Source organism: Nestor notabilis, unplaced genomic scaffold (assembly GCF_000696875.1).
Source record: "Nestor notabilis isolate BGI_N333 unplaced genomic scaffold, ASM69687v1 scaffold733, whole genome shotgun sequence".
Classification (NCBI taxonomy): domain Eukaryota; kingdom Metazoa; phylum Chordata; class Aves; order Psittaciformes; family Psittacidae; genus Nestor; species Nestor notabilis.
In genome coordinates this window covers 1-72,089 of record NW_009920361.1, presented here as the reverse complement: position 1 = coordinate 72,089, position 72,089 = coordinate 1, and the positions used below count along the sequence as shown (strand labels likewise).

The 72,089-nt window shown below is 35.6% G+C and overlaps 1 protein-coding gene across 1 annotated transcript; it reads right to left on the bottom strand.

The window, feature by feature from the left end:
* Positions 1-27,102: 27,102 nt before the first annotated feature.
* LOC104402684 (neuropilin and tolloid-like protein 1) lies at positions 27,103-56,730 on the bottom strand (the record flags this gene model as incomplete). Its single annotated transcript, XM_010010631.1, has 7 exons — positions 27,103-27,621; positions 28,846-28,920; positions 30,096-30,654; positions 32,912-33,025; positions 44,607-44,835; positions 56,448-56,575; positions 56,689-56,730. Coding segments are annotated over 6 exons (1,133 nt in total), but the record flags the coding sequence as incomplete, so codon positions are not given.
* Between the last annotated feature and the right edge of the window lie 15,359 nt (positions 56,731-72,089).

Below are 72,089 nucleotides of genomic sequence, written 5' to 3'. Positions count from 1 at the left end.
TTCCATTAAAACCCTCCAATCCTAGGGGAAATAATTATGTCTTGTATGGAAGTGTCACACTTCTCACAACCTGAGAGGTGGCATGAAAATGTCGTCATAAGTATATATATATATCTTTAGAAGAGACTCGTGACAAATTAAAAGATTTTTTTGCAGAGGTGTCCAGAAAAATCCAAATAGCAGTTCTTCATTTTTTGCTCAACATATGATGCTGCAATGAGATTAGTTACGTAGGTCTTGGTCCTGTATGTGCTCATGTACTAGGACATGCCACAGGACTAACAGCCTAGAAAATCTATATGAGCTCCCTTTGACAAACAGTATTAACTTACAAAGGAGTGGATCTGTATTACTTCTCTCATTTTAAAATTTTATATGATACTCCTTCTGTATAATATGCATTTTAAAATCTTTGGATGATTAACCCTATGATTTAAGAAGTTTGTTTAGCCTATTTTCATTAATACTTGTTGTTTTCCTTCTTCTAGTTTGTTTATCATTACATTCATTTTCTGTGAAATGTTCTTTTTAAGAAAATAGAAAAAAGTGTTTCTTGACAGAGAACAAGTTGCTGAAACCTTTTTAATATTGTCTATTAATGTTTGACCTTTTGGGGGAGGAACATTTGATGGTTCTGTTGGTCCATCTAGAACACAAGGTAGATGTTTTTTGTCTTCACTAATTTTAAATAATAAACCAGGAAAAACACTAAATTGAGTTATTTTTCAAAGACTCTTCAGATTTAATTTAAAACGTGCAAGTTATGAATCATCACAGTCTTTAATTCAGTGTCCTGTTGTATTTCTCACCAATGATGAATTATATTCTAGTTAAGTAGAACTATAATAACTTCTGATCCAGATACTGGCCTGTACATTCTATGATTCTATGATACTTCTCAACACCTACACTGAACATTGGTCAGTAATAGGTGTAAACTACCTGTTTGAGTCAATTTAGATCAAAATTACTATCAAAATTGTCAGAAAAAAAATTTTGAGACCCTCACAGAATTTTAGTCATCCAAAATGTGTGTTGCCTAAGCTAGTCCCTTTTATTCCTTATATAATATTTGCCTTGGGTTTGGTTTATTGGTTTTTCTTGGGTTTTTGTGAGGTTTTTTTGTGGTTTTTTGGTTTTGTTTTTTGCTTGGGTTTTTTGTTTTGTTTTGTTTTGTTTTTAAACTTGATTCAGTGTGTGAGTGTAAATTAATAAATTAGGTCAATGATGGTAGTAGTAGATCTATTTACATGTGGTGCTTGAATTTGTGTTTCTTGGAGTAAGGTGTTAGGATGTTTATGAGGGTCTAAGTGTATGTAAATTTACCTAATTTAATCTACCTCACACATTTTCTGCATTTAACTTGTAAATTTACCCATATGAAGATCTATATCTCTAAAGAACTGTTCTTGAAACTTCAGCTTTTTCTATTTCATGTGATGCGTGCTTTGTCCTGCTTTGCCTTATTTTCATAGACCTCTGAACTCCCTCGATATTGATCAAATTGACATTTCCTTGAAAGCATTCCAGGGAGGCCTGTAATGTCCTTGGCAGTTCTGCCACTAAAAAATTGTTTCTTTTCAGATGGCAAGGGCTATCTTAAAATCCTTGGTGGGAGGCATAACAAGACAAATATTAAAATAGGTTTTAATAACGTAGCTCAGTATTGCATTTTACAGTCATGGAGACGATAGCTCCAAATGATTAACTACAGGGAGGTTTATTGATGCATAGATGTCTCATAATCTTTCCATCAAATCTTTCCATCAAAATGATAATAAACACACTGTATTAACTCCTTGCAGTTTTTGATTACTCTAGCATGATCATATGATATTGAAAGGAAAACAAATAACTAACCTTAAATGAAATCAACCTGCCCAGTCTTCTATTACCTGGATTCCATGTTTGTTTAAATTCAAGCATAGAATCATAGAATCATAGAATAGTTAGGGTTGGAAAGGACTTTAAGATCATCTAGTTCCAATCCCCCTGCTATGAGCAGGGACACCACACACTAAACTATATCACCCAAGGCTCTGTCCAACCTGGCCTTGAGCATGTGGATTCCTTTCAGGAATTCTTGTTTTAGATTACAAAAAGTCTGCTCATGATGTTTCAGATATCAAGCCATTTTTTAGCTGATAACTGTGGCTGATTTTTTAAATTCCAGTTTTACACAGACACAGTTTGATACGTGCAAGTGAATTCAGAATAGTACTTTTGGCGTGTTCACTGTGTTCAATAAGCTTTTTAAAATTATACTGAAAGGACTTTCCACAAATTCACAGTTACCAGATATGCAAAGGGTTTTCTTGGTCTTCTCTCCAGACCACAGTGCTGTACCCAGACATGTAGCTCACTGAAGCAGTAACTATGACAATGACAACAAAGAAATTCTGTAACTATACTCATGCATAGATATTAAATTCTACTGGGAAGTGACTCCTTGAAACAAGTGAAATCATTCTTCAGCTTTGGAAGAGGTTTTGAATTTAGTGAATAATGTTATAAAGCAAAAACATTCATTCTTTTAATTATATAAGACAGTAGCAATTGCTTTCGATGCAAAAGAAGACCAGAAGAAAACGGTACTTGAATGAATAAATGGATTAGCCTATGGTCTGCCGTTGGTTAATTTACACACCAGCCATACCCTTTTATACCTCATATAGTGACACAGTTCTTTCTTTATTATAGAAAAACGTGTGATATTGTTCCACTGATTAGCAGAAATTGCCAAAATTTCGAAAAGATTGGCTGATGAGTAGGAAAAACCAGTAGTCAAAAAAAACCAAGTTTGAGTAGGCTGACATAATAAAAATTAAACTAATAGATTCAGCTGATAATACTGCTCTACTAGCTTGATTCAAAACAGAAAAATATGTCTAGTAGATACACTTTTTCTTTTATTTTTATATGCTTGAGATTAAAGGATTAAAGAATGACAGATATTTTATTAGCAAAGAAATGCAGAAGAATGGCATACCAGGCAAATACATTTAAAAAAAAAAAAAAAAACCAAACAAAAAAACCCACCTAATTTATAGAGAACAGACATGGCAGGAAGCTTGTTATTTAGTAAATTTTTACAAATGCTCCATGGATTTTAGCTATCCCAAAATACCTTTGTTGGTCTCACAATTTGCCCCTTTCTCTTTCTAGGAAAGAATGTGGCAATGTAGATTATAAAAGCAGAACTGAATTTTCTTGCCTTAAAAGTGAGAGGCTGAGCATGAAAGGGGCTGAAGAGTAGTAAAAGCCCTGTAGATCCAAGCTTGCGGCTCAGAAGGGTATGGGATAACAGCCAAGATATACTGCTGCTGCTCTCAACCCCAGCAGTAATTGTCCAACTTCTGATATTTCTTTATTCTTCAACAAAGTAGTTGCTTTGCTATACAGTGCTGTGACCTAGGTCACAGCCCCGGAAATCACTTCACTCATGGTGCACACTTGGTACAGTCTTGTACCAGGAACATATTTTTTCCTTCATTGATTGTAATACATGTCATTTATAGGTCTTCCCTAACCAGAAAACAGCTTTCTCTACTTATCCCACTTTGCCCAGAGTATTGCTAAATTTCATATATTTTATTCTTAAAGTATATTACTCTTGCCCTGCTGGCATGCATACTCTTGACTCTGTTATTTCTGTGTACATCAACTAAAACATAAGCCTGGCCAAAAACTTTTTCAAACACCTTAAATTTAGTCCAGTTTGAGAATTTTCATAGTGATCGTGCCACTTCTTCAATAGTCATATTCAAAAGTATTGACTGTAATGCATTTCATTGGTTTAATTTAATATGAATGCCAAGTAGTGCCAAGAATGTCTTTTTTTTTTACTGTTTTTTAAATTGCAAATCAGCTGTTTACCCAGCTACTTTATCACGATTTTCAGTTCTTTTCATTTTCTACTACGGATCAGAGGCAAAATATCACACAAAACTGTTTTAGTGTCCTGGGTTCAGCTACAGCAGTCATTTTTTCTCCTCCTTAGTAGCTGGTGCAGTGCTGTGGTTTTGACTTTCAGCCTGGAACAACGCTGATAACACCGATGTTTTTAGTTGTTGCTAAGTAATGTTTACTCTGACCAAGGACTTTCTCAGTCTCATGCTCTGCCAGGGAGGAGGGGAAGCCGGGAAGAAGCAGAGACAGGACACCTGACCCAAACGGACCAAAGGGGTATTCCATACCACAGCACGTCATGCCCAGTATATAAACTGGGGGGAGTTACCCGGAAGCCCAGATCGCTGCTCAAGTCAGGCTGGGTATCGGTCGGCGGGTGGTGAGCGGTTGTGTCCTCTTCCCTTGTTATTCCTCTTATCATTATTATTGGTAGCAGTAGTGGTTTGTATTATACCTTAGTTACTGGAGTGCTGTTATCTCAACTCGTGGGAGTTACATTCCTCCGATTCTCCTCCCCATCCCTCTGGGAGCGGGGGGAGGAAGGAAGCGGTGGGGGAGTGAGCAAGTGGCTGTGTGGTTCCAAGTTGCCGGCTGGGCTTAAACCACGACAGTGATCTATAAATCTGTGCCTGCTACAGTCACATTATTTCTAAAACATTAAATATCTCAAAAATGTTTGGTACGTATTAGTTCTTTTCATCACAATCTATGCTACTATTTTGTAATTTTTTTAATGTGGAAAGATAAATTTATATAAAATTATCAAAAGTATGCTTTTATAGACCATAACGAGGAAGATACGAGCTTTAGCTTTCATTTTGTCAGTCATTAATAAAAGTTGAAATTAAAGCTGAGATAACAACCATTCTTTTTCATTAATTTGATATTCCTTTTAACTTTTAAAGGCAAAATTGCTTTTTATATTCCTTTGCTTAGGGAGGGTTGGAAATAGATGATCTTTGAGGTCACTTCCAGCCCTAACCGTTCTATGATTCTATGATAATTAAGCTAACCATGGAGGTTCTGTTAACATTTAGTGTGTTGCTGTTCTTACAAGGTAACTCTCAAAACTCTCCAAAATTTATAAATATTAAACTAATGGCTCAGGTAGTGTGGTATGGACTAATTGTCTGGGGAAAAAAAAAACCAGCCCCACAAAAACAACAAACAAAATCAACCAACGAACTAGTCACACACACACACATACCCACCCCAGTGGTAGATTTCTGTTCTTGTATAAGCAATTCTGGGTGAAGAAGGTCAAAACTTAATTTTGGTAAAGATTTTTCAGAAGTTTGGGATTTTTTCCCAGATATGCTTTACAGCCTTCAAAATACAGAGGCAAACATTCCTCCACAAATTTTCAGATATCTCCATTGCCTTCTCAGGAAGTGAGTCTAACATGTGGAAAGGATTGTTTCTTTCAAGTTCTTCTTCAGCAGAACAACTTCAGTGAATACTTTCCTTTGTTTGAACTTCTCAAGAGATGAGCTGCTTTGCTGCCCTGAATGCCTCCTAAGTACCTAGCCCTGCCAGAGGTGCATGCAGATGAAAGACAGACGCTAAACTTGCATTACTGGACAGAAATACTTTCCTGATGTGAAACCTGGATCGGGGTCTGCAGTTCCCTTCCTTTTCTCTATTTACTCACCATATATATTTAGTACCTACTAGATCATCTTCTCCTTTCCCTGGGCAGGGCACTTTGCAAAAGCAATAAGCACTTGAAATCAGATGTAACATTTACAGATTCTTACATTATTTATTCAAGCCAGGATCAATTTCAAATATTTTCTACTGCAGCATTGCTTCGAAAGTATATATCCCTAAAGGCAGCCATCACAATACTGATTTAAAAATTAGGTTTTTATTAGAACCAAGTGAGTCATACCAGTATCTTGGGTAAACAATGTCATTGTGTAGGTTCTTAGATCTGTTCGCTTCCCAGACAGCAGGGAGGGATCATGCCTGCTTTTATATCCCTCCAGCAATATAGAGCATATGCCTGCCCAGTTTGGCTGTCAGACACCAATGGAGTTCTGCCCTTAATATTTCCTGTTTATACAGATGGCTTTAAAAACGCTACTGGAAGAGAAAACAACCTGCACTGTAGGAATCACTTTATATAGGATACAAGAATTAACAAGGAAAACTGTTATCATCCTTCTCTCCTGCTCAGCTAGAAAACTTGAGCATAATTTGGCTGTGGGTCTTGAAACTAAATTTAAACTTATTTTTGTCTGTTATATTTAGTTATGTCAAGATTTTCAACATGGTATTTTGAAGATCCCATTTAAAAGATTCATTACAGATTTGGATATTTGACTTCCCTGTATTAGTCATGTTTTTCATTCCTCTCCAAGTGGATGGAAGCAAATAATTCAGGTGAATCACCTGTCACATATTTCTTCACACTTGACTTTGGGTGGAATGAATCACTCTCTAGAGAGGCCTATGCCTTCCTGCTCACTGCAAGGGAAATCGAGCAAAACAAGATGTAGATAAACTATAGATAGTCCCAGCGTTTCATTCCAGAATCATACTGAAGTCAGAGAAAAAACTCCCATCACTCTCAGCTGTCATCAGGCCTCCATCCTTTTTCGTGTGAACTGCCATCTGTAGGACTACTGCCACCAGTTATATAGTAATAATGTGCCTCAGCAAAGTTATGTATTTCTTTTAAAGGTGTGGGTGGTGGAAATTCTAGCAGCTGGTTTTCCTGATCTAGAATATGATTAATGCTCATTCAATCATAAAACCAGTACCATCCTAACTGCCTGCAGTCATATCTGGCTAATTTTGCCCTCCTCACTTTCGAATAAACGGAGCAACACAGGCAAGCTGTCACTAACTTTTAGTTTAGTCCCTAACTTGGTTTACAGTGAGTGTAAATATCAGAGGTGAAATGTGGCCTGTTCTGCTCAGTAAGCCTTTTAACATTGACTTCAGTGGGACTAAGGTTTTGTCCCGGAAAAGCTCCTCTTTTTGTGGACTAAAGCCCTAACCTGCAAAAACGTACAAAAAGTAAAGCAGTACATTATGTGCAAACAATTAACTGCTCATCTTAGATTTCATTTAACATCAGTACATGCTAACCTCATCTGACAGTTCACAAAACCCATCTATAATATCTGTCTCTGCTTTAGCTTTGAGATGATGACAGTATGACACTGCTGTTTGCTGACATTACAATTGTTCTACAGCAACAATATGTAAGCCTGCCGTAGCAATATAGATAGATATTTTGGTCTATCACAGAAACAGAAATTAAAAATAAAGAGCTTGCAGAAGTTGATAGTCTCATTTGTTGGGATAATGGAACTATAAGGAGTTAGTGTTTTTCTTATTTTTATGAATTCTAAGGATAAAATTAAATACTTAAAAAAATCTTCTGGTAAATTTGTAAACGAATGAAATTGTTGTACATGGAAAAATTATAAGGATTGTCTTTGAATGAATATGATGGATATAGAGTCACATAACCACTTAATAGACACTGTATCACCTTCATTGAATTAGAGAAATCAGAAAAAAATTCTCTTTTGTCATTTGATCTTAGAATAGTCAAATCCAGAAGCACATTCTTTAAAAAATATTCAAAGAAAAGTTTCTGTATGTCAGTGATCAGCAGTGTACAATTTTGGGAATTACACAGTTGTTGCCTAAACATTCAGGTATCTATATTTTCATGTAACACACATTCTCCAAATAAACTTTTTGCCAACATAGGATTCACAAGCAACACAGCAAAGCTGTTGCCTTTGAAGCAAAGTGCAGTTTTGTACAATCTATTCTATGAAGTTAATCTGCACTAAATAGAATTTATTTTTGAACCAAAGTTCAGTCAATTTTAGATGAAGTGCAATAATGACTCTGCATTGGCAGTGCTATGATGAAAGCTTTGCATAAATAAATGTTTTTTTTTTTCTTCTAAGTAGAATGAGGTTTTTTGTCACAGTACCCATAGTACTTGGAAGCAATTCATTTTACTTCATTACATTCAATACTGTATTAGCCCTGGGAAAATTATAACAAAAGAGCTGGAAGAGGCTGTCATGTTAAAGATAGAGGGTTTTTCTGGTGTGTATGTGTGTGTGTGAGGAACATGTTCTGAAGAATGAAGTAAAAGGTAGCTAGTCATTACACAACAGCCACATATACTTACCGCAATCCTAAATGTTCATTTTCTAGATAGGCAGGAGGCTAGTGGCTACTTCAGTGAAGCTATTGCATCGAATTGGAGTGTACAACTGTGTCCCTACTAACAGCAGATTGTGAAGCTAGTAGTTACATCTGAGACCCATTTAAATGCAAATAGGATGTTAGTTTGTCAGTGACTAAAACAATCTTCCAGGCAACAGCTTCAGTAATTAGAACCCATCTGGTATCATGAAAACATACAATATTTTCAATATTTCCACAAGCCAAAAGGATGCATTTTTATCGCCTAAAACAATAGAAACACCTATGCTTTATTGTTAGAGCTCTGACAATTAATATGCAAAATCAGATCCATCTTGCTATTTTTCCTCTGGGTCAGTCCTGGAAAATTAATCAGAAATCTGAAAGAGATAGTGCCATAAAGTACAAAAAGGAAATTTAAGAAGAACACACATGCAATCAAATGAGTACCTGACAAAATAAAGGAACCTTGGTGAAACCTTTATGTCCTTTTTACCTGATAAGATTATGAAAGACATAAAGCAAAAGATAAGTTTGATAGTTCACCTGTCAGATCTCCTTACAAAATTATGTTCTGTATTTTCAGTGTGGTATGTAGAAGTGGATTCAAAATAAAGCAATGTATCTAAACCCTCTCTCTTCTCTAGACATTAGAAGCTCAGGGTTTAAGATTTTAATGCTACACAGGCTGAAATGAAAATATTCAAGTCTGTCAGTCTAAAGCTAAACTACTCTACATAATTTTTGTTTCTAGGCTAATATACTCTAAACAATATAAAGGCAGGTTATTCTCTATCAAAAAAAAAAAAAACAAAACAAAACCAACCAAACAAAAACCACAGTCATGCAAAGGATACGGATTTTGCACACAGTGAAACTGTTGAAACATACAGGTCTGTGTGTCTATCAAAATAGAGGTAGTGATTGATCCACTGTAGTTCTTACCAGCTTACATGGGTAAGATTTAACAGAGCCAACAGTGCATGTTGCCAGGCTGAATAATCTTCTACAGATCATCTTAGAGCCTGTACCATCACAGAGATATGTTTTGGGGACTACATGCTATAGAAACTGAAGCTATTTCTACACCTTATTTTTACACATGCCAAAACCAGATCTCTATTTGCTATTCATGTAATTCATGGAACATCTTCTAAAAACTTTTCTCAAAAATAAAACACACCAGAAATACTGAAACTAAGTCATCAAAACAGTGAATAACAAATATTTCAAATACATGTGAAAGAGAATGTCTGAGTGTATGTCTGTGTGTAGCACATTTACACAGCTCAGCTAAGAAACAGTGTTTTTTTCCTTGCATAGGTGAGTATGGCAACTAAGACTTTCTTTCAAGCTCTCAAGACTCAAGATTCCCTACATGCTAGTACTCTGGGATATACCAACTTTAAGCAATGAAACTAATTTCCAGTGACATAAATCTATCTGAGACTATCAGCTGTGAATCAAAATGTTTATTTTGCTTTCTGTGTGTAAAATCTTAGGTTAAGAGGCCTTGATATGATTTCTCTCTTAACATGCATTGTTTCTGTACAAAATGAACATTATTACTTTCCAGTACTCATAAAAGATGTCTCTCCACAGTAATGGATTGTTTTATAGCCTTATTTCAATCATTACATGCAGCATAAAGAAATCAATAGTTTGCCAACTTTTCATTCAATATCCCTGTGTGTAATACCTATTTAAGTAATTAATTTTCATATCAGCACCCACTTGTTCTCTTTTGTATATGAGAGGATGAATTATTTTTCTGTATGCTTTTGAGTTATTATCATAAATAAACCTTAATCAATGAGAAAACAAACTCATATAGACAGTCAATTGCCCTAATTTTTGATTAATTTTCTTAATTAACTAGCAATAAGAAACTGGTAATAAGATATTCATGATGTATTTGAGACAGTGAGCATTTCATAGGTATCTACATAGCTATAAAAGATTTTAAAGATAAGACTGCAGCAACTCTTAGCTGGTCTGTAGACAACATGAAGTTCTAGAGGTAACATACAAAGTTTCTTCAGAACACTCTGTCAGAGCTGGGACAACATACAATTTACCACACCAGGGTGGCATACTTGAGTGAATTCTTGCATTTCATACTTCTGTGTTATTTCAAAGAAGAAGAAAAGAAAAAAAAATTAGGTAAACAAAAGGAAGTTTATTGACACCCCTGTAATATGGTCACTTGGAATTATCACACTCTGAAAAGCAAATGCAGAGTCTTTTTCAAGCTGAAGATGTAAATCATCATCATAATACTAAATACAGTCCTTTTGTAACATCAGTCACTCACACTGCTGATCCTCCAAATCCCATTCATCCTTGCACATATATTTTCCTTGCATGACTTTTCTTGCAAAGCTGTTGAAAGGTTTATAGTGTGTGCTTTTCACAGTTTGTTAGCTCATCTTTACTGAATTAAAATCTAATAACACAGATGACAGAAGTAATTTACACAATATGAAGGAAAAAATTCCAAAAGTTTTCAGCAGTGTTATCACGTATTTTTTCAAGAATATAAGAGGCATACCACCAACATTCTCTTGCAAGTGAGGAAAAAAGATTCATTAGAGCAGGCAATCTATTAACAGTTTTAATTAGTGTTCTTGCATGAAGTCTAAGAACTAGTAATGGGAAAATAATAAACTGAAAAGACTCTATAAAATAAAAGAACAAATGAGTGTAACATTTATTAGGAAACTATACAATATAAGTGCAACCTTCAAAAACTGGTAGCTCAAAGTCAACCTCAAGACTGTATTTCCAATTTACATATACAGATTTACAGTTTGGTTGCATTACAAACTATAGTCGTACCAATCTGTCCCACAGAATATAACTTTTCAAAACTTAATAGTGCACCTTTCCAGTGTTGAAAGAGAATTTTTGATCTATACAACATCATAAACTGCACAAATGGTGTCAGAAAAGGTCACACCAATCAAGTGAGATATGAACTATGACAAGAGTCATCTAGAAAGAAATGTAACATTTTCCTAAGAAAACAAATTATCAGGTGAAACAATGATCCAAATTACAATACACTGACTATAAATTTTCCTGTGAAATTTGTCTTAACTAACAGGATTAATAGATTCAATTTGCAATGGGAAAAGAAATTTGGATTAGATGGAAAAGCAAGTATTCTTGAGAAGTTCCACTATATCATTCCATTTCCAGAACAGATTTTTTCAAGCAGCTCTATTTCCATTTAAGATCAGTTGCTGTCAGACAGGGGACTCTACCTTTACAGGATTGTTGTAGAGGATGGAACAGCCTCAGAAGCACCAACAATCTGCCCCATACTATTTTTTCACTAGAAACTATTAGTTTTGTCAAATATTATGCACATACTATAGGTAAGTCTCTGCACAGGTTCAAAGTAAAACAAAATTTTCAGAGACAATTCACTTCTCTGTATCCATCTCATTATGCCTAGGAAAAGAGGACAGAACTATTTATTAAATATATGACAATTTTTGACTGAAGCTTTAGGCTGCCAGCCAGAAATGGAAGATACGAACACCCTCACATGGAAAGAAGAAAAATAGAAGGAACAGGAGTGTCCAGACTTGAGATATATCTGAACATCTGGCAGAAATATTTCAGGCTCTCTTTTCTTTCCTCTGCAAATCATTTGTTTTAGAGCTGTGGAGTTTGTAATTGGCTGTGTCCAGGTCATCTCAGTGTTACAATAAGGATTTCTGGAAGTCAGTCTCAGCCACTTCACTCTTGAACCTCTAGCCTTGACTACAGGCTTTTTGTTAGTCCTGATCACAAGGTTTTAAGGTTCTCAGTTTGCATCTGGAGGGAGGCAGAAGCAAACCATACACACAAATGTATACATGTGTTTTGAGTTGTCATATTTATTCCTTTCATAAATAAGTGGAGAAATAGAGGTAGTTTTGAGGCATAGTTCATCAGATAGACTTTAAACAATTGTATAAGCATGGTAAGATTTCTGCTACAAAATTGCTATCTGTAAAGGAAATCTTGAGCAAGTAGCTCAGACACAGAGACAGTCCTGCAGATGTCTGTGTACATACATCATGTAACTAATCAAGCCTATGAAGCCAAAAGCCTGGAAACCGTTGCTCAGACTATGCTCTCAGGCCTTCAGGATTTCAGACATTTACATGCCTTGAAACAGAACTTTTCCTTGGAAAGTACATGGGTCCAAGAGGTAGGGGAGGATTTAAATTCCTTCTACTTGCTCTTTAATTTAGAAAAAATTATTTAAGTTTATTCAGGAAAAACAACAAAACAGGAACCTCGTAATCCCCTAATATTTGTTCTTTTTAAAGAAATCCTTTACTTTCTTTCCATTTTGTAACATATTTAGATCTCTTTTATAGAAATAGAAATTTTGAAAATGGTTACTCCTAATAGAAAAAGCAATGACTTTGTGCTGGTGCTATTAGTTTTCATTACAGTCATTGTCATACAAAATGAAGTCTCTAGTGATATTGCTTTTTATTTCTGAATTTTAAGGATTCACATACTAGACTTCTGGGAGTTTTAAACTTAAATTCTCCCTTTCCCCTTGGGAACTAAGAAATACTCAAAAATTTATCTGCATTGTTTCTCATAATTTATCAATTTATGATATGAATGTGAATCCTTGCTTTCTAGACAAAGTATTTTTAATATAATTGGCAGTGCTTAGACTTTAAGGGTTTTCTTTACTTTTAAGATACACTAGGGATTCCCTGTGAGAAGTGAGCCATACACATAGCCATACTCATGAGCAAAGTATGAGTATACTATTGTCTTCAGCATCTTCTAAGATCTCAGGAAAGGATGACACTCGCTTATAGCAGAATTCCGCTGGGACTCAATTCATTTTAGGAAGTAAAGGCCTGATCCAAACCCCACTGAAGTCAATGGAAAAAGACTCCCATTGACTACAATGGGCTCTGGATCATGCCCTAAGTCCAATTTCTTCATTAATGCAGGATTAATAATAAGATGTCCTTCCAGTAGCCTGGAGTACCTAAGGTCCCATCAATTTCAGCAGAACAATTTCACTTTAGATTGCTGTCCACTGGATTTTGAAAGGTGAAGCCAAGGTCTTTTCAGTGACAAGAAAACCTTGAATAGGGACATTTAAAGTTCCTAGTTATATTCAATCTCACCAGTTCAGTCAAAATCCTTAGACATCCTCACAAGGAAACAACAAGAACAAGAAAAACCAAAGAAATACATGTTGTTCAGTGCATGCTTCAGAAACACAGTGTAGGCTCTGATTAGATCAATCAAAAAATTATAGTGCAGTTATGTTTTTGGCTGCATTTTTAAACTAACAGACAAAGTGTTTCTCATAGTGTTTTCATTGTTTGCACAACAAAGCACAATCAGTTCATAAACAATGAAAAGTGGCAGATAGATATTAACATTACAAATAATAACAGCTTTAAGTTCTCAGAACTTGCAGATGTGAAGTGTGAATGTTATATTAGTAGAAGATTTGACAGAGAGATAAAAAATGGATAGAATTACTACAATGTTATTAAAATCAGATAAAAAAAATCTGTATTATGATCAGATTTATATATAATAAAAATCTGAAACAAATATAGTTTGTGCTTTCACTGTTTAAAATTTGTATTTCTGATAAACCACCGGACAGATCAGCCATACCAAAAGAGCACCAGTGTTTTCCTTTGTTCACGTTTCACTAAATTACTGTTAGTAGTACTTACTATTTTAGCTTGGTTATTCGTACTGGCAAGAATGGCTCAAAAGTAGAAGCGATTTCTTTTTGTAATTGATTCCTATTTGTTCCACTAAAAAATAGTAGGTTGGCATGCACTTTACAATAAATATCTTTCTAAAGTATACTCTAGAATTTAATAAATAATTAGTCTAAGTTTACCATAATTTCAATAGGATTTACTATTAACAGATCAACGCACTCATTGATCTATAAATGCTTGCAGACATGTCATTACCCTACCACTAATCCAGTGAAATATATCACTTTAAGCTAAGTTTTGAGCTGAAGAAGAACTTTGACTTCAGATATTATATCAGAGCCATTTCTTTAATACTGTTCTATCACTGAAATTTAGCTTAAAGCAACTCCAAATCCTGCTGCTAACATTTAGAATAATTAACGTAGAGATAAAGGAAGCAGATCTTAAATCTCCACAGAAAAATGTGTCAGTTTTCCGGAGGAAAGGATTTATTTTGCATAAGTATAAACTTGGTCATCCAAGGACTCTCCCTAAATACAGAAAAACCAGTTTGGATACATAGTGTGAATCACCTTAGGCTCATGTACTTCTCTCCAAAATATCTGAATATTATACAAAATGGGGGGTGTGGGTCTCTTTCTTTTCCTTATTGAATTAAAAAAAACAAAACAAACCAAACAAAAAAAAAACAAAAAAAATTCACATTATTATTTTTGCTGTAAAATAAAAATATCGGTTTACAAATTTTGCCTGTTTCTGCCAAAGGAAAATTTGCCTTGATCTACAGCATCTTTAAAAACATCTAAAACTCACATAGTCATGAGTGACATCAAGGAACACCTGATTTGCGATAAATGTCTGTGACATTTATTTCTTTTTCTTCTTCATCTAACAAGTTCTATGATTCTAAGTTCTGGCCAGATACAATACTGCAGCTTAGAATTTAATATCTAGTAACATAAAAGCTAATCTGACTGCAAGCCTGTTGAACAGATGAAGTGCAAGGCCTGTTTTCAGTTTAACTCAGTATCTTTTCCCATCCCTTCATTTTTGATTAAATTGATATCTAATCAGTATTTTTTCATTCAAATCACACTTTAAAGCTTAATGGAGAAAATTAAAGTCTCCTATCACCTGGATCATGTGATAAAAGAAGGAAATTCATGTAGGTTGTATGCTGTTGGCTGAAGCCAACATAGACAAAAAAAAGTTTCACAGCTATTTTTTTAAATAAAAAGGACTAATTTGCTTTGATGTGGTTTTCAATTTATCCAAGGATGTCCATTTGCCACTTTCTACATGAAAAGTGTGTTTATGGTCAGCAAGATCAATAGGCAAGGTTTAGCAACTTCTTGCTCAAGTCATATATTTTTGGGCTATTAAAATTAGACAGGGTCACTGGATTGTAAATAATATCTTGATCTATGGTTCCCATTTCATTTAACTAAACAAATGTTAAATTCTTGTGCCTAGAGTGACACTGGCTGAAATGCAAACTGTGAAACTTGTCCAGGATGCACAGTGCATAGAAAATGTTCCCTGTTGATATTCAGACAGAAGAAAAGTATTAGTTATGAAAAAATGCTTTCCTGGAGAGGATTTCACAGCACAATGCTGTATTGAGAAAAATTCTTTTTTGCCCTTACTTCATCTACAGCAAGGAAAAAGGAAGATGTTCAAACACCTCTATCAGAGGGAAAAGTTAATACTATGATGGCATCCAATATATTGTTTAAGCTAGTTTTTAAGTCAACAATTGCACAAAGGTGTTTGTACATTAGACTGGTTTTTCCAGTTCTAAATCTTTCAATATTCATTTCAGACAGAAATTTCAGATCAGCCTGTAATGTTGCTTAGAGACCTAGAGAAATCAACAAACAAGGCCATAAGGAATTCATGGGACAGTTTTGTCGTTGGAAAAACTTGCAAGCAGACAACAGTTTACTTCTTACAAGGATCAGGAATCACTGTCATGCACCTAACACCCTAGACAGGGTAATTTAGGTTTTTAAAAAAAAAATAAAATTAGTAGGCTTAATAACATTACACATCGTTAGACATAATTTATTGACTCAGCAAGTCAGTAGATTGGGTGGGATTTTATTTTCTCCCTTCTATGTCCCTACAGTTATTAACTCCAAGAAAAATCTTATTTTTATTTATTTTCAGATGCATAACAAAGATCTTCAACTATCATCTTGCTGTGTGTACTTGCACAGAAGAGAGATAACTAGCATCTTTTTGGCCTTGAACATGCAGCCTAAGTCAGTAACTGTAGTGCAGAATCTTTGCTTAGACCAAAGTTATGATTTTCAAATATCTACGTGAAAGGAAAAAAATACACATTTGTTCAAGTAGCAGCCAGGCAGTACTACTGGTACATACACTGCAACCCCACAAGAACATGGTCTAGTGAGCAAATCTGAATGAAAATCAAGCCAAATCATTCCCTTTCTCTTTTCTATCTTCTCTCCACCACTCAAGTAAATATCCTCTTTCTATATATAAGAATGTAGTAGCATCCTAGTATGTTTCTAGAGGTGTTGCTTTGCCCACATCTCTTCCTTCACACTCTTATGTGAATCTGTAGTCCCTGGTATCACTTTCTTTTCACCTGCATTGTCAGGCACACAACCAATGCCACAACCTGGATCAAAAGGCATTACTTTTAATTGTCACTGATGTAAAATAATAAGCACTGGCCTGACACTTTTAAAAAGAATGAATGGATATGAATGCAATGAGGCTTCAGAAATAACACCAACTAGCAGTAATATTAATCTTGTTTTCACAATGGACGTTCTGTGAAATAGAAAGGAGGTTTATTTTCTCTGAAGAGCCTTGATAAGAACCAAATTTTTATTAATCAAATTATTTATTTTTTTTTTTAAATTAAAAGAGGAGAAGGCATGCTTGCTTTCATATCCCTTATTCGTCATCTCATTTCCCAACTCATCCTCAGGCAAACATATTTCGTAGATTAAGCCTCCGCTAGAAAAAAAAAAATCATACTTTTTCTCTTTTTAGAAACCATCAGAAACTGAATCTTTTCTGAAAAGTTTTAAAATAAAACAGCCCCCCTTTACTTACACACAAAGGAACTCAATTAAAACTTAATAAAAGGCAGAAGAAAAAGTGATAACACAGTATCAAGGGACAGGTAGATGAGATGGAAGCATTCACCCTGAGATATTTTAATATTTTAATTGGTTATCTGGAAGAAATAAGAAACTGTGGGTTATGATTCTGATTCTAACCTTATTAGAGTCCATGGCAAAAAGCCTGGTAAGTTCATTTGGGCCAAGATGAAACTCTAATTGAATTAAGAATTGACTTCAGATAAAATATGTTTCATTCTTACCTTCATCTTCCCATTTTAGCAGAAAGAAATAAGAAAGATTTATTGATATCTGTCACAGACAGAGGTAATTGAGCTTGTTTTGACCTGGATCAAAAAGAAGTAAGTATTCATGAGGAAAGTAACTTTGGCTATGAATTCATTGAAATAACAGTGCTGGACACTGAGGCTTCTCATAGAAACTGACTGCCCTACCGAAGCATCTAAACCCTACCCTACACTAAGACCTGAGGTATCAAAACACCTTGCTGATAAGGTGGCTCTATTTAATAAATATTGAACCACAATAAAGACTGAACCTTTCTGGGGAGGGGAAAAAAAAAAAAAAAAAAATATGAGAATTAGTTGAGGAAAAATGATACATCCCCTTGTGCTTGCAGTCACCTCCGCCAGTCAGTGCCTGCTGTAAGTTCACAGAATGTGCAAGTTCATATGAGGAGGAGCTACCAAAAGAAACCTTCACTCCCTTTTACTGGATGTAAGATGACTTACCATTTGTTAAGATAATAGATGAGGAAAAGACCTCCATTTACCCTTGCCAAGAACAGCACCTCAGGGGGTTTCATTTATCCAGCTGTTACTGGTTGCTGCCACTTCACTGACTTTGGTCATCTGTGACAGTGACTGAGCTGGGACCAAGAAGATCAGTTTCAGAAGTAGAGACCAATTCTATTTCAAGAAAGTCAATGCAGTTGAACAATCACCTAGTAATAAGTTAGACTATCAGACAGCTTGAATCTTCCTCTCACATTCTTTTAGATGGCAGCAAACAAAGTACTTACACAGAAGAGGGACTTTATTTACAGTGTTTTGGTTTCTGATGTACAATAGGGTTAAGGAGAACAACAAACTTCTAGAAGTTTTTCAGACAAGGCTATTTCCTTCCCAACTCCCCCTGCAGTGGCATAGGCTTGGGGAAATATCAAGTATCCATTGTTCCCTTTGGCTCCTTCTGTATTTATCCCAGTAAGGGTCAAACCCATATAAGATCTTCTGAGAGAAAATTTGCCTTTGAGACACTAAGTTCCTCTGACTAACAGCTTTTAACATGCATTAAGAGTGATTGGAAGACATAAAAACCAATTACAAAACAAAAATAAAGTAAGTGTGGAGTTTCTTTAGTCATAATCTGTTAGAACAATGTTTTCTAAGCATCATGACATTTTAGCTGCATGTTTTTTTCCCCAGAATAAAACACTACCAGTAAAATGATAAATCTTTTTAATTTATGTTCATCATCATAACAATTGAAATACATTTTGTGATGCCAAGCATGAAATAATATGGAAATGAATGAAAGCCTTCCTTTGTATTTCACTGTCCAAGTTCTTTATTCAGTATCAGTTCAAAGACTTGCAGCATTATCTTGGGCACATTTGCAGGTTTTAGCAATCTGATGACTGGTTATTGCTGTCTGGGGACATATAAGCTCTTGTGTTCGTTTTGGAGTATCCACCTACCTGGGAGATATGCACATTAAGTGATGGAAAGCATGCCATGTTAGAAAATTGTATGCATATGTCAGCATTTTTACAAATTAGTCTGCGTTAAACTCCACTATATGCATGACTGGGGGGAGGGGAGACATTCATGACTGCTGTTCAGACTTGAGCTTCCTGCAATTTTTTAATCTATAATATATTTCCTGTTGAAAACAACAAAGGCAAAATGCTGCAATATTCTCTTATCATGTTTATTGGATTTATGAATTTTATGAAACTTCAGTAACAAGCTTGGGGGAAGCTTGCATAAGCATCAGAACTTCATATTATGACTGAAATCCTGTATCAGCACAGAATTGTCCCCAAACAATACACGTCCAAGAAGTACATGTAGAGATAAGCATTACTATTAACATGAAAGAAAAAATCTAGATTATGCTTTTGCTCTCCCTTTCTCCTTCACAATGTTTATCATTTTAGACATCAGAATATGAAAAAAGACAAACTCAAGCTCCTCAGAAACAACTATGCACTGTCTTTTCTCTAAAAGGTCCTTTTTCAGGGTTTTGTGGATTTGGAGCTTGAATGTAACCTTATATTACATCATTGAATTTTTTTTCTCTATTTTTCAAACAATGCTAGGCTCAACAGGACTTCCATAGCACAGTTCCTGTTTTAAAATAATCTATAAAATATGTAGAGCAGAGGAAGGTGTTGGAACTGTCTGGCTAACAGCTTTCAAAAGTATTTAAGCATGTAGAGGGTTCATAATTCATAGAACTAGATGAAGCAACCATAAATAACATTTTAGCAGACAATACATGATCCATGTCTAAAACCTTCCAAAATATAAACTTATTAGAGGATTTGAAAATTGTCCAAAAAGAACAGAAGTGGCTGTACTCCACTCTATACCGTACATTAAATTTATGCACAAGTGTACAGTGATTTATTTACTTACCAGTGTTGGGGTTTTGGATGTTATCTTTCTCAGCAGCTTCCTTTGCATTCCACTTTCTCTTGTATGCACTTTGAAACTGAGGATAATAAGGACTGTTTTCACATGCTGAAAATACAACTATGGCATAAACTTAGCTAGTTGAAACTTTAGGTTTTGTTTCTACCCTAGCAGTAGGAGGATCCATGTGGCTACAGTACTCAGATTGTTCTTCACATTGACAAAATACATTAGCAATCTTTAGATGCAGAGATTTTCTTCCTTCTGAACCAGGTGGTACTCATCACTGGTGAAAGTCAGCTCCCAGTTGAACAACAGTTTCTGAAGGGTTTGGAGAGCTTTAAAATGCTAAATAAATGTCAGGGATGGTAGCGAGATAGAAAAATTTAGATCTTCAGAGCTTCGTGGTAAAGCTAAATGTCGTTTGAGCCATGTTCAACAAGAAGTACTTCAGATAGGTTTTTATCAGTGAGCATGACTCAAGAATGCTAAAGAAAATCCAGAATGATTTAAAATTACATTAGCTACCCTGTTATTTCTACTTTGACTGCTAAAGTGTAGAGACAGATACAGATAATACAGACATATAGTTAAAGCTTAACTAGACCAAGTTCTCCATCACCCACTAATCTGTTACTACTGTCACAGCCAGAGGTGGGATTTGCAGTGCTAGCAAAAATTACAACAGGTCTGCCACAAAGAGCATTGCCTCTGAATAATCAGCCCATTTAGTGTCATCAACAACAAGGGATTGCGAACCCACCCTCACAGACTGGATGACAAGATCCCAACTCAGGAACTAGGCTGGAGCCTTAATAAGAAAAGAAGTTTCCTTGTGACTTCATCAGATATTACCCTTTCGTATGTCTCAGCTTGAGACCTTATACTATGGAAACCAGAGGGAGATGCTAAGTTTTTCAGAATTTCAGGCTGCTATTTACTAGGTTCAGAGTCACACACCATAATTATAAACTTTTTCAATACCATGATCTACTTCTGTTGCTTCTCAAAGATTGCATTTTTTTACCTCATGTTTAAATGTCTGCTTCATCATGGTGCAGGTTCTACAGAAAGGAGACTGTGCCAAAAGAATTTAATTCTGAGATAGAAGAACCACTCATTTTCTCAAACCATTAAAAAGTTTCTAAATGTTCCCTTTCTTTTCTCTGTATACTCCAAACAGATGTGTGTTTAAAACTTTATACTATATAAACGTTATGTTCTTGTTGAGATTTCCATAAAAGTTCATGGCTGTTGAGATTTCTGTCTTTTGATCAAAGCCAGTTGAATAATAAAATCTTAGAGAACTAAAATCATGCAGAGCTTCCAGAGTTCTTTCCTCTTTTTAGTTTTACTCATCTTGGATCTAATAATTTTCCAGCAGCATATTAAGTGATTCAGCTAAACTCTAATAACATCTGATAGCCTTTTGGAAAAAAAAGCTGTATATTATACTTATCACAACAAATATTTCTTTTTCTTTTTGAGTCCCCATCAAGACAAACTACTGAATTGCAAAAGATATGTTAATCCAATAGATGTACAAAGAGTACAAAATTTTCATTACAAAAGGAGGAGGAGTAAAACTAAGAATTCTAGATGAATTTAAGGAGAAGAATCACAGATCTGAAAGCTCTAGCATACATAATAGTAATGTCACCTTATCTTTGCTTCCTTCTGCTATGAACTGAAAGTTTCCAATATTAATATCACATTTTTTCAATCACCAATGTGATGGCAATAATAAGAAATGGAGATGACATTCGTATTATTTCTAATAATTTATTACTAGCTGACTAATGCTCAGTGCCTAAATTGATGTAGACTTTCCACCAACACATTGAAAGTTAGCAAGCTTCTTTATGTCACTAAACTGACTCCCAAATGACAGCATAAATCTCTGGGCCTGCATATTTGCCATGCAACTTAGATAACAGTTGAAGAAATTCCTCCTGCTGGTAGAGCTGTAATGTACAGTTTCATTGCTAAAGAGCTGCCAGATATACTCAGAATATCAAACAAAATCACCCCATGGGTGTTTTCTACACCAAAACAGTCAGCAGAATGTGTGAATAAAAAAGTTGGAAAGGAATTAAAGATTTCTTCTATTTGGCAAGGAAAACTCAAAATGCTGAGACTCAACTCCAGAAAAAAAGACTCATTCTTTTGGGCCAGCAAAATCATTTATACTTAAAATGTCTGTCCCAAAAGAAAAGGTATTGGCTTTTAGTTACAGATTTCTAAATATTAGATTTATAATTGTAAACTGGTATACAAATACAAAATAATTTGTATTCCTCAGCTGAACTCAATATTATAATAATACAAAATTAGTTACAAAAATGGGGTTAGGATTTGGTTTGCGTAGTAACCAAGTATTCAGCTGATGGTCTTGTAACTGTTAAAAATATTATTGCTGCATTGATCACTGGGAAAATATGATTACTTTAGATTTCTATCATTCTCTTTTATTGTTTTACTTCCTTTTCTCACTTACATGGGTCACTTAAGTATAGAGCATTGAATCATTAATTTGTCAAACAAAGGGAAAGAACAGCTCACCTGTATTTTTGTTGATGCTGAAAGCTCCTATAGCACTAAGCAAGAAATGAGGACTAAAGCTTTCCTTCCCCAAAGTAAATTTTGTTCTGTACTTCACTAAAGATGGTGAAAGCTATTTGCTGTCAACAAACTGATTCTTCCTAATTAAAATTTTTGTTCAACCCAGAAAAAAGCAGGATCTAGAGGAATAATGTGAGCAGAGCATGAATCATGCCCTGCTGTTTAATTAGAGAAATCTCAGATGGGAGTTGTCTTAATTTACAGGTGAAATTGAAGCTGAATGGCTCATTTAACCAGATACATGTATCTCGGACCTGTGGCCCATAATTATTATTATTATTACTATTATTATTAATAATAATTATTATTTTTACAGTACTTGCAGCAAGTGCCATGGATGTCTTTCACATCCAACTAAATTATATGCCAAGTAAACACTTTCAAATGAAACCACCATTTTAGAAAGATTGGAGTGCTTTTACTATGTCACTCAGTGGAGCTGAGGAGGACAGATTGAAGAATGGCAAACTTAAAAGGTCTGTGTTACTAGGTACTGTAGAGCTGTCCACTGCATGTGGCAGCACAGGCCTACCACTAGGCCCTGTAGGCCCTTGTGTGCCTACATTTATACAAACATTTATGTAAGTCCTTCCAGAGCCCTGAATAGAATCAGTACTCACAGTTGTGGTATCCTGCTTCCTGGGATAAAGGAGTATTGCACTTCAGTCTTCACTTATCTGAGCATTAAGAGGTGCAATGCTGCTACACAGTGCTGGTCAGGCCTGTAACTTTGGTAATGAAATCTGAGCAATCTTGTTCTTTCAGTTTTTCATCATGGGATGTTTAAATTGTCTTTCTACTTCTAGTTATCATTTGTTGCTTGAAGGGGATGGCAGCTTCCCTTTTTTCCCATAATGACTTTGTTGGGAGATTGCAGATCAGCATGACTCCTTTTCCTGGGGAAAAAAACGGAGGGAAGCAGCAGCTCCGGCTTCTTCTGTTAGCTGATGTCCTTACCTTGATGATGGTAGCTCTGCTACACTACTGGCAGATGTTTCCCAGGCTGTGCAGCTTAAGTGTGTTTTATTAGGCATGTGAAGGAGGCTAGGAGAGTGATTTATGCTGTGTGGAGGCATGTACTAATATAAATACAGCATAGGAGGATAAATAAAAGTGCTTGAAAAAAACTTTGTTTGACAATGATGCAGTTATCACTGGTAGAAGAAAAGGAGTGGATGTGAGTTTCTTTTTGTGGCCCATTGAGGTACAATTATAGCAGGAGCAGGCATGCCATCCCACAGGCAGATGGCCCAGACAACAATGAGGCACAGTCATTAAAATACAAATCCAGTGTCCCTAATAAGCCCATACTCCAGTCCATTCCCATGCATCTTCATAGCTTTTGTTGTCCTGCATAAATTAAAGGTAATTAAGATATGCTGCAATCTCACATTTTCATTTTGCTGTTTATAGGTAAGGTAAGGTAAAGTTAAGATGCCTCTGAAGTGATAGCTGGGAGTGAGCCAGGTAGATGCGAAAATAACACAGGGTCAATGAGCTAGTAAAATTTCAGCATTTTCGGTGAACTTGGAGGGAGCAGAACTAAATTCAGTGTGGACAGAAATGAAAGGCAGCAGTGACAAAGATGTAAAGTGATCATCAAAGAGAAAAGAGAGATGATGCTAAGGTAATGATGAAGAAGAGCAATGGGGCTAGAAGTCCAGGACTTCACATCAAATGTTGAGTGAGGAAAGAGGAGATAAGTGACTTCTAGATCAGGTATGGACTTCTGTGCTAAAGAGTTTTGAATGGTTCAGTTTTCATCCTTTGTTCATCACTTAGTTCTTCAGCTGTGTTCCCTCAGCTGGCTCAGCTAGAATACCTTTGTAGTAGCAGGGAGATTGCACATGAATTGGAAGACAAGAAAACACAAAAGGCCAACTTCTTGTTTGCAGGACAGTGTTCTGTAAAGTACAGGTATTACAACTATCTTTTGGAGTTGGACATGGGCAGTTGGACATTTTTATTTTGTGGCTAAAGTATCTGTCCTAAATGCATCTGCCAATTTGTGAGTGAGTGGGAGCAACAATCCTTCTTTCTTCTAACTACCATACCTTTCTCTGTTTCTCTGTTTGTTTTCTTTGTCTGCCCTTCTTTTTTTGAGCAGGAAACATTTCTACTTTCTCTTATTCTTTCCCACTGGTTACATTATTGCTAGGTTCAGGAGAATAATTCCATCATAAAAATGCAGAAAAATAGAAGGATAAGGTACTAACGTTACTCAGAGTTTTTTGGGTTTTGTTGTTTTTTTTTTTTCCCCGAGCAGTTTTTAGAATTAGGAAGATAATAAAGGTTTACACCGGAATGGTTGCAAGATGGACTTCCTGAGATTTTTAAATGATTGCGCAGAAAAGACTTCACAAACTGAAAAGTCTTATTTCCTAGAGCAGAGAAAAACGGTTGGGAGTGGTTGTTCACACTGCCATCTAAAAAGAAAAATACATACATAACACCACACCCATGGGCAGAAACAAACAAACAAAACAAAACAAACAAACAAGCAAACCCAAAATGAAACACAACCCCCCTAAAAACTATGAACAATATGGTAATGCACTGTGATAACAAAAAAAAAAATATATAAGAAATAAGCATGCTGTCAACATAGCTATACATCACACACATTGCACCAGTCAAAACAAAATGATCTAGTAACTATCATTCTTAGTTTTAGCTTAAGGCAAATAAGAGGTAAAATATGTGAAGTTAACACTACCAGCTCAACTAATCCACAGTTATTTACTAAGTTGTTATACAGAATACATGTAGCTGTGTTAAGTAGCCAAACTTTCTTCCTATAAAATAAAAAAGGTGTAATAGAATAGGTTAAACCTCTTTTACAGTATTTGGTCAAATACCAGGTTTTCGTATTCTCTTTATAGCTAATTGAACTTGCATAAACTTGAAGTTGCTTAAACTAGCTTGTCTGTTTGAACTAGCTTGCTTGAACTGCTTTCTGTTTTTAAGAGTGGCTTTATAATAATAAAACTCATAGGAAAGGCAAAATATTTACTTTAAGAAACAACTCCTTTTATTTTAATATTTTGAATTTTATGGATCACATCGAGATACTCTACTATTGTGTGATACCCAATAAAAATTATCTTTACTGTTTGCAGTGTAGTGGACTTGGCTAGTATTTACACTGAGTATATACAGAATAAAATTACTTAAATATTTCAATTACAATGTTTTAATTGGGTCTGAAGTCATTGTTTATTTTTCAATAAAAAACTTTTTTAATTTGACCCTGCTGCCCTATTATATGCATCTTTTGTCACTTACAATATTGTTTTTGTTTAAGGTTATACCTACCTATTAGACAACTTGTTTATAAAGGAGTTTCCAAAATCAAGTAAGCATTACCATTCTCACTTTGTTTGACCTGCTCTGTTTATACAGGTCAACACTTCACTGGAAAAATCACTGTATTTCATAGTGTGCTTTTCTAGGAGGGACTGGACCAACTCTGTGTTTCAGTGGGATTTAGGCACTTACATATAGCACATTTAAAATCCAAGGCTTCATCATTTCCCTAGGTGGCTAATATAATTAATTTAAATCTGAATTCACATATTTAGATTTCTCCTTATATATTCATTTATACACTATCTCCATTAGCAAATATTTATAAATATACATAAATGTGTGTGCATGTTTATTTATTTCTTTCAGGAAGTCTCATTCTTCCTTAATTTTATAATGGATGCATGGATGTGGCAAATAACATAATATACTTAAGAAAGGATCATGAGATAGGTCTTGGAAAGATTAAGGAAAAAACACCAGTTATAAAGTGTATGAACTTGGTAAGGGATACTGATCTGTAAATAAACTACCAATACACACTAAAAATCCATATAACTGAGAGATGACTTGGTGACTTTCAATGACTGCAGCGGAGGGAGGGCTGCTTTTTGCAGCTAACATGATAACAAACACATTAATCAAGCTAAAATCAAGTTATGTAAAATACATTACAAATACAGTATACAAAATGAAGGTAAATATCTGAAACTCTTCTTCTTCTCAAGTAATTTCTAAGTCACATTTGTAGAAAATGTTTTGTATAAATCAGATTTCCTGTATTTTTAATTATGTAAATTATGTGTCATATATTTAAACAGGTGATATAGATCACCTTATTTTTTTGTGTCAATCTTTCAATCTCTTCCCATCAACTTATGCTTTGGAAAATCCATGCAATTCTTCCTAATTTTTCAATAAAGCTAGCAAAATTTTTATGCAGGAAAACCTAGCAACCATGAATGACACAGTATGTTTAAGAAGGAACTTGACTTTGTTTTGAAACAGAATTTGGAAGATAACACTTCAAACAGATACTAAAACTATAATTTTATGCATGGTTATTGAGCTCTTAAATGAGGGGGTTTTTGACTTTGCATACTTGTGGCTTTTCAATCTAAAATATTCCATTAATAATGTAACCTCTTAAGTTTTATTTTGGTGTTGGTTACTAATGTTTATAGCATGAATTATGAATTTGAGTTTATCTTGCTTAAGGAAATGTTTTCTATCTGTAGTACTAAAATTGGAGCCCATCCATAACATTTGTATGACTGAAAAAAATTGTTACTTTCCTACACTGAAGCAAACCTCTCAATAATTGCCATGGAAAGAAATTGGTTAAGAGTACAAAATTGAACACAAAGTTTATAAAAAACCTTTTAACTGAAATTAGGTAATCAACTTTAGGTATTATGAATTCATTTAAATAATTTGAAAAATAATGTATTTTGCTTTTCAGTAAGTGAGGGATGAGAGACAGCTGATTCTCTGGTGTACTTGTGATTCAAGTTACTAGAAGCTATATTTCGAACTTAATCTTCTGAATTACACAAGATTTATATATTTGGTAAAAGAAAACATTGCCATTAAACTCAAGGTAAGAAATTATTATACATTGCTTTATGTATTTTGATATAAAAAGTTACAAGTAGCAAGCATATGACACAGAAATGGAACAGTAACAGCAATAATTGTGAATGCATGCTTTTTACAACGTATCTAATAAAGGGGTTTTTGCCAACTCAAATATTCAGTAACACACATGCAGATTGTTTTCTCAATGTCAAATTCAGTCATATTGCTAGATGCAACAAACATTTCTATTGAAGAGATTATGAATGGCTAAATACCTGATTTCAATAAATTGTTCCTGAAATTGGGAATTTAACTTGCAATAAAAAGAAGAGTGAAAAAGAAAAGAGAAATGACCGATAAGCATAATAACCAAAGTCTTATTGCCTTCTAGTAATTTTACTCAACACTGTTTGCTGAATTTTATCATGATATGAGAATAGCTGGTCAGAGAGTCCATAAAACCTCTAGCTGGTGTTTCCAAGGACGATAGTTTCGCATTTCATTGTAGCATGTTCAAAATCACCCAGGAGCGCACTATTCTCAAGCAGTCTATATAATGAAAATAATGTACATATAACAGAAATTCAATGTAAATCTTCTTCTATGTATAACACAACATACAAGTAAACAACAGACATAAAACATATCAAACAAAACAAAAACAAAAAATGACAGAGCTCAGGATCTAATTTCTTCTTCAGGTTTGCAGCAATCTCTGAATGTATTTAAAAACTAAGGAGCACTTGGTGGCCAGCAGCCCAATTACAAAATATATTGTTGTGCAAAGGGAAAATCTTGCTAAGGAAGTGGGACATGCCTGTACTTCTTGAGTTTGGACAAAGGCAATGAAATTAAATTAGAAACATGTCCACTCTCTCTTTCAGACAGCTGAAATAATTCACTATAGATTTTTCCATTCAGAGTTTGAAAGACTGCATGAATAGTTGTCTGAAAACAAAACAAAGTTAAAATTTGTTCTCCCTGAAAATACAGGAAAAATACAGAAAAAGATATCTACCTAAACTATCTAGAAGCAATAAAAGCATTAATAGAATCTTTCCCAGTTAAACTGCTATATACATATTAACATGTATACACACATGTCTAAGTTTATATACAGATATACACATATACATATATAAATTAACAAACTAGCTGCTATCTATAACTTCATTATAAATATCTGAGATTGTATTTATTAAGATTATGTGTTGATAACAACTTATACAAAATTAAAAACCTAGGAAAAGACTCAAAAAAAGGAAGTTTCATTTGCAAACATTAACATTAATACTACAGAATCTCTAAATCATTACTACCACATACCCTTTCCCTGACTCTTCATCAGTCTGGATTAACAGTAAGAACTGAAAACAGATAGTTCCACATCTTCCTGTCTTGGGTTAGATTACCAGGTTTTACGTGCTATTTCACATGCTGGATCTCTAAATTTTATTTTCAAAAGTAAAAAAACCAAGCCAAACCAAAACAGAACACCAGAACCATGCAAAGCATCTGTCTGTATAATGTGTTTGGAATGAAGATTATATTTAGCTAGGGGATGACTATAGTGCTTTCGGGAATAAGGAATTAACAGATTTTGCTTTGTTTACAATGTTAAAGTGGTCACCTGTCTTTCAGTTTTCTCAGTATTCAAACATGGCTCCAAACAAGGTGACAGGCAGTTTGAGAATTAACATGCATTTTAGCAATATAACAAATAAAATGGAAAGCAACAAATTGTTCACTTGTTGTAAAGGTATGTTCACTTACCTCAAGATTGTCTCTTAGACCCTAGTTGTGTTGTACTCAGACTCATGTTTGCTTAGAGACCCAATGAGGCAGAACCTGGAATGTTATGGCTATTTCATTCAAAATAATAATGTTTGCATAGAAAAAACATATATACATATAGAAACTTAACAGTACAACTTGATAATCTTATCAATATTAATGAAGCAATTTACATTGGCATGCAATTAGATTAAAATAATCAAATAACTTTTTTTTTAAGAGACAGAAATACCTTAATGTGCAAAGAAAATATGGAGGACATGTAAACAGTAACAAGAAGTGCATAAATAATGCTTGCATGAAAAATACAAATATATATAAAAAGTTTCTGTGGGTTGGTTTTGTTTTTCTTTTTTCAAATAAATTGTTCATAAATGCTTTTTCATCTGCTTTTTTTTCCTTGTACTTGTGAACTTTTAATCATTCATATTTACAGTCTTTCAAAGTGCAATATACAGTAGAAATAGTTCTTTTATTAAAAATATGCTTGACTTTTACTTGTCAAATATTTGATTTTTTTAATTGATTAGAAATATTCCTTTTAACTACATTCTTATGTGTAGATACATGAGTTTTCTTTATTCACTACATTGTCTCATGTTCTAATCTATCTATATATGTTAATATGACAACCCAAGATAATGTGATTAATAATGGAACAGATGCAATAAAGTTTTGTAAATATTGTTATTCATTATATGAAAAATAATGTTTCATGAGAAAAGGGGTCTGCTTACCCCAGAATTGTGTTACTCATTACTGGCCATGCATCAAAATGGATATACGTATTTTTTTATTTATTCATGTGTTCGTTTAGTGATATTACACCAGCAGTGGATGATACTCAAGGCCACCTTAGTTACAAGAAAACCACATGTATGTGGCTCTTTTAAAAATAAGATTCACACAAAATCTTCTTTGGTTTTTAGAATTATACCTGTTCTCTGTTGACCTCTGTGTGTATGCATGTGGGTGTGTGTAAAATGGTGAAAGAAAAAGAAAAATATAAAGTAGAAAGGTAAAACTGAGTTACAGGATCCTTCAGGAAACAGGAGCAGAGATAGAAAGAGAGACAGGAAGAGAAAGATAATATAATGGTATGTGCTATCAGAAAACAAATTTGAACAATAAATAAAAAAGAAATATGTCTTTACTGAATAAAGAGTGAACATGTTTGGGCAATCAAGTCCTTACACAATAGTCTTCATCAAAAATCTATTGATACTGACCGCTGAACAGCTTTATCATGTCTGGACAGCCTGTGACTTGTGGTTGGTACCTCTTCAATTTCGTCTATCTCGCACGCATCTGCAGCATCTTGTGAGTAGCTATGCTTCATGACAAGGATATTTCTCCTGTTCATGGGCTGGATGAGTGGTTTTACAGGCTGGGGTTGTATTTCTGTCAAGACAGAAGCATCTCTTGTGCTGAGGTTACTACGGCTGCCCTTAATGCTAGACACTTGTGATCCACAGTGATGGTCATGAATGCATTTTGAAGAGGATCTCCGCAGTTTATGATAATTTTCAAAGTCATCTGCAACATCAGCAAGGTCAGCTGTAGGCCCTGTCCCTCTGAGGGTGCATAACTCATAATGAGGAGGCTCAAATACCTCTTGGAACACTGTTTGATCAAAGTCTGTTTTCCTTTGAACAAATTTTTTACGAGGCTGTTTGATCTGTACTATAACAGAGATAACAATGAGGATGATCACAATGCAAGAAGTCACTCCAATTATAGTCCCACTGGTATTGGTAAGTTGGTCCAACAGGTTAGCTTTTCTTTTTTCTGTGTGACAGGATTAAAAAAAAAAAAAAAAGCACACCATTAATTGCAGTTCAAGAATAAAAACAACCATGATGGGTTCACAGATTACTACAAAGCTGAGCTTAATCTATGTCTGAGTTCACTTGACCAATCTCACTGACAAAAACAAAAAAAGGGAAAATCATAAAAGCCAAGGAAACAGCACACAGGTCGTCTGTGTGCCTATTCACTCAGAAAGTGATTTATTCAGGGTATGTTACAAGCTTAATTAAATGAATTTAATTTTTTTATAAAAAGCAATCCCCATAACAAACAGATGGCTTTAGTGTCACCTCTGAACTCCGTTTGCCTTCTAAAGCCCCCAAGACTGTTACAGATGTTCTCTTCATTATTTTCTGTCTCTTCCAGTAAATACATGCAAAACTAGGACATTAGGACCAGTGGAAGAGCAAGACTTTACAGGAATTAAAAAAGAAATTCTCATTTGCATTGGAATCGTTGGTGAAGACATAGTATTTCTGAACTGACTGGAACTGTTAACAATATTGAAAGAAAAAGCTAAATCAGAAGAAAAAGAGTTATTCAAATTGAGGTTTCAGAAAGGAAAAAAAAAAAAAGGATGCAAGTTACTACTTTTGTTCCCGACCCATTGACTACCACAACTTTTTTAACACCCATAAAAATCCAAAAGATGATCCTACTTACTATCTTTTACCAGCAAATTCAGCATAGTGAATGAAAAAGAAACAGAAAATATGCAGTAAAACAATAAAAAGAAAATCAGTTTCACCTTACTGTTGTGTATATTTCTCTGTGATTTGCTTTCAAATGGCTGCAGACACATGAGATAGCAACTGAGCCTTATAGAACTGCGGCATGTCAAAAAGCATTCACATCAGTATCTTACAGGCATAGCAAGACTGAACAACTGTGATTAAGTTGCAACACCCGGTTTAGCGTAATTTTTCCTGGCAACTTAAAATGTATCAAAGGACTTCATAAAAAGTCTTTGAAATGAAGGTTATTGACACCAAAGCAATAACATCCATCTCTTCATAATCTCCTAGATACCAAAAATTAACTTTTCAGTACTCCCCATTGCCTGCTCTTGTAGAGTCACCTGGGGTTTCTCTAACTAACTGACACAGGCTCTGGGGAAGTAGCAGAATTAGAAAAAGCAACACAGCAACAAGCAACTTTTTTGTTAGAATCAGTCAGAAAATGAGAGGATAAACTCACAAGGCCCAATAGAAAGATACTTGGAAAATGAAAGGTGATAATAATTCTGTAGATTAAAGAGTGGGGAAGGTTTTCTTTTTAACTCTGTGCTGAAGAAATAGAGAACAGATAATTATTTCTCATTCGTATGTTTAGTTTCTTTGAAGAATCTCATGCCATGCCACAGTTTTATTGTGGTCTTTTGAAGCATGTTTTCGTTTGTGTTTTACCCTATTGCACTGCTTGTCAGGATTTTACAGGCTTCAGCAGACTTATGGGCTGACTGCTAATCCACCTTATTCTGAATTTTTTTCTTGATTGGTTCCTAAATTTGGCATATCCCATATTTCCAGGAACAAATCTGCAGCAGACGGAGGGAAGGGTGGGAGGGAAGTGAACTATCTCCCTAGCCTTCAATGTCAGTTAGTTAAGCTCTTCTCCCTGAAGACAACACAGATGCTGATTTTTTTTTTCCCCCCAGAAACACAGAACAATAGTTAGAAACCGTTCTCAGCACCTGGTTAGGGACATCAGTCCCTACCTATGAAAGAGGTATTATGCCTGATTTCCTGTGTTTGTTCCTTGATCTTCAATTTCACTTGATTATTGGCAGATTTGGTTGTTTTCTTACAGTGTTAATTATACTTCACCTTGGCTTTTTAGCCCACCTGGGCTGTTACGGGCATGGCATGCAGCTAAAAGACACTTGCTATGCATATGTTACTCCACTACAAAGGTAACTGTGACAAAGGATCCGAATTATGACTTCTAATTGCATTTTAGAGTGTATGGGAAGCAGAGAGCAAGTGATCAGAAAGCCTTTCAGGAGGACATAACCAACACAAAATACCAAGCAAAACGAATGCAAACACTAGAAGTAAAATCCATCCATAATTTTACGTCTTCATTTTCTCTATTGCTTGATGTATGCGCTCTCTAAATTGTTTTTCCTTTTTCCTGAGCTTTGACCCATCTGGCACATACTTAACAAGAAACTAAGGATAATATGCTGTACCCCATGCAGGCTAAATGACTTGACATTTCCAGTTCTGCACATTACCTTTGCAGTGGTTTTCATCCCAAGGATAAACACAATTCTGAAGTCCATTGCAGACCAATGTATTATTAATACACATATTACTGTGGCAAAAGAATGTGTTGGCTTCACAAGGGGCTAAAAACAAGAAAGAAAAAGCTGATATTAAGCAGTAAATCATTCAGCTTTCTGTGACATTCCTCGGTGCGGCTAGGACATCTAGGAGTGATCATGTAATCTGTGATAGAAAAAAGCTATACAACACAGGTTTCTTGAGCTTATTCAATACTTGACATACAGCATTGAGACCACTCAAATCATACACTGTTTACTGTTCTGTGGCAAAAGATTTTCAGTTCTGAAACAGATGGACTTTCCCATAGTCTGACTCTAGTGGCTGTAGTAGGTGGGCACCCTATACGTTGGTATGGGGAGGCATTGATGTGTTACCAACAGTTTTAGCCGCAGATCCAAAACAAAATTAACTTTATCCCAGCCATATCTAGAGTATGAGAAACAATCTGTATTCAAGTTTGTGGCTGAAACTCCAGTTTTATAAGAAAACTTGTGACTCAAAGAAGATATTAGTCCTCATGCCAACTGTGCCTGGATATTTATGCACAGAGAAAATAAAATTATTTTTAAAACATTTTGGTCATAGAATGGCTACAGTTTAATAAGTACCATTTGGAGCACAAGTGCGAAGATTGAAAAAAACAACAGCCCTCAGCATCCCTGAAGCCTAGGAGAATTTAGGTCTAGGAGAATCACGCAGATTATAGCTGCAGGGTGATGGCTTTACTGATGGCCATTTACTGTTACTGTGAAGAAGCAGCTTGGAAGCCATCAGAAGGAATTGTACTCATCAGAAGGAACTGTGCTACTTACTCAAGTTTTGGGAGATCATTATGTGTTAGAGTTGTAAAGATGTCCTCTAAAATTATGTAACAGAGTAAAGTTAAATTACTTCTCATATTTATTTTATTAAAGCCAAATCAGAAGGTATTCTTCCATTTAGAAAAAGAACTACAAATTTTATCAGTGTTAAACATGTAAAAATGAACTGTTTGCGTAAACCACAAGCATTATTATAATTATTTTTAAAGGAAAGTTAAAAAATACCCTGAGACCCATAAGTAATCAGAAAGGATTTATGATGCTCATATTATTGATAAATAGAATTTGATGCTTCATGGCAATTTTTCTCCTCTGCAACTTTAAAAGCAGTTCCTATGACAACATACATGCATACTACAAAGGCTGGCTCAGAGCAGATGACTGCTTCAGTGGTTTACCAACTAAGGGCTGTACAGAGGATTTATACTGTAAAACTTAATGACTCCATATATCATGTCAAGAAATCCACTTTTCAATAAGTGCTTAAGTTCGGATATCCATAACTGACTATAATATCTTCTTTAGAACAGTTATGGTCTGTTAAACAAATAGTAAATGACACCAAAACTTGTACACGCTCCCAAACACTCAACTGGCTGTTCAGATATAACTTTATACATATACTGTATCTCTTAGCCAATGAAGAAAAATTATGAGCCAGCATGGTTCTGCCTACAGCTCAATATTTGAAGAAATCTACTATACCATCTCCTAGGCTAAAATGACCCTGGTTGGGTGGTAAGTTTGTTACAAGAAGGATTTTACTTTAAACTGGACAGAAAGAACAGAAGAGCATGTATTTGTGGATTCGCCAGCACTGGACACTTTTATGATTCAGCTGGACAGTGTGCTGGGACATCTAGTCTTGGTCATGCTTTGCCTAGAAAGGTTGCACCAGGTGGTTCTTGAGGTCCCTTCCAACCTGGTATTCTATGATTCTATGATACAGGTGTATTACCAAGAAGTGTGCTTTGGGAAAGTGCTTATATTTCTGTTGTGCTCATTTGGGGATGGTGCGGGCTGAGCCTGGAAGATACTTTGTCACATCATGATGTGATACATCATATAAGGAACCCACCAGAGGCACTATCATCCTTTCACACTGTAGCTGCAGTCCCTTCTTCCAGGCAAGGCAAGAATCTTTTAGTACTAGTTCTTTCCAACACACAGACAGGATCACACTGCCTGTTCTAAGCAAAAATGTGAAGCAGAGAGGGAGAGAATTCATGAAGGGGAAACCAAAGAAGACCTCTGTAGCCACTTATTCATATTACATGGTAGTAAGAAAGAAGTACACAAGAAAGTAAAACCTACATGGCAAATGAAGAAAGCACAAGGAGTGACAAGAGAACAAAAAAAAAGAAACAGGATTAGGAAAGTTTATGTTAATAAAGCCACAAAGAAGAAGTAAAAAACCGAAACAAACACCAAAACACCAAAACCAAGCAGAGTGGCAAGAAAGGCCTGGGAAGTGAAGTGCTGAAGACAGAGTATTGCATCTGAGCAACAAGAACCTCCTAGATGTCTGTGACATGCTCTTGCTATTTTAAAATCTGATTTAATCCTGAATGTAACAACAACAACAAAAGAATTAATAACGGAAAAACAACCCCCAAAAGAATAGAGAGCAATTTAAGGGAAAGAAGGACAGTTGTGCAAGGGAGAAATACAGGAATTTACAACATGGTGGTAAGTAGGAAAGGAGAACTAGAGGAACGTAGGAAAGGAATTGAAAGGAAACTGCACAGCAGAAATAGATGACTCTTAAGGCATTCTGCACTGAAAGGAATGATGAGATTTTATATAGAATGAAAAATATTAGGAAATGTTTCAGAAATTAAAGGGAAAAATAAGACCAGATTTAAGAAGGGATAATTATGCAAACTGATGTCAGGGAGATCGGGAAATAAAAGACAAGAGAAAAGAAGAAAAAAGAAAGAAAATTTCAATTCCTCTAACTTGTGGTGTTTAACTCTGGAGGAAAGAGATGGTATGTGAATAAATGTCAAAACTAGATGAATAGTGACGCAGAGCGATTTCAGAGGAAGTGCAGCGAATTTAGCATAAGAGAAGCTCAAATCTAAGATTCCCAAACCTAATGACAAACAACCCCCTCTTGTTCATGATTACAAAATTAGTATAGTCAGGTCCTGTCTATGGTGTCTTGAATTTGGAGTGGTTAAACTGGACAAGAAATCAATATTTTCTCCACACTCTAATGAAGGCTTTCTATTAGAATGAATGAAAGCATCAAGGGAAGCTGAAAACTTGTCAGTCTCATTGTACACTGGAGGAACTAGAAGGGTTGCCCTTGAAGAGGCAGAACAGAGGGGTCTTGGGATGCTGCACCAAGGACATTCTAGTAATAGCAAAAAAGATACATGAACTGGTAGTGAACAGGATTCTTTTACAACAAGATCGATCTGGTCCTGATGCTTTCCTGAATCTGATACAGAACACAGGATGGTAATGGAATCAAGCAGACAAATCACATGGCAGAAACATTCAATGGCTTAACCTAAGTCTTGAACATCATTTATGGCAATGCCTCAGTATGTAAACACTTAAATCTGAAGAAAGGTTGTGGATGTTTTCACAAAAGGAAGCTACTGCTATCATTAGCTTCAACTAAATAAAGCAACACAAACCTCTCCACCCAGCACAACCCCTACTCTATCAATCACTGGTCTTTCCTACAACTATATAATGCCCTTTATATGAGAGAACCGCAGGAATTCACAGGGGAATGCCTTGAGCTGGGCAAGGAGCCGAGTGAGTTTTTGGTTCAGGATTAGTAGGCAGCTCAGTGTTGGCCCACAGCTACCAATACTGTAGTTGGTGTCTGTCTGCTGTGAGCTACCTGATCAGGGATAAGAAGTAGACGAAACCTTCTTCAGAGATCTATCTGAAGAAGCCTTATATTTGCAAGCTCTGGTCTTTATGGGAAATTTTAACCCCTTGATATATGTGGAAGACAATACAGAAGGGCACAATCAATCCGGGAGTTTTCCAAAGCACATGGATGATAACTTCCTGATATAGGTAGTCAGGCTGATGAGGGGAGTTCTGCTAGGTGTCACAGTTTTATAAACAAGGAAGAACCAGTCAGGGATGTGAATGTCAGGTGCAGCCCTGCTGCAGTGATCACGAGATGGTGGAGTGGAGGATGTTGCAAAGAGGGAATAAGGCAAAAAGCAGGATCATGACTCTGATCCGTGGGAAGCAAAAAATTCACTGTTGAGGGGTCTGCTTGGAAGAATGTCATGGGAGGTGGTCCTGGAAAGATAGCGGTTCCAGGAGAGTTGTAAGACCACTTCCTCCAAGCTCAATATTTGTCTAACTGGAGAAGCAGAAAATCAAGTGAAGGTGGCAGTTAGCCTGCAGATGAACGATGAGCTCCTGACTAAACTAAAACATAAAAAGGACACATACAAGAGGTAGCAGCACAGCTGTAAAGGCAACAAAAAGGACTTCTACAGGTACGTCAGCTGCTAAAGCAAAATGGAGTGAATGTGAATGTGATGATGAGTATGGCAGGGGACCTGGTGACAAATGAGATGGGAAAGACTGAGGTACTGAATGCCTTCTTGAGATGAGGGAGAAAGCCTGGAGCAAGGAAGAGGACCAGGTTATGGAATATTTAAACAGACATGAGCCCATGGGCTCTAATGCAATGCCCTTAGTAGTTGGCTCATGTAATTGCAAAATCACTCTTGATTATCTTTGAAAGATCATGGTGATTGGGAGAGGTTTCTGAGGACTGGAAGAAGGAAAATGTCGCCCCATCTTTGAGAAAAGCAAGAAGGAGAATGATGAGACCATTCAGTCAGTCAGCCTCAAATCAATCCCTGGGAAGGTAACAGAGCAAATAATCCTGAAAAACATTTCCCAATACATGAAGGACAAGAATTTTGTCTGCATGATCTTATGAAAGGGAAATTATGCTCACAACATGACTGTTACTATTGGCTTGGAGAGTGAGGGGAGAGCAGTGAATGTTGTGTTTCTCTACTTAAAAGCTTTCAACCTGCAAGTTCCAGGAAGTGCTAAACTGGGAGGACAGATTGATAGATGAAGTGGTTGGGTGTATCCTGGGCTACATTAGAAACAGCATGGGCACCAGTCTGAGAAACATGAGCCTTCCTCTTTTCTCTGCACTGTCAAGGCCACATCTGCAGTGGTGTGTATACAGTTCTGGGCTCTTAGGCACAAGAGAGATATGGACATAGTAGAGTGTGTCCAGCTAAGACCACAAAGCCCATTAAAGGCTTGGTTCATCTGACATATGAGTTGAAGCTAAGAGAGCTGTGACTTTTCAGCCTGGAGAAGAGAAGGCTCAGGGAGGTCTAATCAATGAGTACAAATACCTGAGGGGAGGGAGTAAAGAAGGCAGAGCCAGGCTCTTCTCAGCAATGCCCAGTGACATGTCAAGAAGCAATGAGCACGGAGTGAAACACAGGAATCCCCTTAAATGCAGGAACAAACTTCTGGAGGTTGGTCAAACACTGTGCTGTAGCTGGTTTCCCAGAGAGGCTGTGGAGACTCCATCACTGAAGATATTCAAAACCCAGCTGGATACAGCCAGCCCTAAGCAAACTTGATGTAGCTGACTCTGCTTTAAGCAGGAGGATTGGACTAGACCATATCATGTTGTCTATTCCAACCTCTACCCTTCTGTGACTTTCTGAAAAGATGGCTTCGTAATTAGATTAAAAGTAACAGCTGGGAACACACAGTTATGTTATTATTCCTGTGTCCTAAAGCTGCCTTGAATCAAGCTCTGCCAAGATACTGGCCTAGAAATAGTGAGATTGCATATTCACCACAATGAACAATTCCTAATAACACCAGTGAGCAAATTAGAACTATACATATAATTCAATATGATGTATTTTAATGATTGCAAGTCTTTTGATTTCTTTTTTCGTTTACTGCATGCAAACACTATAGTTTAAATTAAACTAGTTATTAAATCCAGTTTGGATTTGAACCAATGATTATTTTTATGTAAAATTATAGTTTATATAAATACTATAAACAAAGGAAAAAAACTAAAAGCATTTTCATTCTGCATTATTTTAATGTTAATATTTTGTTTTTAAGAATTTGTGTGGTATGCATAGGGATATCTTGTATCAACATATAAAAAGAATTTATAGTTATAGAAATAATTATAATGTAACATCTTCTGCTTTGCAACAACTATTTATACTGAACACAAGATGGTGCACTTATACTAGAAGATATACAAGCAAAGACTTTTGTGAGTTAACAGGACTAGACATAATATCCCATAATCTTTTTCAGGTTTAGGAAACCTATACTCTAAAAATCCTACAATAATAACAAACAATCCTATTTCTGTTACCTCAGATGTAAACATATTTTATTTCCAGTACAAGTTAGGAATTTGTTATAATGATTGTATTTCGAGAAGGTTACCATCACAGTATTCAAAAAAGCCTGAGTTCAGTATTTGAAAGTTACTGCTTTCAAAGTTCATAAAAATTGAGGCAATGGAATTGTCTGTAATTTCTTGCTATTGGAAGGTTTTGGAAATGCACATGGAGCCAATAATCTATACTTTTTCATTTATTAATGCAAAATGGTCATAAATTCTTTTAATCCTGAGTAGTCCTAAGGCAGAGAAACATAAAGAGCATTGATACTTCTTCCATATGCGTGTTTACAAAGTAACATGAAATAAAAGCAGTCATATTTTATATATTTTAGAAAATGACTACTTTCACTGAGACAATAAAATAAATATTCAGAAGTAATGCAGGCACAGTTATACTATGAAATACCAATTTATATAAAGAACTATAGCAATTAAATATTGAGTGTTGCAAATATTTTTTATACTGTTGTGATGTTATGACATTAATAACAAAACGCATTATCCATGTGTGTTGAGCATCATTTCTGGGGGCAAATTTTATACTTCTATAAAACGCAAACATGACCAGGTCAAAATATTTTTACAACATGAAGTTAAAAGCTGACTTGATATGGACCTGGTGGGAAGCCTGGCAGTTCCACCTGGGTGCAGTGCTTTTCCCAGTGTATTTGCACTGTTTCTCAGCACTGTGCAGAGTTAGCACAACTCCTCTCCTTTCCTGAGCAAGCTAGCTTGGGTGTCTATGTCATACTTCATTGAACAGTATGCATTCACCCTTTAAGTCTGTTTCAAGACAAGGATTTCAGTCAGGACTCCTTAATCTTAAATGAATGCACTATCTTACTTGCTATTTTTAGACTTCCGTCATCCCCCTCCGCCCCGCTTCCCTTCTTGTCATAACATTTTTGAGAGGTCTTGCTTTCTCCTGAGGGTGAATGGGAAGTTTCTGAAATCTGAACAATGGTTAGATGTAAGAAATATTTTACATTGAACTCAGACATTTCACACCTACTCCTCACGCACTCAGGATTGCTCACTGAATTATGCTCTGCACATGAATTCTTTATGTATAGATCATTTTGATTTTCCCACTGTTTGTTGCTGAAATGTAGAACTTGCTTTCTTTAACAAGAGAAAGACAAATGAAATTCTTCAAACATTTCTTGAATCATCCTTGAAACATAAGTTTTCTCCAAGGAACAGTCCATTAGTCATGCTGAAAGACTGTTTCACTTGCTTTATTAACATTATTAAATTATTAAAGTGGTTTTAGTACTGTACACCACAAGTATATTACCTAAAGTAAAATTACTTCTATTTTCACTTGCCACTAATGAAAAAAAAACCAACCCAAAATATTAAAATACATCTATCAGAAACTTGAAAATGAAATGTGCTTAATATTGAATTTTTTTCTCAGTCACCTTCAGACAGCTCTGTTCAAGGTAAATGTAACTTTTATGGATAGGTAATGCTAGATACACATTGATAATCTAGTCTTTAAAAAAAAAAATCTTCGCTTTATTTTGAGATACAAACTCAAAAAATAATGGCAGCTCAGGAGCATATGTTCAGAGCTCCAGTCTGTGTTCAGTTTATGCAGTTAATTTTGTTCAGGGCCAGAGAGCCTTTGAGATGCTTAGCCAGTGAAGAGATAGATATTCACTAAAGAGAACTGCAAACAGCACAGAGGAGAAGAAAATCACAGACAAGTGCTCACCAGTGGCAATCTCAGTATTTTCTTTTTTATATATTAGTGTAGAAGCAGAGAGCAAAACCACCAAAACTGCAATCTATTTATGCTCCTAAAGGGAGTGCAAAGGGAAACCAGCTCTTCACTTGTGTTGCACTTATCACTTTGTTGTTCCCTATTTCAGTAGTTTCTTTTGCATTACCACAATAGACACAATTATTAATACTGCATACCTACAGTGCCTTTTCCCCATTAGAGAATTGCCCATGCTGGGGTGATCATCTTCAGGGATTACGGCTGTAAACAAGGACTTGAATACTGTTTCTCAGTAAAACTGTGCACTACTCTTCTAAAATGGCCCTGGATTTCTATCCAAATATGAGTTTTGTTAATAAAAAGAAAACCAGAATGATAGAACTTGTGCTTTGTTAGGAAAGCCACATGAACAGGGCTTTAAAAACGTGCTTAGAGCTCAAAGGGGAAACAAAATAAAAGAAGGAATGATATTTTTCTCATCTGGGATTTGTGATATACAGTTACGCAGGGAGGAAGAAACAGTGCAACCACACAGCAGTGAGAAGCAAGAGAACAAACATTTTGCCTGCTGTGCATACAGGGGGATTTACTCTTATCTCATATGCCCTGGTTCTACAAATCTGCTTTTAGGTTAAAGCGTAGGTGTGTCTGCTCAGCAGCAGCTCCTTGAAGAAGCGGTAGGTGTAAAATGTCTGTCATTAATCAGGCTGGCGATTACTCTCACAGTCATGGAAAATGAAATGAACAGTTAGTAAGTGGATGAAAAAACAAAGCCACATTTTGTAAGTCTTCTTACCAGATGAAGAGACACCTTTTGATGATACCAGATTTCTTGGTTTCCTTTTTCTGATTCTTAAATTAATTTCTTGGATATTTAAAATCTATTGTAGACAGTAACTACCATACACAAAATTATTATTAGATATGTATGCTTTAGAAGATATATTAAACACCAAAAAGGTAAAGACACAAGCAGACAAACCTCAAAATGGTAGTTGGAAACTCATAATGATGATCGCAAATTATAAGATCATTACCCTAAATTATCAACGATTAAGAATTAATTGGTTATTAAGCTTTACTTAGAGATCTACTACTATTCTGATCATGTGAGAATGATTACTAATTTTCTGGCATAGAAAATTTAACTTCCTGCATTGTATGCCTTTCCTTCAGACATTTATTACATTGCTGCTCTGCAGAACGTCACTGCTAGAGATTTGGAAACTTGTAAGACCACATTTTAGATACCCCCCCAAAACCCCATCTATATATCAAATGTAATTGGAATACACAAATCAAACTATGAAAATCATATAAGAGAACTCTTTTCTACACAGATGTCAAGTCCCCAGGAAAATGGCTTTGTAACAAGAATTAATGCTCAACAGACTTGCACAGAATGAAAGCATTCCCCAGGCTAAATAGCCAGTTTCCACAAAAAAAACCCACTGCTGGTGCACAGTGCCTTGCTAAGGAAGCTGAGTCTTGACAACTCCACACTAAGGAGAGGGACTTGGGGAGCTACAGATCACAACACCTCCTAGTCAGAACAGCAACAGTAAATACAGAAACTTTGTCACTTTTTCCCATGCACACAACCACAACATAAATGTCATCTTTTTTTTCTTTTCTCATCTCTAGATGAACAAAACAGCTTTCTTCCTCTTTATTTGTCCCTGAGTAGAGACACAGGTGTCTGTTCCCTGATGCACATATCCCTGAATGAGGTCTGACATTCTTTCTCTTCCATGCAGATGATCTAATTATTCCCATATGCTGCTGAAAGACATTGCAGTTTGCAGTCTATGAGCAGTGTTTTGCAGCGCACACACCAGCATCTGCTCTAGCTGACTCCTGACAGCCAGCACCAGTCTGCAGCATAGGGCAGCACTTACAGACAACTGACATGGCACAGAAAGTACAATCTGCACCACCTTTAAATCATTAAAGTCAGCTTCCAGCATTAAAACCTCAGACACAGTTTCTTCTACTATTTATGAGCAGGCTGTGTATACGTATCTTAAAGCACATTTTAACCCTTAATAAATTTTCAGCTTTTAATGTGCAATGACTGATCAGAATAAATTTACAGAAAAACATCATATTCATATTTTCAACTTCCCAGTAAGAATACCATGATGTTATTTTATACTAACTGTCATCTCTTTAGAAGAATGGAATAGCTCATAAGATGTCGGATGTCAGGTAAACATATTAGGAATACTATAACAGAAAAAAAAAAAAACCCAAAACCAAAACAAAAAACATTTTCCTTACTTTCATTTAAAATATGAAAGCCTTGCAAACACATACTTATGCAAACCTTCATTTCAAGTTAGTCATCCAGTGTTTCACTCCCCAGTTCTTTAAATGTTGTAAACCTCCAGTGTCTATGCAGTTGTTTCTAAGGTAACAGATCAGGATGCCTTGTGAAAAAAATGAATCAGATCTTGAATATTCAAGACATCTCCAGTTGCAGAAATGAGAAAAGGGCAGTATCATCTCAGCTGAGGGTTCTCAATATCTTTTAGACCCTGGCCTGATTTACAGACAAGAAAAATGTAATACACCCTAAAGCTGCAGTGTGAAAGTACAGCAGCGTATGCAGTTTCAGGCATGTAGACTGTCAGAAATTTTTAATCAGAGCCATAATTAAGGAATTACAGAGGCTGTTCTCAACAGTCTCATTGCCTTATTGCAGGGTATACACACACAGAATACAGATGAAGGATGTGTTTGGTAGGATTGTGCCTTCATTCCAACCACTGACAGCCGCACAGGAATCTTTGTGTCAGACACATCATGCACAAGCCAAAAAATGCATTAAAAATGAACATGAATCAGCATGTGAAAATTAGTGTGCATAGTTGTTCCTCAAGAGACCAGATATGCATTATTTTCATCAAAGAAAACAAATCGGTATCTTTCACAGGTGATAACCTGTGTCAATCTTTTTCAGTGAATAGAATTATTGGGGTTTGTTGAGAGTTTTCTGTGATTTGTTTGTATGTTTGTTTGTTTTGAACTGGCTAGAACTATGTTTTGTTTCTTTCAAAGGCTGTTTTGCTTGTTACCTGAGTGCAGAAATCATAAACACATGAATGCAAGCAAGGCATATAGAGTATTAACCAAAATATCATGTAAGACTTTGGAAAACTTCTATTACTACAAAAAAAAAAAAAAAATTCTTTGCTTAATGATATCATACCTATATGTTTATTATTATATATGCATTTTGGAACATGCACAGATACATCCACCATCTGTGATAAAGTAATTATAAAGTACTTTTCAAATGCCCATCATAATGAGTTCTAAAAATCAAATTCATAGAAAAGGTTCTGGCTTGACAAAAACTTTCAGAACTGTATTATTTTCCATGTTGTGTAAGGGAAAACTGAGACATAGCAGCCTGGTAGCTTAGGGATCAGATAAAAGTTGTGGTCATACAACTGGATGGGTCATGACTACTTGTATCTGGTTTTCTGTCTCTGAATTCTTTGCTTTATATACTGCATTACAAATTATTACACACTATAAATGCTTGGAATAAAACCTGTTCTGAATACTTGCATGGCTTGTTTGGGAACAGTCTTCAGTGATTACTCTGCATGAAGAAAAATTTAACAGCTTTGGGGACTTCTATCATTTATCAAACTGAGAGATGGATGCATTGATTAGGATCTTACGTTCTTGGAAGGATGTGAAGAGCATCTGGAATCGGCTGCTTCGACTGCCTTCATCTGCCCACATGCGGATTACACCAAGACCTGTCCGCAGCATTACATCATTAGCAACAGTGCTGCAAAATTTTGCTTTCAAATCCTCCACGGAGCTACTTCCATCATAGACAGCTACAAAATTCCTTTTGCATTCATTGGAATTCTGCATTTCGTAGTCCAAGAATCGCAAATAGATCTATGAAATAAACAACAGAAGTAACATGTACAGACACTTGACAATGACTAAAAAAATTAAAACACCTTTGCTTTACCTTGTGGGTGAAAGACTACACAACACTACAATCACAGTAGTTTTTCTGGAGCTGGTGAATCATAGCCACTTCCTTGCAAGGACATTAATATGGAAACTGAGCACTGTTTATACTTCCTGGTATTTTGTCTTGCTTCAAAGTAGAATCCAGAGGGACATCCCAATATTTTTGTTCTTCTTTGCAGTGAGGTCCTAGTTTCTAAATATATATCCATCTCTGAGAAGTATGCACAATGGTCCTTCAAGCTGAAGGACAGACAAGCTAGAAATTTCTTCTTTTGCTGGTTGGCACAGTATTGCTCTATTACATGCCTGACATGGAATATAATAAGGCAAATAATTGCTGCTCCCTCCCCAGAGTCAATATGTGTCATCCTTATGATATGTCTCAGCTACACTGATTCAGGAAGTGAGAATGTGGGAGCCAGGCAGAACTCAATCATTAATATTTTTATGTTTCTTCCAGCAATCTGGCTACCATCTCAGTTTTTCTAAACAAAGCCTTATGGTACATATTTTCATAATTTAAGAAGGCTGAAATCAGGCGCATTTTGTGGAAACTGCTAGAAACCTAGAAAGTTTTGTTTGGGTTTTGTTTTGGGTTTTTTTTTTAGGAAATGTCTCTTGCATTCAAGCTAAGTTCTCTCATAAAGGTATTAGATGTATCGCCCTTTGGAAAAAACTCTAAATCTACCCAAAAAAAGCAGGGTTGAGGAGAAAATGCTATTATTTGATATTCAACTCTATATGGACTTTAATAGGGAAAACCACTCATTTTAAAAGCAATAATAGAAGCAACATCAAACATTCCAGTAACAGAGAGGGCAGGTAATATTTTCAATAGACACATGATACATAACCAAACTGCCAAGCCTACCCAGGAGATTTCAGGATGATACAGAAAGGTGAAAGGCGAAGTAGGACACAAATAACAAAAAGCCAGTAAGCATATTTGGCATCCAGCTATACACATCTTTACCAAAAAAAAAAAAACTACAACCAAAAAGAAACTCCACTGTATTAGATATCAGATACATTTCTTTACAAACAATCTTATTAACTTCAGGCAGTTGTTTTACATGAACAGAAAAATCGCCTAAAAAGCTTCTCTGGATTTGCATACAGTACATAAACATAGTGTATCTTAGTAGCAACAGGACTCACCCCTTCACCTCAATAATATATTAAAACTGTTATGGCTTGAGAATTACATACTATTAAGCAGTCTGCTACTGTTTAGTAATAGCTCAGATATTTAAATGATCCTTTCCAGGTAGTGTATTATGTTACATTTTCATTCCTTGTTATGCTTTGCAACTGCTTTCCTCAAAAGAATAGTTGGAAAACAACTTTTACTAGCATATGAAATTTGGTATACTAAGTTTCATTTTGCTTGTCTCACCTTTTTCTAGTATGTTATCCCTTACAGTAATCCTTACTTATGTTCCAGCATTCCCATCTTCCAGAGGAACTCAGAAGAATCTATTTCAATTAAATTGCAATTAAGTGAATTCTACTTTTACTGTGTATCCTGGTTCTTAAATACTATAAATTAAGGAAGATGCCTGAATTAATCTATACAAAATGGAACTGTTAACAGCAAAACACAGTTCAGATGGCAATATTTTATATCAGTGAATACTTTTCATAGTGTTTTTCATTTCATTTACTGGTTGCTCCACCCCTGCAAGTGGAATGAAAAATTACTAGAGTTTGGTCACCCAGCATAGCTGAAATTTTCTCGTACTATCCATTGTTTTTTAGAACTGTGTTGTATTGAAATGTTTTGCCATTTTCTCTCCTACTGGGGAACATGCAGTTTCCATTCCTGTTAAAACAGGTCACTTACTTCCTTGGAGAAGTCATGCTTTAAAATTCGTTTTGAATTCTGAAGATTTGTTCCGTGCAGTAAATGAATTTCTGAAGTTCCTCTTCACTGGTTACATCCCTTTAAAAGTCTTCTATTCTTTAGTCTTTTCCTCCCTTACCCAGGTGTTAGGCACTTGACCCTTCACCCCTCATGGTCCAAATCCTTATTCTTGGTGTTCTCCAGCTATTTAGAGCATTTTTGTCTTACTGATATCTGACTACTTTAGTCCCTCAGGAAAACCTCATCTTCAGTGTGTTTGCTGCTCTTTTCTGTTTATACAGCATCAGCCACTTCCATGGCCACCAGGCAGATGGCTGACCTTTGCTGCCAGCTGCTTCCTAGAAACCGTTACACCTCTGATAGGAAGTGTATGAAAATGTGCAGAATTTAACTGGAACCAAGCAAAAATGAACAGCAAAAGTCGTGTGAGAGAATTGCAAACAAGAATTTTGGACCAGTCAGTGACTCAAACACATCTTTGAAGAACTGGGCTCTTACTCTTCATTCTCGTGGTTTGATAAGACCCTCATATTAGTGGCTCCTGGGGTCCACCTGGTGCAGGCACTCTGTTGTCCTGACAGAGCAAGATTATATGTGATGGTGGGAGGTATGAGAAAAGACAGAGCCATGACACCCACACCAAAGAATTGACCATTGCTGGGATACACCGGAGAGTTGCTTCTGTGTCCTAGAGACCATTTGCTCCTGCTCAAACAAGACCACAACAGGCGCTGTGAAACCCTGGCACCCAGCTTCTCCTGTGAAGCTGCTGAGACAGTCCATAGTCCATCTCTGCATAAAGTTTTGCTTAGAATGAGGAGTTAAATATGCATCTTGCTTTCTTTTCCTCTCCTAGCAGAAGCAGCCTGCTTCTGATGGGTGCTTGAATGCTAGCCAGCTTTGTCACAATAAAAACCTTCTGCAGTAAAACTGTATACAAATATGCAAAATGACTGCTTTCCAGGAAGCGAAGTATGTCAGATAAATGTCTCATAGAGAAGCACAGATGGCTTCCAGCATATTATTTTCAGGAACCATTATTTTTATGCTATATATGCCTATTATGTGTATACCATCTATATGTTACGATATTCCATATAAATGTAAGATAGACTGTAGAGACGTAATGTAACGTACATATATCACATTTTTACCTTATTCCACTTTTAAGGAAAGCTCTTACCTACTCCAACTGCAGCTAGTCCAACTGCAGAACAATAGTAAAATTATACTTTACACAATGGGGAAAAATCACTTACACTTACTTGTTCTCCATTTCTACCCTGCTGCTTTATATATATACACACATATATGCACATACATACGTGCGTATACATATAAATAAGCAAACATATATCTTTCATAGGTTATCCCATTTCATTATTGAGATGTAATTTATGTTGTTTTTATTCTTACAGGAAACGTGTGCTAATCCTTACAGTGGTTATAAAATACCAGCTCTCACAGCAATTTCCAGCATTCATCAATTATTTCTGATCTCTTCAAACAGATCCTTCATATAACTGTACAGCCAAAGTCTTGTATCTATGGGCTTATCATCTGACATTCCCTACTTTCTGGTGGCAGACTAGCCTTATAAAATAGTAAAATATTTCTCAGAGTAGCAGTTATAAGTGCTGAGAAGAAATCAGGAGAACAATAACTTAGCATTTCTCTTTGAGTCTTTCAGTGAAGAAGCCATCACTTTCAGTTCTTCCCAAGTGTTAATTCTGCTGTCAGTCATGCAAGTTCATTCCTGTATGTGATAAATTCAGCTAAGATCATAACATATACAGACGTGGTAAGTACTGGAACCACTGGAAATAAAAATTTGATTTAGAAATTTATCTCTATCCTTTAGAAGAAAGATGGTACATTGCCCAATGGCATGCAGTTTCATAAAATAGAGAAAATAATACATTTCTTATATTCTGAAGTGAGTTGGAGTTTCATTCTCAACATCTGCTTTGGAGATGACTACTCCTAGAACTTTATATAAAGTAATGAGGACTTGATACAAAGCACACTAAAATCTGTGGGTATCTTTCCATTTACTTAGTTGGATCAGACCTATGGATTAAGACTGCAGACATTTTAAAAAAACCTGGAAACTGATTACACAAACTGACAACCTGATATTGGATCAGATTCTGTTTTAAAGAGCTGGAATAATTTAATTGCATCTGCACACCTCTGCCAATTTTTATGGATTTATCACTGTATTTTTGCCATTGTTCCTGTCACTGGCTGTAAGACCCACACTGGCAGGAGAAGATAACTAATAAATTGAGTTTCCCAGGGAAAGAATAAACCTAATGATATGATATACCATTGTTTAATGCAAAATGTTCCTGAACATATTTTTTTATTTAAATCAGTAGCAATATTCTCATTACTTTCACTGGTATGTGCATCTCACTAAAAGAAATTAAGCAAAAAGTGAGAGAAAAATTATCAATATTCTAGGTTAATTAATTTACTGAGGTCTTAGGTATTACTTCTATCAGCAGGATAATGGACAAGAAATTTTTCTCCCCCAAAAGAAAACAAAGTAACAAAACAAAGAGGTCACAAACTCAAATACCACCATCTGCCTTCATTAAGTATTTTTTTCAGTGATGCCTATAGGAACTTTTGGAATGAACGTTTCTATAGATACTGACACACTATATTAGCACAATTGGGACATTCTTGTTGAAGACATCTTATTTGAAAGAAGCAGCATAACTCTCATATCTTCTTCTTTCTCATTCCTGTTGCAAAGTTTTAATAAGACACTTTCCTGAAATCGTCAATGCCACATTACTTAGAACAGGCTGCTAGTGCACAAGTATTAGCTTTTACTGAGTTTTGAGATGTCGCTGCAAATGCCAATGCCATTAGCAACAAAACTAATAAAGCCACACTGCAACTGTGGCATATAGTTTACACTCTGTCACACATTTCGAATAATTGTCTTGTCACCTTTAAGGTTTGTATAGTCAACGTAATACTAAAAAAGGAAATGATGGATAAGTTTTACTATTGTTTTAATTAAATTTGAAAACACCAGAAATCTCTGACTGCAAAATGAAAAAAAAAAAAAAAAAAAAGAAGTATTTTAAACTATAAATAACGTATCATCTCAGTAAAATGGTCAGATTATAATCTCTTCATAGTGAATCACTTTTGATGAGTTCTGCTTTTTAATCAATCACTTAAGCTTAGGACTGACAACATGATTGATCAGGCCAGTCAGGAAAAAGCTTCAAACCGTAACCCAGCATATCGAACTTAATATATGTGCACAGACGTTCAGTCCCTTAAAACCAAACCAAACAAACAAAAAGCCATGATTCAACTGCCAAAAATAATTTAGGTGTAAGACAAGACCTCCTCTTCATCTGGGCCTACCATCCAGATTTTTCATTTTCAGCTTCTAGTTTCAGTCAATTCTTTTGTACACACAAAACTGGGTTAAATGGTCCGTCTTTCTGCATTGCACAGTGATCAGTTACAGTGCCTGTTTATTCTACACCTTGTTCAGGTCTATATGATTAGACACATGGCTGGGGTAGAGCTAATTTTCTTCATAGTAGCTAGTAAAGGGCTACATTTTGGATTTGTGCTGGAAACAGTGTTGATAATTCAGGGATGTTTTCATTACTGCTGAGCAGTGATTACACAGAGCCAGGGCCTTTTCTGCTCCTCACACGACCTCACCAGGAAGTCGGCTGGGTGTGCACAAGGGGCTGGGTGGTGCTTAGTTACCAGCTGGGGTTAAACCACAACACAAGGCAAGATGACTACAAATATACCATGCTAAAATACATTAATTACAATGTTTGGATTTGTCTTCTGAAATAGCATGTCCTATTGTTTGGATCCTGAACCGTTATTTTGGGGGTGTTTTTTTCTGGTTTGTTTTTTTTTTTTTGTTTTTTTTTTTTTAAATCCCCTTCAGCCTGAAAGTGTTAATAGGACACATTCTGTTTGGTTTTCTGTTTGTTTGGGTTTGGGGTTTTTTTGACATTTTGGGGGCTGCTGTGACTAGTCTGAAACCATATTGTGCAAACAGATAACTCCATACCTCATATTTTCCTCTCGGCTGAGGCTTGGAGAATACTGTTTGTCAAAGGTGACAACCTTATATGGTACTTCTAACACCCTGTGATTCACAGCTAGGATCAGACATCAAAATACCATTTTCCTGGACAAATGAAGCTCTTTGGATTTCTTTGCTTTGTCCTATTTGTTTCTTCAGACTTTTGTGAGCCCCCAGTAGCTGACATTTATTGTAACTGTCATTTTTCTCTCATACAGTGGCAGAATGCCTGCAAGTGACAACCTTTACAGCTTGTTGGTGCCCTTCTGCTTTTTAACACTGAAAACTGTAGAGCACATCCTGATTCTGCTTTTCTTTGGCAGATATTTTATTACTTTAATCAGTAGATTTTTTAATCGCATTTCCTAACAATTATTTGGTTTGAGGTTGCTTAGGTTGGTTATCTTTCTGTACCTGAGTGGAATAGATTCATGCTAACTCAAAGTGGGTTTCGTCAGTGCTACTCTGGCATGTGTATTACCATGCCTGCTAAAAGACATTCTACATGCATGATTCTACACACACACTTGTCTTGCATCTTCATCTAACAAATCTGTTTCAAAGAAGTATTTTTAATAGTTTCACACAGGTAAACAGTATTTTCTACTTCTTTAAACATCATTTGTTCAGCTTGTTCCACAGATGCAATATAAATGTATTGGGTTTTTTTCACTCATAATATCATTTGCTTATCTGTATGTTAGCCAGCTTCAGAGCTTCTTCAGAGACTGAGCTCATTTGAAGCCTGTAAAAATGTCTATGAATATCAGGGTTTTCATTCTCTATATTCCATTTTTCTGCAATATTTCAGGAATCACCACTCAAATGACTTTATTAAATGTTAGTGTACTAGTTAAAGCTTTTCTTCTATACCTGATTAGGAAGCCTCCAAAAATCAGCAATATGGTAGTCTGCCAGTGCTGGAAGCTTAAACTGTTTTTCTTTCAGGTCTCATCCAAGAGCACAAGTTTCCACTTCACATTTGAGAATAGAAAATGTCTTGGTTTAGTCAGATTGGTTTATATAGACCTGTAGCTTCATAAGTTGCTTCACTGCATGTTTCCTCTTAACTGCCTAGGAAATGCATGTGCAACAACCCAGTCTCTCCAGACTATATTCAATCCTAAATCAGGCACCCGGAACCAAAAGCAACACCTATTTTGCCAAGCATATGGTTACAAGGTCCACTGTGAAAACAGTAACAGGGGATTTAGAGCTTTTACCAGGTAGTAATACCTACCCCTTGTAAATATGCAAGTGTCTTAGTCCCACTTGAGACCCACTTTAGACCCACACTTGGCCTCATTTCTCACTATCCCAGTCTTGTGCACTGCTAAGTTGCTGCCTGACTTGAGCTGGGGCTGGCCCCATTGCCATGTGCAAACCCAGCCATCATCACACCTCAGCTGCCATGGCTGGGCCTACCTGGCTTTCCCTGTTGGTCATGTTTTGGTCCTGTGGCCACCCTCACCATTGCCCCCTCCCCTGTGCTGTGCTTCCCCCTTCCACTGCTCCCTAACACCCCTGCTTGAAACAAATGTCACCACTTACAGATAGTGCGGGCTTAAGGAGACTGCAATAATTTGTCAAAACTAGATGCTCATTAATTAATCCTTTCAGTTTCCTGAGCTTTTTGTTAAGCTTTGCATCCTATAATCTGTAAAAATATCTTCTTTGCCCAATAACACACTTAGGTGGGGCAGGAGAATTGGGCATCACTTTTTCTAACTAGCTTCCAACTTAATTTTATTTCTCATGGTGTACATACAGAGGTCATTCTTTCTGAATAAATGACTTCAACTGGACCGAATTCAAACTAAGGATTGTCTATCTGTAGTTAGGATGCCCTTTCCCAAGCTGCCCAGAGGCTCTGATTATAAGTACTGCTTATTGTTTTTTCCCAGCATCAGAACTTCATCTTTGTGAGTGTTCTATTACTATTACTGTCAAATTGTGCTGACATTTTGTTTCCTACATAATCTCTCAAGGAACAAGCACGACACAATGGTACCTTGCTGGGAAAGTTAACCACCAAAGAGAGTGCTACCTGAGCACAAACATGAGTTCTGTCTTCTGGGGAGATGCTTGTCAAGCTGCTGACGCATCCAATATAGAAAAACAGCTGCCATTGACATTAATCTCCAACATTTCACCCTTAACAGAAAATGAGAAATAAATTATCATTCTATTCATTTTCTTATTTTCTATTCATAAATAGAGATTTTTTACTTATCCATTGCTGCAGCCAAAGATATCACTGAAGTTTTTCAAAACCTAGTACAATAAGCTTATCCACTTCCTCCTCTGGGCTTTGTTCTACAGAGAAGGATTTTGAGATGAGGCAGTTCCTCCAGCTCTTTACTGTTCTGGGTGGGTTGGCACAGTTGGTCAGCAGCTCTCTCCTTCATTTTCAATTTTGGCTCTAACTACTGATAGAAGTCAGCTTCTACACAAAGTACAGAACCCCCAGTATTTCTGAAATCCAGATTCACAGCTGTCTTCCTCAGCATGAACTGACTTCAAATGATCACAAGAAACACACTCTTTGCAACCAGTCATTGTCAAATATAAGCCTCCAGGTCTGTGTATAGATTGAAGTCATGTCTAAAACGCTTTCTGCTGTCTTCTGCACTTCCAGAAAGTTTCAGTTCTGCATGCACTTTCAGCATTTTATTTTTTGTGCTATAAGGTAATCAGTGGTGACTCTATTTTAAGTGTGTGCAAGAAATTTGCTGTTTTCTGACCCATTCCAGCTTGCTGAGGATAGCAACAATGTTGCACTCAGACTGTCAGTTTGAAGCTCAGGCTCAGAGATCTCAAGTTCATACTCCATGACTGATCTCATTGCTCATACATCTTGCTCAGACTTGGCTTGATTCTGGAGTTGGAAACCAAGGAAAGAACTTACTTCTGCAGACAGTTTAGATTGGATGAGCTTAAGCCAAATGAAATTGCAAGCAGCCCACATTCTGGCACAGTTTAATTAAGAAACTAAAGATGCAAAGATCCAACCCAAACTATATCTGAGAAACTGGCCTTTTAGGCATAATTCCCAGTAACAGACTGTACTGCCCAGAGTACAGGAACATGTGGATTTAAAGACCTTTCCTGGGTTATTACTATTCTTAGCTGGAAAGCCTGTTTTCATAGGCACAAGCTGCCATAAATTAGAATGATGTCACACAATTACTGTGCTGAATATGTCATTAGTTCAAGGTCAGATAAGCACAAAGGAAGCTGACTGTAAAATGTGGACAGTACAATCCAGTTCAGTTGAACAAACTCACTAACAAATCTTACTGCACACAAGTTTGGTTTTTTTTAATTTTATTCACTATTTTATTCCTTAATGTCTAAAACTTATTCAACCTGTCCCAGTATGGTGATATCATAACCATATGTGTGTGTGCATGTGTGTATAGATATCTATGTGTGTGTATATATATATATATATATATGTGAAAATCACACCAAGAAAGTTCAAGTGCTAAATTGGATTTACCCCTGCGATAGGAATCTAGGCTTGAAAACTGTTGGGTTTTTTTCCTAGCTTGCTAAAAAAGTTTTCAACTCCAAATGCTTGGAAACACTGATTTGTGTGGTTTTATAATGCCCTATCTCTCTACCCAGAGAATTCTGTAAGACAAGAGCAGCAAGATTCATCAAGAGATGACCCAGCCCAAGCTTCTCCCTAAAGGCAGGATTAGTAATGTTTCTCTCATTTTTCATAGACTGTCACCTAATCTGCACTTTAAGACCACTAGCAATGCTGGCTGAACAAAATTCCTTAACCAGTCATTTATAATCCTCTCCCTGCTGTTTGAAATTTTCTTCCCTAGTATCTAACCTGAATCTTTCACAGTGCGGAACCATGACTTATCATACAGATGTGGACATCAGAGCATTCCTTCCTTGTTGCTTCTAGATGACCTTAAATAACTTTCAGTGTTTCCTCAGGTTTTCTAGAATGCTCTCTCTCCTCTCTCTCCCTTCCAGTTGCTCTTCTACTGGTATATACTTTTTGAAGTGCAACTCAACTAAATAAAGGTATATAAGTTAATGAAAAACTAAACAATCTTTAATCCTCTATTAACAGTGGTAGGATGGCATTCTTCTGTCACAAACTGTTTATGGTTATGTAGCTACGCAATTTGTATTTTTGCATCAGGACTGAAGTGTTGATAAATCTTACAGATATGTAAATATGGGATTTCTAGAAAGGCTCTAAATCATACAGAACTTTAGTGTTAGATCAAATAAGAATATCACAAAGACATTATCTGACCAACCAAACATAAACTGGGATTAAGACTGTAGGAAAATTTTATTATCTTATTTACTTGTGCTAGTTCTAATAAACACAATTCTAATTTTTGTGTTTATGTGTTTTCTTTCTACTAATAGCTAAATATATAACATATGCAATAACAATTAAACAGGCCAGTCATTAGACTGTAGCTACTTACTGTGGCAAAGTGGGAACCTCATCTACTCAATTAAAAACTTCTATGAATATTGAATTTATCCAAATGTAAAAAATATAATAAAATATATTAAAGTACGTTCTGGAAATTATTTATCTGTATTCTTTATGAGACAACTACTCAACTCTTAAACTTTCACAACAGAAAAATGCTGATATGCATAACTTTTTATCTTCTGGAAACCTTTCCTCCTGTTTATTCAATACCAAATGCTGAAACAGACATGTTCAGTACAATCCACTCTGAGATTATACTGAAAAAACCCTTATTTGTTTAAAGATAGCAGAGATCAGTAGATATGTAAATTCTACCTTGTAAAACCTTTCTTGTCCAAAAAAACACGGCAAGAGAAAAATACAATGTGGAGTTCTCTTTAACGTTGTGAATGAAAATAAGTGAGAGGCACAAAGCTCTTCCAGTTGCAAAGAGAAGAGAAATGGTAGCGTAGCCAGCAACAATTAATCCATATAACGACTGATAAACCATGGATGAGAGAGGAATTCAGAATCCAAGAAAATAATTACTAAATTCATTGCAGCCCTCTCTTGTTTGTTACAAAGGCAAAACCTGATGACTGTGGTGGAAGAGAAATGAGGATACTATCTTCTTTTGTCTGCGGTTCTAAATCAGAAGAACTAAAGTTCTCATACAGAGGAACGTGAATCTACTTTGGCTTCATTTTCACAGTTTGCAGATGAGAAATTATAATCTTAGGTAGCCAGCAGTGTTCACTTAGTAGTTTCTATATAAGTTATTTAAAATACTTTGAAAATTAAAGTGATAAGATTACCTCCGATTACCTCTCACTTAAGAAAACACATTGATTCTTTTAAAATATGAGAAAAAGTAAAGATTAATTGAAGAAAATTACTTATGGAACAAAAAGTCCAATAACACTGCCCGCTTCATTATTTATAAAGAAGGTTATTTTGGCTGAAGTGACAAATTACCCTTGAACAGCAAAAGGAAAAAAAAAGTTTACAGGTTCAAGCAGTAAAGTTATTAAACAAGATCTGACTGTACTAAGAAATGCACAACATATTAGAAAAGTCAATTTCTTAAATTAAACGGCAAATCAGCAAGTGGGCAAAGAACTGACCTTGGATCGGGGTGGTGCTCGGATGAACCATTTACAGTCTACTGCTTCAGTTTCAGAAGCTTTTCCTTCTTTGACAATTTGTACAGATTCCACAATTCCTTCAGGTCCTCCCATCTCAAACTCACAAACTGAATAACAAAATACCAGAAAAAATGAAACCTGAACAGCGAACAAAAATATTTTCTACAGCAGAGTGCAAAGGCTTCCAAGTTAAAAAAAGAACACAAAACAACATACCAACCTGGCAATGGTTTCAAAACACCAAGGTCCTTAAAATCTGGATCTTAAAAATTGAGAAAGAGAAAATTAATTTTGTTCAATATCTTGGTTATAATGTCTATGTTGTAAAATTCGACAATGCACTTCATAATATGATTATTAATATATTTCTTAGAAATAAGAAATGTTTCAGAACTACGTCAACAGATTAATTATTAATGCAGAAATTAATGATACTATCAGATCAAGATTGTTGTGGGATTTTTTTCTGTTATGAAATCTCGATTTTGTCTGTCTCTCTCTCTCTCTCTCTGAAGTGTTCAAAAATATTTCTGCCCACACTAGAAAGCAAGAACATCACACAGCTAACCACATGATATTTTAATACATCAGACTAATGAAAGAAGATATATTGACAGATCCGTTCAGAATCCTTTTGCCTATTTTGCATTTTGTAGCATGACACTCAGCTTAGCTAGAGAAATCTAAACTCCATTCTGTGTTTATGAATACTCTGCCATCCCTACTGTCAAAGAGGAGGCTCTGTCAGAAGCATCTATTTGGTCATCCTGGAATACATACCATAAGGGTTTGCCATGGAATTCATTGTGCTGACAAAGTGGTAAGTCTAATACATGTGATATTTTCAATCAGATAAATATTATTATATTTACTGTCTAAGATGCTTTCTTTGTATCATGCTTTTATAGCCAGCTATAACACATAGATGAAATGAGTTTTGTCTTAGGCCTATGCTTCAATAGACAACTATCCATTGAAAAATCATCATTTCACAAAATTTGTCCCAGTTTGAAGATACTTTCTGAAACCAGAAATGTAAAAGAGGCTAAAGTATTTCAAGAGAATTCTTCAGAGTAGACTAGTCTTGTCTAGGAGATTTTAACCATTTACACTTTTTTTGTACCTACAATGAATATTCTGCACAGGAGAAAATAAATCAACCAACCAAAAATAAAAAATAATGAAAAAAATCCCCAAACCAAATAAACAAACAAACAAACAAAAAATCCATTGGCCTCTTTTTTTTTTTTTTTTTTCCTGGAAAGTTGATAGGATCTGGCCATCTGAAATCAGCGATTAACACTTTCATACAAACACTCAGCATTAAGCTTCTCCTGAGCCACATACGTAGTGCCCAGGCCTCAAAAGAATTGCACATGAGGAAAGCCAGGGTACAGTCTGAGCCATGAGTCTACTCATGGAACTGATCTTATTGTTTCAGAATTGGGTCAGTGCAGAAAAATCTATAAATAAAACAATGAAGAGAAAGTTTGGAAGCAGGAAATACATAAAGTTTAAAAAAATCCCTCAATCATCCCACCACCAAAACTGCTATTCCTCTAGCCTTAGTCAAGTCAGGACAGTAAGAATCATAATAAAATAATGTCCAAAAAAAAGTCTAGCATTCTATAAGCAAGATCAGTTGTTTTAACCTGAACAGTCAGAATATCTTGACTTCAAAAACTGGAGTTGTAAGATCACTTTTTTAAACTATTCTTCTATAGCCAGGCTGCTGTTGTTTTTTTTCAGTTATCTTTTTCAGTTGCACAATATACATCATGAGTAAATACTCATGAATTTAAGGGGTTGCAAATATAACTGAGTAGGTAGTTAGCATTAATTGCTAAACAGTTTTATGGAACAGTAGATAGATATGCTGACCAACAACACTACAGGTACTAAAATATTTGAGTTAACGTCCTCGGGTGTTGATACCTAGTGCTGAAAGCAATATAACAAAAGGAAGCCTACTTTGACTATTGGTTCAAATTACCATCCAAACGATTACACTTCATTTTGCTAAGTTTGCAAGCATCACTTCGATTTACTGAAAGCACTCCAACACTAGCAAAGTACAGAGGAGGAAAGAAGAAAAGGTCCTGACAGGATTTCTCCCATACAGAGAAGTTTTGATATAAAGGAATCTAAGCAGCAAGAATCCAGGCTGAAATGTAATCTAGACCATGAAATTTGACCAATGAAATAATTTTGAAAGTAAGTTCTCATTTGTTAACAATAGAGTAACATTGATAACAATGAACATTAAAGTGCACAGTCTATAAGAATTCTAGAAATATGGCAGATCTTGCTCAGATTTAAAAAAAAATAATCTTTTTGCAACCTTTCAACATCCCAAGAGTGATAGTGAAATAAAATCTACAACATCTGAGGTGATACACTTCATTAAACATTAATTGTATACCAATATTATTATAATAAAACAAGAACCTGTAAATAAAGTATTATCAGAGATGCTGAAAATTCAACTATTTTTAAGCGTATTTAACCAGCAAACATTGGGGTTTTTTAAGTGATCTGCCATTAAACAGGTTATATTTTAGCAGCTCTTCTGTATAAAATTCAATCAAATTGTTATTATTAGTCTGTCTGAGTCAGAACCCTTTTAATGATATCTAAACAAAGACTAGCTAGATCTTCCAACAGACAAATAGCCTTAATGAAAATCATGTTCCCATTAGGAAAACCTCCCTAGACAGGAAATTTTTTCCGCTAAAAATAAGATTAATCACCTGTAATGAGACAGAAAAATGGGACACAATAGGCCATGCAGTACATGGATTTTTTTTATGGGATTTCCTTAATGGAGGAAGCACATAAAAACAGAAAAAACACAATTTTCACAAGAAATGTGAAAACGTGTAAAGGTTATATAAATTGAAGATCTTGCATCCAAAAGAATTTCTGTGGCTCTTTCCTGAAGCATTAGACGTCTTTTTTAAAAACTAACCAAAGCCGATAAAATAAAGGTTATCCAGAAATCTTCTTTGTTGATATATTGCAACTGATTCCACAAATAATAGACTCCTGTAATGTTGTTACTGTAACCTTTTCTGTAAATCTTCTGTGAAGCACGGAATTATGTTTGAAACTTCTTACAAGGTGAAAAAAAAAAAAAAAAATCCATGCCAGGTTATTTAGATTTACTGTCAAACAAGCAGAATGAGAAACTTTAAAGTAGATAGAGAAGAAAATGGCACTAATCTGTAATTTCCTTAATCAGTAAAAAAAATGCTGTGGATGAGCAGACAGTGGAGTGGACTGGAAACTATCTGAACAACCAGGTCCATGATGGTGGGGATCAACAGCAAGTCTAGTTGGAGGTCACTTATCAGTAGTGTACCCAAGGGGTCAGTATTGGGTCGAATCCTGTTTAACATCTTCATTAATGATTTAGGTGATAAGGCAGAGTGTACCCTCAGCAAGTTTGCTGATAACAAAACTGGGAGGAGTCCAGGGTCTTCCTGCCATCCAGAGGGGCCTTGACAGGTTGGAGTAATGGGGTCACAGGAACCTTATGTAGTTCAACAAGGAGAAGTGCAAATACCTTCATCTGGGGAGGAACAACCCCATATACCAATATATGTTGGGTCCACCCAGCTAGAAAACAACTTTGCAAAAAAGCCCTTTGGAATTCTGATAGACACCGAGTTGAACATGAGCCAGTAATGCATCCCTGGGGCAAATAAGGTCACCAGTATCCTTGACTGCATTAGGAGTGCTGCCAAAAGGTTGAGGGAGGTGATCCTTCCCCTCTACTCAGCACTGGTAGTGCTGTGCCCAGTTCTGAGCTCCCAGTACAAAAGTGATACAGAGCTACTGGAGACAGTCCAGAAAAGGATCATAAAGCTGATTAAGGGACTGAAGCCTCTCTCATATGATGAAAGGCTGAGAGAGCTGGGAGTGTTCAGCAAGGAGAAGGGTCAGAGGTGATCCTACCAAAGTGTGTAAATACTGAAATGGAGGATGCAAAGAAGGTGGAGCCAGGCTCTTTTCAGTGGTATTCAGTGACAGAAAAAGAGGCAATGGGCACACACTGAAACACAGGAGGTTCTGTCTGAACATCAGGAAACACTTTGCCTAGAGAGTTTGTGGAGTCTCAGTCCTTGGAGATATTCAAAAGCTGTCTAGACATGGTCTTGGGCAAGGAGCTCTATAAGACCCTGCTTGAAAAGAGGGTTTACAGAATGACATCCAGGGGTGCCTTCTAACTCCAGCCATTTTGTGATCCTGTGATTCTATGATAAATAAACACTGGATGGGCTAATATTGAAAAAAACTTGCCAAAAGACAAATCTAAGATATTAGCAGAGGTTAGACAAATCATAGAATCTCAGAATGGCTAGGGTTGGAAAAGATCATAAGATCATCTACTTCCAGACCCTATTCCATGGGTAGGGTCACCTTCCACTAGACCAGGTTGCTCAAGGCCCTGTCCAGCATGGCCTTGAACACTTCCAGGAATGGTGAATCCAAAACTCTGGACAACCTCTTCCAATGTCTGTATTTAAAAAGATCAAATTTGAATTAAAAAATCCATTATCAAAACTATTCAACTTGCCTTCAAAGACAGATTCTGCAAGGCTTTTAAAAGCAATTTTATGTAATACAAAAAAATTACATTATTTTCTTTCTTACAGAAGCACCAATCTGTGAGTAAACCTCTCACATTTTATTCATCAGTTTCTTTATCTTTTCATATAAATTCATTTGGACACTTTCTTATAGTGTCAGTGTCAAACCTGTTGCTTGTACTGATAGAAATAACAGATATCTCTTGGAAGTCAAATTATTGAGGTCAACAAAATTTTCAATATTCCTTTTTAAAAAAAGGAATATTAAGCTGGTACGTTCCATAGCATATCTTGACTAGAATATACTTGATTACACACAATTATACACACAATTACTGAAGTACAGTATATACAGTAAAGAATACAATCAATTGCTGTTTAGTCAAAAGTCCAGATGAAGGAAATGTGTGCAATGGAATCCTGGTGTAGGTATTAAACCTGATTGTGATTAACTTTTGCAGTATTTTTCTTTCTTTTCTTCTATAAATGAAAAATGAAGGAATTATTTGATCAAACTATACACTACAGAGGATTGATGTCTGAACCATAAAAAGTATTTTGCTTTTTGTGAATACAAAAACGTCCTTTTCTTAATGGTTATATACAAAATAGTCACAATATGTAGCAAACATTTCCTAATGATAAATAGGGAAACTGACTATTTTTACTTATTGAAGAGACAGATGTAGATGTGTCATTTCATTTTCCTTTGACTGACTAGAAATAGACATTCAACTTCTATCTATCAATGTTTAAGAGATTTTAACAAATGCATATGGTTCTTTGTCATAGAAGTTATTTGAGACCTGATTTTACATGTAAATGCTCATGGAAAAGTAAAGAGAATTGCCATCAGTTATTTATTTTCAAGTTTACAAAGTCAGGTTCTTTTGCAATGATTTCTGGGAGCCTAAACCAGTTTTGCCATCTTGAGGGGTGAAATACAATTCTCTGCAAAAGCAGAGCTTGCAGAACTCAATATAGAACAGCTAGGTTATTCTAAGGTATTTTATGTGGTTGCCTCCTAGTATTTGATGAAACAGCAAAATTACTGGAAGATGATGACCAAAAGATTTTAAAAGCATAAAAATCTGATCAAAGAATTACTGGAGCAATTTTAAAATAGAAAAACATTTCTATAAGTAAACATCTTCTGTGAGATGGACAAAGGGGGTTTAGCTATTCTGCTGGGGAAAGTAATGGAAAAGTACTTAGCAGAAATAATATTAAGCGAAATAGATGTGCAAAAATATACAAATTATTGTCTTGTAAGTCAAAAATGAAATTTGTCCTGATGAATTTTTTCATCTCTGTAGTCTTCCTGAAACTTACACTTCTGGGATTTAGGTATACATATCAGATAGTCTAAACACCCTTTGAGACCTATGCTCTCATGAATTCCCTTTCTTTCTAACATGATTCCCACCCATACGAAATTTAAACTGGAGAAAGACCCTATTCTAGACAGTTTACAGAGTAGACAAGGGAGACAAGCAGGTTAAAATGCCAAAGCTTGCTTTTGTGTGAATGAAAAGAGAAATCTAGGTGCAACCTCTTCAATCATGTGTCTGTTCTGGTAGAGTTCACTCAGGCACTTTTTGTCTGCTCAGTTCAACCAGTCTTAGCAAGAAGCTATGCAAAGACATTGATTTCTATTTTCTGGTAATACCACATTTTCATTTCCAAATATATGGTAAAGAAACAAGAATTAACTTCTGGTATACAAACGTCCAGCTACTGTTAACAGTTGCAGAATATCTCATCTTAATGAGGTCACCATAGCTGTGCATTTTGTAAATGAATCTAATATATTAATTACACTGTAAAGATACTTTGAGAGTATGAACTGAGATTAGTAAATATGACAAAAGAAAAACCAAAAAAATAAAAATTAAAAATTTGGAAATCAAACTTCTGGATGGCAGTTTGTGTTATTTCGATATAAGGAATCTGGTTAAAATAACTAGAGCAGGTTGACTATTTTTCGAAATATGGTTATACTTCACCTACTGCTTGCAGCATTCGTTTATAAAAGTTCTTCCTAAGACAAATAGTAGCTTTAATGTACTTTATTGTAAGTCAGATCAGCAAAGACAAGATACAATCTTCTTATGGAGCTACTTCCTCAAAAACAACATTTCTCAAAATTCTCCAGAGTATGAAACTTTTTGGCCTATTTGTCTTCTTATGACTTCTTGCGCATCTGTAGAACTTCAAGGTGAAATAGCAAAAGTCATATTCACTTCTGCGTTTGCACTTACCACCTTTGAGTTCTTTCATGTGAAAGTGAAATTGTTGCAGTTCTTGGAACTGCATCTAGTGGGAAAGGAGAGTAAGAATGGGCAACAGTGTCATATTCAGGCTTAATGATATGTGTGGGATTATTTGGCGGATCATTTCTATTATGTTATATATTTCTAGTGGCTGAGTGCTCCAATTAGGCATCATATTACCCTTATGCAGTACACTATGTGTGGAAACAAAGGGAAAAATGATCTTATGACAAATATTTCAGGGGCTGCATATACCTTTATCAGCCAATTGCCTGGGAATGTGTGAAACACTGAATGAGCTCAGGAGCTCACTTCCTCTGAGCAATGCAGCCTTGCTGCAACAGTGCAGTCGATGATGCCAAGACTGACTATCAGTCAATGCATCTCCCCAAGATAATACCCCCGTGGCTTTCTGTGATTGGCTAATGGTCTCTGAACTTGACTAGGAAGAATAATGTGCAACATAAAAGTCCTGTGGAGCTTTTCCTGAATGATGTTGAATACAAAGCATGGCCTAGTCATGCAATTTTAGTACAATACTATGAAGTCTTGGGATTTGTCCAATTAGTTTGTTATAAATGACTCCTAGACCAGCCCAAGAAATAACACTTTAAGTCCATGGCAGAAGAATAGGGAAAAATGATGCAGAAGGCTTAGCCACAACTGGTTGCTAGGAATTACTTGTTCAGATTTAATCAATTTACACATGGTTATTGCTTGCTATCATTGAGTGCTAAATCTGCATATTCTTTTCAGAGAGGCTACCAGTCCATGGAGTGGATTTTTCAGTACAGAGGGGACTTGTGGGAATACCTTTGTGTTGTGGTTTAAGCCCAGCCAGTAACTCAGAACCACACAGCTGTTCACTCACTCCCTTTCCCTCCAATCCCCTCCAGGTGGGATAGGGAGTAGAATTGAAAGAATGGAAATCCCATGGGTTGAGATAACAACAGTCCAGTAACTAAGATATAATACAAAACTGCTACTGCTACCACCAATGGTAATAATGATAAGGGAAATAACAAGGGGAGAGAATATAAAACTAAAAAGGGAAAGAAAAAAAACCAATAAACACAAGCAATGCACAATGCAATTGCTCACCACCCGTGCAGCAAGCTGGACCTTCCAGGCAACTCCCCCGAATCTACATACTGGGCATGACGTGCTGTGGTATGGAATATTGCTTTGGCTAGTTTGTGTCATGTGTCCTGTCTCTGTTACTCCCCAGCTTCCCATGCCCCTTCTCACTGACAGAGCATGAGACTGAAAAGTCCTTGATCAGAGTAAACATTACTTAGCAACAACTAAAAACATCGGTGTGCTATCAATAACCATTGTTCTCAGACTAAAGAGAAAACACAGCACTGCTACTAGGAAGGAAAATAACTGTTACAGCTGAACCTTGGACACTTGGTGATACAAAGTAACCTTTGTTATTTTATTATAGCAAAAATGTTTTCTCCTACTTTTACCTCAGAACATTCAATAGAATGAATACATTCATTGCAATGTTCCCAATTCTTCTGAAGAAATGTCTTTTTCAGCTATTAAAGTCAACAGAATATACTACTTGTGCTACTTGAAATAGTACTGTAGTTGACCACACGTTAAGACACATTTCCAATACAAACAGAAATATCAGCACAGTCTTTACACCTACTAACATTCTCCTACTGTAGCTGGCCACACCACCTAAGGCACGTATGCTATATGCATCTTTTTGAAGACAATTGCATCTCACATGAGAAACACAAATACCTCCTCTAGCTGTCATGTGTGAATAGTTTACTGTCCACCAAGAGATTTCTTGCACTGTCTCCAGTATTTTTCTATAATAGCTTAACAAACCACAAGGTGGGCTTTCACTAAAGTGAATAACTGTGTCAGAGAGTACTGGAAGGCACCTAAGTTGTGTTTGTAAAAACAACAGATTGCTTAATCATCCTAATGTGTAAGATACCAAAAAGAGATGAACCAGACACAATACTCCAGAAAATATGATCTTAAAATGGAAACAAGGGAAATAGCCGTAGACAAAAAGCTATTCATTATTTACTGTACAACTGCTAGATTTTTGAAAGTTACTGCCTGAATTATGTTGTAGTGCTCTCCTATAACAAAGTCTTTGTATGACTCCAAAAGCCAGTGTCACAGGATGTTTTTAAAATATATTCCATATCCAGACTAGAAATATGATGGCGTTTAAGATCAAAGGGAGAATTCTAGGTTTTCATTCCCACTGGAGCTTGAATGCTCTCTTTCTAAAGGAAGAATAAAAAAAACCCCTAGAACATACCAAAGGAAGAGTGAAATTCATTCATTAAACAAAACTGTCAGCTCTAATTGTAATTGTATGTGCCCTCCACAGACATATTCAGTGATCAAGAAAAGGAATTCTAAAAGCCACATAGCTCAGTGAATTGCTGGGGAAGGCATATCAACACCATGTCCTAGAAACAACTGTGGGAAAAATAAGTCTTCTGTTCTGTCCTTTTAGCATCCATAGCAGTATAGCTGTCAGTGACATCTTTTTGTTCTGCTACTTTTAGGAGATTTTATGTCTAGAAATTGTGCTTTCAGGGAGTTGTTGACTCCAGCAGTTCTCCCAAATGTACAAAGCCCTCTCCACAGAGGTATAAGATGGGTTTTCATCAACTTTAGTTACAGAGAATGCTGTGGAGCTTTCTTGGAGATAATCTTGCACTTTCTTTTCTTCAACTTTTTAACAGCATAGGGTACCAGCTTTTTCTGAGGAAGATAACTTTGTGTATTAAACTGTGAATTCCTATTTAATTTACCCACAAACTTATGAATTTTATGTTTTATTATACAAGATAACATTCAGATATTAAAAGGATATATATTATATATGGAAAGGGAGCAATACTCCCTCTCCTCTTTCCAGTATTATGAAGTTCAACCTCTCCTGAGATTATGGGAGCAAAACATTTTAATAAATTAAATGGTTAAGAGAGGCTTTACAGCTAGGTTTTGGCCATACAGTTCATCTGCTTCCTGTTGGTTACAACTTCATGACAGTGACATTCCCTTTTGTTCAAATAGATCATTTTTCTTCAATTTCATGCGATTTAAAGTGTCAGAGAGCACTCCAAACTACTATTATTTGCTAATAGTGACCTAGCATAGGCGTAATCTGTTAGAAAAAAGACACCAGGTCAGCTGGGACTTTAACCATTTATATGAGGAAACCTCTACTGTATGCTTTACTATGCATTTAACTAAACCAAACATAATTCCTACTAACCCTAGCCCAAAATGGTTTTCACTTAGTGAATAAAGATTGTTGCTCATCAGTAACAGTAAGATGGTTTGCTATATGCCCACATGAAAAAAAATTAATAGGATGATAAATTCTAAATCAAAGGGTAATTTCTTCAACCTTTTAAACTTTTTCTTTAAACAACAAGATCCTTCTAACAGATCTTCAGTGCTTTTTGAGTATCATTTGTGCCACATGCTCTGTGTTCACTAAACAATTTTCAAACTGGTTTGTCATGAACATTAGCAAACAAATGGGTCTGGGATAACTAAAGATCTGTAATCTAGAGTTTGAATAGTTAGATTTGTATCTATAAAATCTGTTACCGCTGACTTTTCCTCACCCCAAAAACTAGAGAGCCAGCTATTCCTAAACAGTGATTATATCCGCTGTAGATTAGTAAACTTTTAATTGTAGTATCCTAATTTGGAAATTTATATTAAAAAATTGTAGTTTTCATGGAATTAAACAGGTTTTCAGTTTTCTCTCTCTATTCAAAAGCTACCAGTCTGAATCAACAATCTGATTTCTACTGGATTTACTCACAATTTTAATATTGATTCTAACAGAAGCAGGTTTAGGTCCACAGTCTGAGCTGAATTTAGCAATTGATTTATTGAGTGCCACATTGATTGACTGGCTCAGTCTCATACAGAGAATGAAAATTGGTCTTCTGCATCACAATCACCATGAAAAAGACATTGTGATTCATTGAATCACACTTTGAAAAGGCAGCGTTCTTAAGTCCTCATGTCTACTTCATACAATATCCAATATTGTCATTAACTTGCTGAAGAGACTGAGAAAAGAACAACAAAGTGGGTACTGATTAGAGATCGTCCAGTTCTTCTTCTGATGTGGTAATATTCAGAAGAAATGAGTTTTCAGGACAGTTTTCACTTTCAGCAGCAGCAGGTCAAACATGACAGTCAGTCACAGCACTCAGGATTGTTAAGTACGGGTCAGCTGCTTATCCAAGAAGCAGGCAATAATTAAATTTCATTTGACCAGATCAAGTTTTTGACTGCCAAACAGCAGGATTTTTCCTAGCTTGATTTGAAAGAGTCATTTAAAGCTCTAGTAATAAAAAACAAAAACAAAAACAAACAAAAAAACCTCTTTAATTTAAAAGTACTATTAAAACATTATCTATATGTGTATATGAAATATTCTGGAATACAAACAACTATATTAATACTAGAAATGACTCCTCAGGGGAGAGCACATACAACTACAGAGATTCAAATTACCCAAATCTGATTTTTAAACTACTAAGACAGCATGTATTTCATTAAAACCCCCCACAAACTATAAACTTATTTTATATAATTTCAGTATGGACTTTGTAGTTGGCAGCAGTTAGTAACCACCTGTCTAATCCACATAATGAAATCAGCATTAAAGAAAACAATATTTTTAATCATATTTTTCTGCATTCTCTTTTTTCACACAGAGTTGAGAAATGAGATACAAGAATAAAAAGAAAGGAAAAAAAAAAGCAAGTGAAAACAAGAAATGGTATCATACAATCTTTTATTAACCCACATACTGCAACCAACAGATTTGATAACATTGTCTCTTGAGCTTCAACTATCAGATAACATCTGGCAAATGATGTTTGTAAGTCCTGTTACACAACATCTTCTGCCATCTCAGTGTCATGTAGGGGACTGATATGTGACTAGAATAACACATTTCACGCTGCCAGCTTCTGTCATGCTAGTGCAAATTTTTAATAATGGATGTGCTACAGGTTGGATATATCATGGCAGATCAGAATACGAGCCTAGACCCCACCTGCCTGACTATGAGTCCAAGTACATTGGTATGAATAGAATTCTCAGTGTTAAACCAGACAAGAATTTGGTCTTTATAGCTGATTTTTTTTTTTTAATTGTATGACTTTGTAGATAATGCTTTTATGCATCAGATTATAGTAAAGTGAGCACTGCACTGCAGTGAAAACTTTAGGAAGACAAGAAGGGTTAAGGAATCTTGTAGTTTTCATTCAATAATTATAAATGCAGGTTTTGAAAGTAGTTTTAAATGCTTACTTATAACAATAAAATAAAAAAAACCACATTAGCATGTAATTTCTAGCAACAATTAAGTTTTTTTTTTGGTTTTTTCACCTTTTTATAGTTAAAGGGAAAAGAAAAGGCAGACAATACAAATGTGAAAAAAAGGAGCTGAAAGATAACGAAGTGACAGGTTCACAATGAAAATAAACTTTAATTTGAATCTTCCTAAATGCAGTTCTTTTACTTAAATGACTGTTTATTTCAACAGATGTTTCACAACCTAAGTATCTTCATGCTTGGTTCTAAATGAATTAAGAAAATAAATGAACAGAGAATATAGGTGCTTTAAATGTCTGCGGATTGTTGGATAAATGAGTGAGTAAACACTAAATAAACTACTGATAAATAGTCATAGTTGTCAACAGCATGCAGCAAGGAAGACAGACTCCATTCTTTGAAAGACCTGGCACAAGAGATCTGAATTTCCTCATTATTGGAAAGGTGTGCAATAAAGGCAGCTACTTCTCAGTCCTGACTTCTACTAAGTTCCTAAATCAGCTGGTGAGAAGGTGAGATTTTTTCAGAAAAAGCAAGATACGAAAGATCATCTTGGCTTTCTGTATGTATCTCTTGTTTGTGGAGATTTTATGTGGGAGCTTAGCTTCTGTTTTTAGAGAAAAGAACACACAACACAAAAAAAAAAAAAAAATCATAGGCCCCTTTTCCTATCAAAATATAACTGTCCCTTTCAAAAAGTTGTCCTTAAATGCTGATCCATTTTTATTTTAAAAAGCCAATGTGGCAATGATGCACTATCAAAAGTTTAAGTAGTGGGAATGCAGTTAAAAGTCTACGGAAAATTTATGTTTAAATTTAAAATCTAAGGAGTAGAACCAGTACTCAGTGTAGAAGTTTGCGGAACTAGTATCACTTCATTTTACAGTTTGTAAACCTAACTGAAATGCTGAGTTGGACCAAAAAAATTATCTGAATGAATTCTATTCTAAGCATGGTTGAAGAAAATAATACATTTTTACACAGAGAAAAAAATTTTCTTTCAGAAAATTCTGACGTGATTTTTTAGGATAAGGCTATATAGAGGATGAATAGCAGGAAGACAGACAAATTACTAGTCATAATGTTCTAACTTCAGAAAAAACACAGCTTACTATGTACTATGTGACAGAATATGAAAACAAGTGAAAACTGGGAGTTAGTGAGCCTACTTAAAATATGTTGGTGTGATATTGATCAAAACTACAGACACTGAATTGATATATATATATCTACTACATAACTTACGTAAAGATAGAAAACTAGTTTTTAACTCATTAGAAGAGTTTAAGAAATAATAGTTCAGCCATTCAAAATAAACAAATATTTCATTTTGACTTAGTTCAGTAGATAAAAATGTAGAAGACAGTATTTAAATGTACTTGCCTTTAAGTAAGTACCCACACGTAGAGATTGCCTAGATTTAGGCACATGCTTAAATGTAGGTTTCCTGAAGTTCTTTGCTAAATTGGGACTAGATTTAGTGGCTTGTCTATGCAGCATTTGAGTATAGTAAGCTTAAGCAACTGTTGTTTGGAATTATCCTTGCGCATATCAGAAATTTCAGAGATTTTTGATGGATTACAGTGTTAAATTGTAGTAGCTATTGTTCTTGTTTGGCCTGAAGGCCTTGGTGAAATGAACAGGTTTTGCAGAGAAAAAAATAAAAATACCTAATATTTGGACTTGCTGAAAAAAAAAAAAAAAAAGGAAAAAGCGTAACTTGAAAATATCTAGACATGGAACATAAATTGAACAAAAATTATTTACTGACTTTGGCTTTCCCAAAGAAAAACAGTTCAAAGGCATAGATATTGTAATGGGCCTGCTAAAAGTTTATTTACAAAATAAGACAAAATTTCTATCAAAGTTGAAGGAAGCACAATCTTTTGGACCTGAGCAGCAAAGAAGCTCAAATGTGATATCTGATGAAAGAATTACATAGTCTGCATTTCTCAATAGACAGTAAACAAATCAACTTAGGTCTTATCCGTCAATAGCACAAAAGATACATTAACATATACCTACTAGAACTGCAAATATGCAAAACAATATTCAATAACATTCCTTACAGTACTGGTAAGCAAAAGAAACTCTCTAGATTGACATCTACAAAAGATATGAATACTATCCTCAAAAATGAACCAATGCCAAACAGTTGAGTATATACAATAAAGGCTGAGAGAGAATATATTTTAATTTTCTAACCATTGCATAATGCAGAACTATTCAGTTCTAGAAATAGAAACATGAGTGACTTTTCCAAGGACTACAGTGTGCGCAATCAGAGCTACTAATTATTGGTCAAGAACTCTTTCTATTAATTACAGAGGACTGGGAGCTTTCTAAAAGTGGTTGTGTGCATTTCTTTAAGGAGAATTAGCTAGAAGTACTATTCAAAGAGTAAAAAATCATTTAAGGAAAGCTAAATATGCAAGGATCCTTATTACTGCTGTTAGAATTGAGAAATATGAACAGACAATAATAACAGCAACCACCAGAAAACCAACCAACCAAACAAAAAAAATCAGCAATCACAGATATTTGAGTCTATCCAAATATCAAAATAAAAAATATGGGTGACTGAAAATAAATGATAGAAACATGGATTTGTATCTAACACAAAAATGTAATTTTCTATATGGACAGCTAAAGAATCAGACCACTTGCAACTCTGTGGCTAGAATAAAAAATGGTTTGCTGCCTAACAGTAGGGCCACAGACATGCTGATTAGACAAAAGTAGTGAGGTGGTTGTCAAGAGTTATTGGCTATACCTGTAACACCTCAAAAACCTGTAGATACAATACATAAAGATGAAAATTCAATGGCTTAATGTAAGTAATGAAAAAGAGTTGCTTCAGTGCCAGCAAAATCTCTGCAGACATCCAGATTTCCAAAGTCACTAAGATGAACTGTTACAGACAACAGCATTGCCAGGATGAGGCCTCAACACAGTCACCCCAGAAGTTCATCCCAGTAACAGCTATTAGAAAATATGTCAGATAAGGAAGTCAGATGATCTGGAACAACTTTGAAGAGTGTTCAAAAACTCTTTATTTATCACATACAAGACATGAATTTTCTCATTTTTTTTATCCCTGAAGAAACAGGTGTTAAAATGTTTGAATGACATTAATTCTCATTCAAATTAAGATACTTAATAATAGGTTTTGGAGGTGCTACTCTGAATATGCAAGTTAGTAGTGAAACTTCTCATTGTAGTGAAATTTCTCAAAGTAGTGAAAATTCTCATTGTAAACAGATTGTTTCCAAGCACTTGAGGAAGATGACTACCCAGGTTTGCTGTTCAGTACCATTTCCATACTATCTTCCCTGCTCTGCCATTTCAAGGTGCTTCACAAATATTACAGAAAAATCAAGAATTAATATGGAAAACAA